This window comes from Sphaerodactylus townsendi, linkage group LG03 (assembly GCF_021028975.2).
Source record: "Sphaerodactylus townsendi isolate TG3544 linkage group LG03, MPM_Stown_v2.3, whole genome shotgun sequence".
NCBI lineage: Eukaryota > Metazoa > Chordata > Lepidosauria > Squamata > Sphaerodactylidae > Sphaerodactylus > Sphaerodactylus townsendi.
The window spans coordinates 161,962,819-162,025,051 of record NC_059427.1 but is presented as its reverse complement, the minus strand read 5'-3'; the positions used below and the strand labels follow the sequence as shown (position 1 = coordinate 162,025,051).

At 46.1% G+C, this 62,233-nt stretch overlaps 3 protein-coding genes across 4 annotated transcripts; 1 reads left to right on the top strand and 2 right to left on the bottom strand.

Moving 5' to 3' along the window:
- Positions 1 to 16,497: 16,497 nt before the first annotated feature.
- On the top strand, positions 16,498 to 17,433 carry LOC125429741 (olfactory receptor 1L1-like). The gene has a single exon (XM_048491123.1). The coding sequence runs from the start codon at positions 16,498 to 16,500 to the stop codon at positions 17,431 to 17,433; it is 936 nt and encodes a 311-aa protein (XP_048347080.1).
- Positions 17,434 to 29,151: 11,718 nt separating this feature from the next.
- Positions 29,152 to 32,284, bottom strand: LOC125429175 (olfactory receptor 1361-like). 2 transcript variants are annotated; one of them, XM_048490041.1, is made up of 2 exons: positions 32,258 to 32,284; positions 29,152 to 30,063 (listed from the first exon to the last, which is right to left on the bottom strand). In XM_048490041.1, the coding sequence occupies exons 1-2, from the start codon at positions 32,282 to 32,284 to the stop codon at positions 29,152 to 29,154; spliced, it is 939 nt and encodes a 312-aa protein (XP_048345998.1). The 2 variants fall into 2 exon arrangements, with proteins under 2 accessions (XP_048345998.1, XP_048345999.1); XM_048490042.1 differs by lacking the exon at positions 32,258 to 32,284 and having other exon boundaries at positions 29,152 to 30,090.
- Positions 32,285 to 37,361: 5,077 nt separating this feature from the next.
- Positions 37,362 to 44,158, bottom strand: LOC125427974 (olfactory receptor 1L1-like). Its single transcript, XM_048487542.1, has 2 exons — positions 44,147 to 44,158; positions 37,362 to 38,299 (listed from the first exon to the last, which is right to left on the bottom strand). The coding sequence occupies exon 2, from the start codon at positions 38,295 to 38,297 to the stop codon at positions 37,362 to 37,364; it is 936 nt and encodes a 311-aa protein (XP_048343499.1). The 5' UTR covers positions 38,298 to 38,299; positions 44,147 to 44,158.
- Positions 44,159 to 62,233: the final 18,075 nt, after the last annotated feature.

Below are 62,233 nucleotides of genomic sequence, written 5' to 3'. Positions count from 1 at the left end.
ATCAATGCTTTCCTTGGTAATGATCCATCAATAAAGAAAAGAGCTTTGACTCTAGTTGTTAGTAGTGATTTGGACTCCTTTGAACCCAGCTAAAATGTGTAATTTCCCCATCATAACCCAAATGACATCACTCTGCCTACTCTATCATATTCTTATAAATCTGAGGGCTGAATCAGTTATTTATTGAGAAGGGATTTTTAAAATGTTGGAGGAAAATACAACCTGGACAATTATATATCCCCCCCCCCCATTTTATACAGGCTTAATCTATATCTATAAATGCGAAATACCACTGACTGACTGACTCACTGACTGACTCATCAAAATAACTCAAAAACCACCGAAACTACAAAGTTGAAATTTGGCACACCGGTTCGTTATGTGCTTCAGGTGCTCGCTATGAAAGGATTTCCAAAAATATTCACTTCCACTCGACTTATTAGATAATATAGATTTACTGTTTAACTCTGGACATCTGCACAAACATTCTAAGGGTGACAAACACCACGAGTTCCATGTCCTTCACCATGGTATTTTCAATGCTGTTTGAGTTGTTTTGATGAGTGAGTGAGTGAGTGAGTGAGTGAGTGAGTGAGTGAGTGAGTGAGTGAGTGAGTGAGTGAGTGAGTGAGTGAGTGAGTGAGTGAGTGAGTGAGTGAGTGAGTGAGTGAGTGAGTGAGTGAGTGAGTGAGTGAGTGAGGCAGGCAGGCAGGCAGGCAGGCAGGCAGGCAGGCAGGCAGGCAGGCAGGCAGGCAGGCAGGCAGGCAGGCAGGCAGGCAGGCAGTGGTATTTCGCATTTATATATACAGCTTGGATTCACAGGACATTTTAATGAAGGGCACTTTGAAGCTCTAACTCCATTTGTCTCATCGACAAGTTCTGCTAATGCCCACCAAACAACAAGCACGATTAATCCCATGGTGCATCAACTGCAGTCTAACACCGCCCTCCTCAACGCATACGAACCTGTTCCTTCTGCTGAAACCGCTAAAGGGAGAAGAGAAATTAAATGCAGAAAGCGATTTACACATTGCATTAGAAAAAGACAACTACAGGAAGCTGCTGCAAAATATGTGAAAACTAACCCGTCAGTCCACAGACAGACTGTGAGGAAATATGCTGCATGTAACCCCAAAGTCACAAACAGGCTGTAAAGAAGTATGCTTAATGTCACCCTGAAATTCATAGAGAGGCTGTGATGAAGTATGCATAGTGAAGCATGGGTACCCTGCTAGTTAAGTATATGGGATAAATTCCCAGAATGAACTTTCCAAGTTCTATTATTGTTTTCCTTCACTCATGCCATTTCTCTGTTCTACCGCCTAGACTCTTCGCAGTGACGTGACCACTCAGTCAGCTTTCTTCCTGCTGTGCTCTTTCCCCTTATCACTGCAGACCCCCTCGCTTTGGTTTCACCCTCCAGTGTGAACACAATCACCACCACGCACCCCTTTATTTCCCTTGTCCACTCCAGTCTTTAGTAGATGTGAGCACTGATAATTTTTATCAGTGAATTTCGGGTTTGGGTTTTTATAAACCTGGACTTTTTGGTAAATATCGATTGACTGTTACTGAAATTTTTCAGGTAAGTAACTCAAAACATGAAATGTTTCAGTTTTGCCCCTGCACCACCATTTCCCAAGGCTGGGGGGTTTGGAAAGTGTTGGCAGGGGACAGAACTTCATGCCACACTGAGCCTGCCCATCTCAGCATGGAGTTCTCTCTCTCCCTTCTCCACTCCACTGGCTTCCAACTCTACATGCTTGGGAAATGACCGGGAGAGGGGGTAGATTTCTGCCTCAGGGGTATTCAGCTTTTCAAATACACCTGGGCTTTTAAATCAGTAAACAAAAAAAAATCCCAAAAGTCGATATGGGGTTTTTTTTTACATTTTTCTGTGATCTGGGTTTACCAAATCACCAACCCTAGTAATTTGACTGCTGCTTGTGCTGGGCTTGAGCTAGGGTTGCCAGATAGGGGTGGGAGTTTTCCTGCAATTACAACTGATCTCCAGATGCCACAGATCATCTTCCCTGAGTAAAATGACAGCCAATTGGCCACGCTGGCAGGGGCTGATGGGAATTGTAGTTCATAACATCTGGAGTGCCAAAGGTTCGCCACCACGGGTCTAGGACAGTGATGGCGAACCTTTTCAAGACCGAGTGCCCAAATTGCAACCCATAACCCACTTATTTATCGCAAAGTGCCAACACGGCAATTTAACCTGAATACTGAGATTTTAGTTTAGAAAAAACAGTTGGCTCCAAGGCGCACGTTACTCGGGAGTAAGCTTGGTGAAGCAACCGTGCAATGCTTCGAATTGATGAATCACAACCCTAGGGTGGTTTACTCAGAAGCAAGCCCCATTGCCAGCAACCGAGCTTACTCCCAGGTAAAGGATCATGCCCAGGCCTGCCTAGGGGTGTGTGCGAGGAGGTGATTTTCCACCCCCCCACATGATGAACTCTGTGCATGTGTGCCCACAGAAAGGGCTCTGAGTGCCACCTCTGGCACCCGTGCCATAGGTTTGCCACCACTGGTCTAGGAGAACCAGAAATCCCTCCCCGGATATAGTCCTCAAAACTCCAGGAACTGCCCAAACCAAAATTAGTAATGATGATGATGAGTAGAATGAAATCTTTGTAGTTTCAACCCCTGAAACATATGCTCAGTCACCGCCAGTCTAGGCCTGCCAGATATATTTTCTTTCAAAACACACTGGATATATTGAACCTTGGTGCCACCTTCTCCCAGTGCAAATGATACAAAGCATGCTGTTTACATTGGGGAAAGCACTCAGCTCAAGCAAGAAACAGCAGGAGTAATTTTTTTAGGGTTTTATCCTCAGACAGTCTGGGACAATACTGGACTGTCCAGGTCAATACCTAGCAATCTTACTCAGTAGGTGTGTCGTTCTACCAGAACCATCTTTGGGTAGGTGAAGAGGCCTTATGTTGGTCACCAATCTCAGTTCTTATTCTCTTTTCCAACTGATCCAGGATCTGCAAGTTTCCCTCCGGTTTCTCTGTCCCACCAAGATTCTATGGTCTTCTTGTCCACAACTGTTTCACCTGTTGACCATTCGAGGGACTACCTCATAACCATCTTGTGGATCCCCTCTGACATATAAAACTCCACTTGTTTGTGTCCTCTAACTTAATCACTTGTCACTGGATGATTTTGGTTTTGTCTATGTCATTATCCCAATGAGGTTGCACTGATTTCCAAAAAAAGCATCTGTCATGGTGTTTATTGGCATGGTTGTATTTTTTCCAGGATTTTAATGTATGCATGTATGCACATATTATATTTATATTTCTCTCATGAGCTCAGGCTGGCTTGCATCATATGAAATATAATAGATGTAGTAGTAGTAGTAGTAGTAGTAGTAGTAGTAGTAGTAGTAGTAGTAGTAGTAGCAGGCCAAATTCTGCCCTCCCCATCCCCATGCCACCAGGATAGAAAGATTTGCCCACAGAAACCAAACACTGGCCAAATTCTGCCCTCCCCATCCCCATGCCACAAGGGTAGAACGTTTAACAAAAAGGAGTTACTTACTTTAATAGCCAGGAGGAACAGGCTGAATTATTTCGTGGTGTTCCTGCATCCTACTAAGGCAGGGGTAGGGAACCCGTGGCTCGCGAGCCGCTTGCGGCTCTTCCGCCACTGTTCTGCGGCTCCATGAGCGGAGCCGCCGGGCCCATCTTCGCCCGCCCTGCAGGAAGCAGGGCGGGTGCATCTCTCGCCCGCGGCCGGCCAGGCTGTGCCGTGGGCTTTACCTCCTGCCTGCCCCGCTGCTTGCGGGGCGGGCGCTTTCCCGGCAGCCGGCCAGGACGAGCCGCCGGACCAATCTTCGCCCGCCCTGCAGGAAGCCGGCCAGCCAGGCCGATCCACCGCCGCGCCCATCTTCGCCCGCCCTGCAGGAAGCAGGGCGGGCGCATCTCTTGCCCGCGGCCGGCCAGGCCGTGCCGTGGGCTTTACCTCCTGCCCGCCCCACTGCTTGCGGGGTGGGTGCTGTCCCGGCGGCCGGCCAGGCCGAGCCGCCGTCCCCATCTTCGCCCGCCCTGCAGGAAGCAGGGCGGGCGCATCTCTCGCCCGCGGCCGGCCAGGCCGTGCCGTGGGCTTTACCTCCTGCCCGCCCCGCTGCTTGCGGGGCGGGCGCTCTCCCGGCGGTCAGCCAGGCCGATCCACTACCGCGCCCATCTTTGCCCGCCCTGCAGGAATCAGGGCGGGCGCATCCCTCACCCGCGGCCGGCCAGGCTGCGCCGCGGTCTTTACGTCCTGCCCGCCCCGCTGCTTGTGCGGCGGGTGCTCTCCCGGTGGCCAGCCAGGCCGAGCCGCCGGGCCCATCTTTGCCCGCCGTGCAGGCAGCAGGGCGGGCGCATCTCTCGCCCGCAGCCGGCTAGGCCAGGGGTCGGGAACCTTTTTTACTCAAAGAGCCATTTGGCTCGCTCGCCCGCCCCCCACTTGCCCCCAGCCCGCTTGCCCCCACTAGCCCGCCCGCTTGCTTGCCCCCCGCACGCCCCCCTCCTCGCTTGCTCGCCCCCCCTCACTTGCCCGCCCACCAGCTTACCTGCTTGCCTTGCCCGCCCGCTCACTTGCCCGCCCACTTACCTGCTTGCCTTGCCTGCCCGCTCACTTGCCCGCCCGCTTACCTGCTTGCCTTGCCCCCCCCGCTCACTTGCCCGCCCGCTTACCTGCTTGCCTTGCCCCCCCGCTCACTTGCCCGCCCGCTCACCTGCTTGCCTTGCCCGCCCGCTCACTTGCCCGCCCGCTTACCTGCTTGCCTTGCCCGCCCGCTCACTTGCCCGCCTGCTTGCCTTGCCCGCCCGCTCAATTGCCCGCCCCCCTCCTCGCTTGCTCGCCCCCTCACTTGCCCGCCCGCCCGCTTACCTGCTTGCCTTGCCCCCCGCTCACTTGCCCACCCGCTTACCTGCTTGCCTTGCCCGCCCGCTCACTTGCCCGTCCGCTTACCTGCTTGCCTTGCCCGCCCACTCACTTGCCCGTCCGCTTACCTGCTTGCCTTGCCCGCCCGCTCACTTGCCCGCTTACCTGCTTGCCTTGCCCCCCCGCTCACTTGCCCGCCCGCTCACCTGCTTGCCTTGCCCGCCCGCTCACTTGCCCGTTCGCTTACCTGCTTGCCTTGCCCGCCCGCTCACTTGCCAGCCCGCTTACCTGCTTGCCTTGCCCCCCCGCTCACTTGCCCGCCCGCTTACCTGCTTGCCTTGCCCGCCCGCTCAATTGCCCGCCCCCCTCCTCGCTTGCTCGCCCCCCCTCACTTGCCCGCCCGCTTACCTGCTTGCCTTGCCCCCCCGCTCACTTGCCCGCCCGCTTACCTACTTGCCTTGCCCCCCCGCTCACTTGCCCGCCTGCTCACTTGCCCGCCCGCTTACCTGCTTGCCTTGCCCCCCCGCTCACTTGCCCGCCCGCTTACCTACTTGCCTTGCCCCCCCGCTCACTTGCCCGCCTGCTCACTTGCCCGCCCGCTTACCTGCTTGCCTTGCCCGCCCGCTCACTTGCCCGCCTGCTCACTTGCCCGCCCGCTCACCTGCTTGCCTTGCCCGCCCGCTCACTTGCCCGCCTGCTCACTTGCCCGCCCGCTTACCTGCTTGCCTTGCCAGCCCGCCCGCTTACCTGCCAGCTCGCGCTTAGCCAGCTTACCTGCTTGCCTTGCCCAGCTCACTTGCCGTACTTACCTGCGCGCTTGCTCACCGTACGGCTCACTTGCCCGCCCGCTCGTTCGCTGCTTACCTGCTTGCCTCGCTTGCCCGTCCGCCCCCGCTCACTTGCCTGCCCTGACCCACCTGACTGCTTGCCCTCTGAAGCTTGTTAAGCCCCTGCCCGGCACAAACAGCTCACCCCATCGCTGCCCATGGCTGTTTCGCTGCTTACCTTCCGCCAATCAGATGCGCAGGGAGCCTCGCAAGAAGCAGCGAAGAGCAGCTTAGCGGCTCGCTGAGCGGCGGGTTCCCGACCCCTGGGCTTTAGAGCCGTGCCGTGTCGTCTTTACCTCCTGCCTGCCAGCTGCTTGCGGGGCGGAAATCTCCCGGCGGCCGGCCAGACCGGGCCGAGCGAGCAGCGAATATATTGCGCCTGCCCTGCAGAGGAAGCAAGATTTGCCCACAGAGCAAACACTGGCCAAATTCTGCACTCCCCACGTCCAATACCACAAGGGTAGAAGCGTTTAACAAAGCAGGGTGGGCGCATCTGCCATGGAGGGGAGAAGGATTAATCGATAACAGACTTGCTGGGTGCAGTTGAAGTTGAAGTTAATCATTAACCGGCGGTTTGCAGAACTGAGGAAAGATTGATCAAAGGAGTTGAAGTTGTCTTTAACAACCCGGTTCCCCGAACACAGAACACAATGTAACAAACCCGGTTCTGCTCGAACGGTCTTGGTGTGAACCTTCTGCATCCAACACTCTGGTTTTATCCTCAGACAGTCTGGGACAATACTGGACTGTCCAGGTCAATCTCTAACAATCTTACTCAGTAGGTCAGCCGTTCTGCCAGAACCATCTTTGGGTGAGTGTAGAAGAGGCCTTATGTTGGTCACCAATCTCAGTTCTTATTCTCTTTTCCAACTGATCCAGGATCACCAAGTTTCCATCCGGTTTCTCCTGTCCCGCCAAGATTCTATGGTGCTTCTTGTCCACAACTGTTTTCACCTGTTGACCATTAGAGGGACTACCTCATAATATCGCGTGGATCCCCTCTGACATATAAAACTCCACTTGTTTGTGTCCTCCTAACTTAAATACTTGTCACTGGATGATTTTGAACATTACCATATTAGTTATCCCAATGAGGTTGCACTGATTTCCAAAAAAAAGCATCTGTCATGTGGTGTTTATTGGCATGGTTGTATTTTTTCCAAGTTTTTAATGTAATGCATGTATGCACATATGTTATATTTCTCTCATGAGCTCAGGCTGGCTTGCATCATATGAAATATAATAGATGTAGTAGTAGTAGTAGTAGTAGTAGTAGTAGTAGTAGTAGTAGTAGTAGTAGTAGTAGTAGTAGTAGAAGAAGAAGAAGAAGAAGAGGAGGAGGAGGAGGAGGAGGAGGAGGAGGAGTTTGGATTTATATCCCCCCTTTCTCTCCTGCAGGAGACTCAAAGGGGCTTACAATCTCCTTGCCCTTCCCCCCTCACAACAAACACCCTGTGAGGTAGGTGGGGCTGAGACAGCTCCGAGAAGCTGTGACTAGCCCAAGGTCACCCAGCTGGCGTGTGTGGGAGTGTACAGGCTAATCTGAATTCCCCAGATAAGCCTCCACAGCTCAGGCGGCAGAGTGGAGAATCAAACCCGGTTCCTCCAGATTAGATACACGAGCTCTTAACCTCCTAATAAATACAAAACTACAATCGTTCTTAAATTTAAAACTGATAGTTTCTAAAACTAAAACAGATCATTAAAATCTTGGTGTAATGGTAATAGTAGTAATAATGGGAGCGGGTAATGGAGAGGAAGGAGGTCAAAGTTAGTGGAAATAATCAATTACAGTGTTGCTGCCTCAACCATAAGACAGGTGAAACAGCTCCATCTTATAGGCCCTGTGGAACTGCATTAAGTCCCAGAGGGCCTGGGTCTCATCAGAGTGTTTTACTAGGCTGGGGGCAGGGCCAAGAATGCCCTGACCCTGGCTGAGCCCAGCTGGATCTCTTCTGGGCCAGGGACCACCAATAGGTTGTTACTTTCTGATCACAATGCTCTTCTAACCCTATTCCCTTCTAAGTGCTGGCAGACCATCTGTCTAATGATCTGCTCAAGAATCTTCCCTGGAATTGATGTCAGGCTGACTAGACGATAATTATTAGGATCCTCCTCCCCCCCCCCACTTTTGAAGATGGGAATCACATTAGCCCTCCTTCAGTCCACTAGGACGTCTCCTGTTCTCCAGGAGTTCTCAGAGATTCTAGCAAGTGGTTCTGAGATTACTTCTGCAAGTTCTTTTAATATCCTGGAATGTAGTTCATCAGGCCTGGAGATTTGAATCAGTTACCCAGGAGTTCCTGCACTACCTCTTCATTTATTTCGTGCTGAATTTCTCCTACTGTATCTTCTGTTTCATTTTCTACTGGATGAGCAGAATTTCCTTTTGGGGAAAACACCGAGGCAAAGACGGTGTTGAATAGTTCTGTCTTTTCTTCATCCCCTGTTAGTATTTTGCCATCTCCTCTGTGCAGTGACTCATTCCTTTTGCTATGGGCATAACCCCCAAAAAAGCCTTTATTGTTGTTTTTAACCTCTCTGGCAAGCCTCAACTCACTGTGAGCTTCAGCTTTTCTGACTTTCTCCCTACACATCCTGCTAATTTGTTTTAATTCCTCTTGGTGATTTCCTCCCTTTTCCATTTCTTGTAGAAGAAGAAGAAGAGTTTGGATTTATATCCCCCCTTTCTCTCCTGCAGGAGACTCAAAGGGGCTTACAATCTCCTTGCCCTTCCCCCCTCACAACAAACACCCTGTGAGGTGGGTGGGGCTGAGAGAGCTCAGAAGAGCTGTGACTAGCCCAAGGTCACCCAGCTGGCGTGTATGGGAGTGCACAGGCTAATCTGAATTCCCCAGATAAGTCTCCACAGCTCAGGCAGCAGAGCTGGGAATCAAACCCGGTTCCTCCAGATTAGATACATGAGCTCTTAACCTCCTACGCCACTGCTGCTCCTTGTACACATCCTTTGTGGTGGGCTGGAGCTTTGGGACCACTTCCTGGGGTGCATTTCAGGGACGTGCCCCCTTTCACAACTGTGCCCCTATCCCAAACTCCTCGTGGAGTTCAGAGCAGAGGCGCAGTTGAACATCGGCAAGTGGGTCTCACCCCCCCCTATCCACGTGGAGATCTGGAGTGGATTCAGCAGGACTTGCCCCACCACCAGTTCCTATGTGGAACTTGGGGGTGAGACCAGCCAGCTGGCCCCTCCCCTAACCTCCATGTGAAGATTGAGAGTGGCAACAGCCTGTTTGATCTTGGCCTCAGTGAGGCTTGGGTCCAACTTTAAACTGCAGGCTTCCAGCCTACTGTTGAGAACTTGATCCAAGCCCCTGAGGCTAGGATTAGATGGGCCCTTGCTGCTCCCAATCTTCATGAGGAGATCAGGAATGGTCCCACAACTGAACTCCACTTGTTGGATGGGTGGCAGAATGGGCCTGGCTGGCCCCACTCCTGAGCTCCACGTGGAGATTGGGGGTGGCCAAACCCTGTCCACCAGCATTCAATTACACCTCTTTTTCAGGGTGGGGTGCAGCTGTGAGGGGGGCGCACCCAAGGTGAGCCCCTGGTGCAATTTTATGAAGCTTCACCCCTGAAGCTGCCAAAACACTGTTGGCAGTTCTGCTCTTGTTTGTGTGGATGGATAAATACTAAGATTCTGCTGATTCCATGTCCGTTGCTGCAACACAAATATTTTCATATGTGCCTCTCCCCATCAACAATCAGGAAGAAGGTGAGGAAGATCACAGTGTCAAAGATTCTGATCTTAGCCCACCATGTCTTGGTTTTCCAGCCTCCAGGTAGTATCTGGAGATCTCCCGACATTACAACTGATCTTCAGATGGCAGAGATCAGTTTCCTGGAGATATTGTCTGTTCTGGAAAGTGGACTATGACAATATACCCTGCTGAGGTCCCTCCCTTCCCCAACCCCACCCACCCAAAGCTAAACCCCCAAACCTCACCACACAGAGGCTTTCAAAAACTAGATTACACGTTCTTCCAGCAGGCTATGAAAGACAATAACCTGCAGGTGGATGAGACAACACAGAAACCATATTGAAACCATGGCCCCTTCCGCACACGCAAAATAATGCGTTTTCAAACCACTTTCAGAACTGTTTGCAAGTAGATTTTGCTATTCTGCACAGCTTCAAAGAGCACTGAAAGCACTTTGAAAGTGTATTATTTTGCATGTACGGAATGAGCCCATGAAAGTCTGTATCATTTGGCAGTATTAGGATGTGACTGCTAGACTTTATGCCAGGAAACTTTGTTAATAGACATTCTTCCCAAACAAATGTTGCCCATGTTGGGAAAATCCCACATGGGTTCTTTGCATCAGCTCCATGGATTTTTTTTCCCTTAGGAGTGCATGCTGTAAACAGAGACTCATTTATGAAGTCCTGGGAATGGAATCTCAGAAGTGTTCTCTGGAGACTCTTTGGATTCTCCCGAGCTATTTTCCAACCTGACCATTATTATTCCAAAGGACTTGAAGAGCAGAACAAAAGCGGATGGTACCATTTGGAGGGTGCCTTCTCTTGCTATGGCAAAATGCACATTAAACTTGCTCAATAGGAGAAGAACTGCGTTTCCAAGAAGTAATGTCAAAACTGTCTTCCTTCCCACCTTCTGATTTCTCTGTGTGATGTTCCCCGAGTCCTTCCGACTGTCAACAGCAGTGGCGTGCAGCTAGGTTCTGTCTCTGGTGCAAACCAAAAGCATCTTTCTCTGCTCCATTGATCAGTTGGGTAAGTAAGAGCCTTTCCAGTACTGGGCAACTTTGACCATCTTGAAATCTACCAATGCTTCCCATTCTTGTGCTACTCCATGCAATCTCCAAAAATCAATATATGTGGATCCTACAAATATAAGAGAAAATTTGCCACCACATTCACCTTTTGAGTTGCTATTCAATTCGATTTCGAATGCCTTTAATGGCATATAAATAGTTTCACATTAACATTGCAAGATAGTAACAGCCTTTACAACTTCTGATGAGTTAAAATAACACCATTTAAAAATTTAGCCACCGCTTCCAACAGCTCGTAGTTGTGGCTTTTTAAAAGATATATAACCTTCTGTTTATCTGTGATGCCTTCACTTCCATGCAGGAAGGGGATTATGTGCTTCTTCCTACCTATCTCATAAAAAGGACAATTCAACAGCATATGAGATACTGTTTCCACAGAACCCATGCCACACGGGCATTTCCTTTCTTTATGTGGGATTCCAAGGTGGCGTCCAAGGCTAAAGAGCCCTTTGGGGATGGGGCGGTATAAAAGCTTAATAAATAAATAAATAAATAAAGGAAGAAGGCGGGGCATTACACCTAGCTAAGGTGATTGCTCTACTCCACCGGGCCTCAACCAGGAGATAAAGGCTACAATTAATCTATCCACAGGTATTCCCAGAGAGATCGGGGAACAGGTTTTATTAGCTTCCTCTAGCATCTGTTGAAACTCTCTATCAAAAAGCCTGTTCTTGCTATTCAAGAACACACTATCCTAAGTGAATGTGCCTCCTGGGCAGATGAGCAGCCATTGTATAGTACCCCCTTCCCAATTCCAGAAAATTACAACATTGGTTCTGCTGCATTGTTCACAGATACGTACATATTAGAATGTCAACCCATGTCTTTCAGACTCTCAAAACAGACTGATGCCTGCACTTTTAAATCCTGCAGGCACCAGTTCAGGGCACACTGTGCCGTACACATGGGAAGCACCCAGTCCAATTCATACTTGCAGTGGAATTCCTTGCAGTTCCTTAACAATATACTCACCTTATAGAACAAGGGTCTTCAAATTTTTTGATCCTGGGAGCACCTTTGGCATTCTGACACAGCATGGTGGGCACAGCCACAAAAATGTGGCTGCTGTGAAAGGCAGAGCCACCTCAAATGTGAGGGAGTCAGGTAACATATGAGACCCACCCTGGTGTAGTGGTTAAGAACAGGTGGACTCTAATCTGGAGTTTGATTCCCCACTCCTCCACCTGAGTGGCGGAGGCTTATCTGGTGAACCAGATGTGTTTCCGCACTCCAACCTTCCTGCTGGATGACCTTGGGCTAGTCACAGTTCTTCAGAACTCTTTCAGCCCCACCTACCTCATAAGGTGTCTGTTATGAGGAGAAAAAGGGAAAGGAGTTTGTAAGCCACCTTGAGTCTCCTTACAGGAGAGAAAGGTGGAGTAAAAATCCAAACTCTTCTTCTTCTTCTTCTTCTTCTTCTTCTTCTTCTTCTTCTTCTTCTTCTTCTTCTTCTTCTTCTTCTTCTTCTTCTTCTTCTTCTAGCTCTAAAAGTAACTTTTCAATATTGTAAGCAGAAGCTCTGTTTACCAGGATACCTTTAGTCTGCATTGCCTAACACCAGCTCTGCAGGACAAGAGTCCCAGCCGCTGAGGGTGCCCCTGCCCCCTCCCCTCTGCTCCATATGGATCCCCATACCATCGGGACCATACCATCCCCATACCATCGGGACCCACTAGTTTTTCTTGGGAGGGTTTAAACAAGGGTTCGTGGAACGCTATATTAGGGAATAACTGTTGTTTTTAACTGTATTTATATTACCAATATTATAATGATTTTATATATGATGTTTTATGTTGTGCACCGCCCTGAGCCCCCTGGGGATAGGGCGGTATATTAAATAAAATAAATAAATAAATAATAATAATAAAAGCACTTGGTGCACATCAGGTAAGTTAATGATGAATGCCATGACACCATGGGCACCACATTATCTTTGCAGAGGTGAAGTTCAGCCAAACTGGGTGGGTGAGACAGAGATCCACTAAAGAGAAAGAACGCCTTTTCAGACAATCAATTTTGCTGCTCCAACTTCATATCACTGGAGCTTATGCTATGCATGGCTCTTTCAATATGTACAATTACCATTGTTTTGTAAACTGGGCAATTTGAATCGATCCCATGTACATCCAGCTTTGGACAGTGGGAACAATTCTTTCAAAAATTCCCCATTTGCACCTACTGACCCCTGCACATGTAGGGATTAGGAGGGGTAGAGAGTGATGCACAACAGAGGTTCCGAGTTGATGGGATACAGAGATGATCACATGTATGAGAAACAGAAAGAGGTGAAACGTGCATGTAAGAGGTGGGAGCAAGTAGAATTGCAATGGTAGACCCCTCTTCTGGATGCCCTACTTACAATCTCCGACAAAACTGGGCTAGCCCCAACTGGACTAGTGTGATAATTGTTCCCATAGTTAAAAAGGGAGATCATATGTTGCCAACGAACTTTATGCCCATCAGTCTTGTATCTGTAATAGGAAAATTATATGCTAAACATTTGATAGGTAAACTTACCCTTTGGATGTCTCAAAATAATATACTAGGTCTGAAGCAAATTGGTTTTACACAGTAAAACCACCCTCGATCCCTGTATCGTCCTTAACCATCTTGACCAGTGGTTCTCAACCTGTGGGTCGCGACCCCTTTGGGGGTCGAACGATCCTTTCACAGGGGTCGCCTAAGACCATCGGAAAATGGTCTTTTTATATTTTATATATACCAATTTTATGGTTGGGGGTCACCACAACATGAGGAACTGTATTAAAGGGTCACGGCATTAGGAAGGTTGAGAACCACTGATCTTGACAAATACAGCAGGAAAACTAATGTGAAGCTACATGCTGTTTTTGTAGACCTTAAAGGGACTTTTGATTCAATTTCCAGGGATTTGCTCTGGGAAAGACTTTTTAGAATGGGCATTGAAAGAAAGCTGCTATTCCTGATCTGGAAACTTTATACAGCTATAGATTGTCAAAGTTAATCTACCCAACCAGGAATTCTGTCTCCTAAAATTCCTATTAACTGAGAGGTCAAACAGGGATGCATTTTAGCACCTGATTTATTTAATGTTCTTTAAAATGATCTTTCTGGAGATTTGGGGGCATTACCTGTGGAGGGGGGAGTCTAGGGAAGAATTTCACCTAGATTCTATGGTACACTATAGAGTCTGCCCACTGAAACTGACATAGCCTTGAGGGGAATGGATCTCTGTGATCTGGAGGATTCTATGCCTCAGCTGGAGGTTTTGCAATTCAAGCAGCAAGAAATCAGTAAACATTTTCCAGGAAGAAAAGTTCACCAGGTAGGGATCAGTGACCCAACTCTGAACAGTGTAACAGTCATACATGATCTGATGTCCTCCTCCATTCTCTCAAGCACTGTTCCCACTCCAGTTGGGGCCATGGTGGTATAAAGAAGGAATTTCAGATTTTACTGTATTCTAGTACCCCAGACAGAACAGCCTGTTGTGGAAGGTCACAGGACCACATGGTCTTCTGCAATACACCAAATAGCTTTCCTCTTGAGCTGTTTCTTTTGGCGGGGGAACAGTGTGTTGGGTGTGCTTCAGTCTCAATTAGAGAGGAAGACTGTATGGAAGAACAGAGGACGACATCAAATCATTTCTTACTGTTACACTATTGAAAAACTGGGTCCATGGTCCCCACTCTGTGAACCTAAATGAACTCAAAAATACACACGTTGCACTCTGGCTGTGTCCAATCTTATATATTGATCTTGCATATAATTAGTCAACTTAACACTTCTATTTGTATTTACATTTCCTCCATTTCTCTGAGAAAGTTCTTAAAGATACAGTATAAATCTTCCAACACATAAATCATCAGTCCATTCTATTCCTGGACTAAGTGATGGTTTATGCTTAGTTATAAGTGTTGGAAGATTTATACTGTATCTTTAAGAACTTTGTCAGAGAAATGGAGGAAATGTAAATACAAATAGAAGTGTTAAGTTGACTAATTATATGCAAGATCAATATATAAGATTGGACACAGCCAGAGTGCAACGTGTGTATTTTTGAGTTCATTTAAGCTAACATTGACATTGCCCCACCCTGTGAACTTCATCTTCTGGAAACTGATTATGTGATGCAATGACAGTGGTGTTAGCAAGATATAGAGGCATTAGGCAGAGATATGTATCAGTGGGACAGAGACTGATTCCTGTAGTCTATTGTTTTGATAGCTAAGTGGGTGGATTCTCTACCTTGAAATGGATCACACAAAACTTTGATTTTTTTAATTGGATGTGCGGGCAATGATCAGTATAGGTAAGTGTAACACAACAAACGTTGAAACAAAAACTTTTGAACGTTAAATATATGCTGATAGGATTTGACACTGAGAGGGAAAGAGACCTTGGGGTTGTGGTGAATAGTTAATTGAAAATGTTGACGGTTGAAATGTGCAAGCATAGTGGGAAAAAAAGGCAAACTCAATGACAGGGATCATTAGGAAAAGAACTGTAAAAGGCCATTAGTGTAATAATGACCCTGTACAGACCTATTGCGTGGCCTCATTTGGAATACAGTTGTGGCCCCCATATCTCAAAAAGGATATTGCAGAACTGGGGAAAGGGCAGAAAGAAAGCAACCAAGATAACAGGGGCTTATTACCCACATGCGCTTTGGTGCATGGTCCGACCGGAAGCATGTCCCAACACGCTTCCTCTTTGCAGCATGCAAAGAGAGGAGGAGCATCGGGGCAAGATTTCTTGGCCCAACACACTTCCTCTTGCCCTACGTATGCTTCTCGCTTTCCATGGGAGAAAATGAGAGCACTTCTGGCATGACTTGTCACACCAGAAGGGACAAGGGTGGGAAACAGCCTGTAGGGAGCAGCAGTGGCGTAGGAGGTTAAGAGCTCGTGTATCTAATCTGGAGGAACCAGGTTTGATTCCCAGCTCTGCTGCCTGAGCTGTGGAGGCTTATCTGGGGAATTCAGATTAGCCTGTGCACTCCCACACACGCCAGCTGGGTGACCTTGGGCTAGTCACAGCTTCTCGGAGCTCTCTCAACCCCACCTACCTCACAGGGTGTTTGTTGTGAGGGGGGGAAGGGCAAGGAGATTGTAAGCCCCTTTGAGTCTCCTGCAGGAGAGAAAGGGGGGATATAAATCCAAACTCTTCTTCTCTTCTTCTAGTGGGTAATCTCCCTAAGAATGTGTCTGGGACTTCTCCGTTTAAAGAAAAAAGAATATGGGGGAACATGGTAAAGGTTTATAACATCACACTTGGCATGGAAAAAGTGGACAGAGAACTTCTTTCTCTCTCTCTGCACAAATATGACAATATAGAGGCACCCAACATACTTGATGAGTTATAGTAGGTCGATTCAGGATAAATAAAAAGATTTACTTCTTTATTCCATTAGTGATTAAATTGTTAAATTCACTACCAGTGGAAGTAGCAGTGGACACAATCATAGATGGCTTTAAGAGGAAATTAGATTGATACGTGAAGAATAGGTTCATCAATGGTTCCGAGAACTTTCATATACAGAGGCAATGAACCTCTGATTAACAGTGCAAGGAGACACCATGCTTGCCGGCCCTCCAGGTCAACTGGCCATTGTTTGGAACAAGATGAGCATTATATTGTAGAAGGCTTTCACGGCTGGATTCAACTGGTTCTGGTGGGTTTTCCAGGCTGTGTGACCGTGGTCTGGTGGATCTTGTTCATAACATTTCACCTGCATCTGGGGCTGGCATCTTCAGAGGTGTATCACAGAGGGAAGTTATTAGGCAGTGTGTAACAGACTTCCCTCTGTGATACACCTCTGAAGATGCCAGCCACAGATGCAGGGAAACATTAGGAACGAGATCCACCAGACCACGGCCACACAGCCCGGAAAACCCACCAGAAACAAGATGAGCATTAGATGGTCTGATTCAGCATGGCTCTGCTTATGTTCATCTGTTCTTCTGTTCCCCACAGTAACAGCTGACTAATGATCCAAAAGAACACAACTCAGGTCTCTGAATTCTTGCTTCATGGTTTCTCCTCCCAGCCAGAAGTTCAAACAGTCCTCTTCTTCCTCTTCCTCTCCATGTACTTACTCAACCTCATTGGGAATATAACCATCATTTTGTCGATCCGCTGCGATATGCAACTTCTGCGAACACCCATGTACTTCTTCCTCAGCTACCTTGCTTTAGCTGACATGGGTTTTGCTAGCACCATCATCCCCAAGGCTTTGCAGACCTTAGCATCTCACAAGAAGACCATCTCCTACTGCGGTTGCCTGATACAAATGTTTTTCTATATATATTTTGGTAATGCAGACAGCTACCTCCTGGCTTCCATGGCCTATGATCGCTATGCAGCAATCTGTCAGCCAATGTACTACTCCACCATGATGAGCCACAAACGTTGTCTCCAGCTGGCCGCAGTATCTTGGACCGTCCCTATGATCCATTCTTTGCTTTACACAATTTTGATGGCCCGTGTTGAGTTCTGCCACCCTGGAGAGATCCGTCACTTCATCTGTGACATTTACCCTGTTCTGGAGGTGTCTTGCTCTGAAACGAAAGTCATTGATTTTGTCTTGCTGACTGAGGGAATGGTGGAGATCCTGGGGCCATTTGTGCTCATCATCGTTTCGTACGCACTCATCTTCTACTCAATCATGAAGCTTCCCTCGGCCGTTGAGAAGCATAAGGCCTTCTCCACATGCGGGTCCCACATTTCTGTAGTGGTCTTGTTCTACGGTGGTGTCAGCTGGGTTTACTTCAAGCCAAATGCCAAGAACCCAAGCCTCCAGGACATGATAGCGACTGTGATGTATACCATGGTGATCCCTATGCTGAATCCCTTCATCTACACCCTCAGGAACAGCACGATGAAGTCAGCCATAAGACGAGTTATTAGGCAGCATTTCCATTAAATTCACAAGGCCCAAGCTAGATCTGTAATTCGGATTGCTCCCCTACAGTGTCAAAACCCCGTTTCATTTTCACTGCTGCTGCAACTATGAAAGTTCATCTCAAAAAGGATATTGAAGAGATAGAAAAAGTGCAGAGAAGGGCAACGAGGATGATTGAGGGACTGGAGCACCTTCCCTATGAGGAGAGGCTGCAGCGTTTGGGACTCTTTAGTTTGGAGAGGAGACGGCTGAGGAGGGATATGATTGAAGTCTATAAAATTATGCATGGGGTAGAAAATGTTGACAGAGAGAAATTTTTCTCTCTTTCTCACAATACTAGAACCAGGGGGCATTCATTGAAAATGCTGGGGGGAAGAATTAGGACTAATAAAAGGAAACACTTCTTCACGCAACGTGTGATTGGTGTTTGGAATATGCTGCCACAGGAGGTGGTGATGGCCACTAACCTGGATAGCTTTAAAAGGGGCTTGGACAGATTTATGGAGGAGAAGTCAATTTATGGCTACCAATCTTGATCCTCTTTGATCTGAGATTGCAAATGCCTTAACAGTCCAGGTGATCGGGAGCAACAGCCGCAGAAGGCCATTGCTTTCACATCCTGCATGTGAGCTCCCAATGCCACCTGGTGGGCCACTGCGTGTAGCAGAGAGCTGGACTAGATGGACTCCGGTCTGATCCAGCTGGCTTGTTCTTATGTTCCTATGTTCTAAAGTATTCACAATGGCAATGGAGATGCCACACAAAGCATTCCCTTTGTTATATATTTGTACCCACTATTTTCCACACAAAATTTTTTTTTGCCACTTTAAAAAGAAGCAGAAACAGGTATATTACTGTAGCACAGTGGTTCTGAAACTTTTCAGTACATGGCACACTGTAAAACATATAAAATTTGTTTCAGTGCAGTTTGTGTGCAAAATTAAAAAAACATAGTACTAAGTTATGACCAAAAGTAACAAATTTCAGAAAGCTATCAATAGCCTTGCTTTAATTAATTAAGTGTGGTTGTGTGAAATGATTTTTCGGGTGACTTTTTCAGTGTCGGGAAATATGCCCTCATTTCCTCTTCATCGCATTGAAGTTTTTTTTCTCCTTTTTTTGAATTTAATGCTGAAAAATACCCTAATTCACATAGATATAATGGAGAAAACTGTATCAAAATGAGAGGAAAAAGCTTTTTTAGTGACTGAAGAATATTGTTCTCTAATTAAAATCTGAAATTTTTCAATTGACATCTCTTCATTTTTAGCCCACAATCACAGCTCTTCTTCGTCAGATACCTTCAAATCAACATCAAATGGAATTTTCATAAATGGATTTCAAACCGTGTCATAATCTTTATTTTTCATGATGGAAAATAAAAGTTTCCAGCATTTTAATGTTTAGTTCTTTTGTGAACGTTGGGTCTCCAGACTGCAATATATATGTATATATGTATTTGTATATGTATATATGTATATACATGTGTATATGTGGGCGTGTGTGTGTACGTGTGTATGTGTATGTGTATATATGCATGCATGTATGTATGTGTGTATGTTTGAGTGTGTGTGTGTATGTATATGTGTATAAATATGTGTATAATTTGTGTGTATGTGTATGTGTGTATAAATATATACGTGTATGTGTATATGTATATGTGTATAAATATATATGTCTGTCTGTCTGTCTGTATGTGTGTGTGTGTGTGTGTTTATATATATATATATGTATGTATATATGTATGTATGTATGTTGTGATGTATGTATGTGTGTGTATGTATGTATATATATATGTGTATGTGTGTGTGTGTGTGTGTGTGTGTGTGTGTGTATGTATATATATTCATAGTGGCAACCATATATCTATATATAAAAAAATCTAAATGTGTGTTTGTCCCTGATGGTCTCCCTCAGAAGCTGCTGGATGGATCGCCCCCAAATTTTCACATGATGTTCCTCCCTGTTGCGGGCAAGTAATCGGACCTTCAAATTGCCAAAAGTCCATACCTGAGCCAGGTAAAACGTCTTTTTCCTGGCGCACCAGGCCATGAAGCCGGCTGTGTTTAACTGTCACCCTTAGAATGTTTGTGCAGCATGTCTGTGGCCTGAGGGCTTGGTATGCCCTTAGAATGTTCGTGCAGATGGCCACAGATGAGCAGTGAAAACAGTAAATAGGTAATACTGTTAGGTAATACGAGTGGAAGTGAAACACATACACACTTTCCCGTGTGAGACGTCAGGTGGGGTTCCCCCCCCTCACACACAGGTAACTTTCACTCTCTGTGCCTCACCCACTGCTACCACACAACACACATACTCTCATACACATCCAGCTCATCCTCACACACTTCACTCTGCCCTCCCTCACATCCAACCACCACTCACCCCCTTCCTCACCCATATTCGCCACAGCTCTCTTTTACTAAAAGCTAGCTGGAGTTTGCCTTTTTTTCTAAGACAATCTGCGGGGTGGGGGCGAACCAACTCTACCGGCTCCACTTCTTTTGCACATGGCCCTTTACGAACCCAGGAAGCTGGCCTCAATCTGAGCGCCTCACCACCCTGCCTCTGCTGCCTGACTGGGATAGCCTGCTTGCCCCAGTTCTGCCTTACCCAAGCCAGGACTGTGCGTGTCAACCAGCCTCATGGACAGCGGGATTTGCACTCTGGACAGTTCCATTGTGGAATAGAAAGGGTTACCTGATACTAAAAAAACAAGACAGCACCATATAACAATGTGAACTGAAAAGGGAAAGAGGGATTCCATTTGACCACCCCAAAAGGCTATGCTGGGGATCATTGGACCTGCATGGACATCTGTGTGGGTTGCGGACTGTGATGAGAAGGACAATTACCACAGCAACACGTGGCCAGGCCCGCTAGTAGATATATATGGCTGCCACTATGAGTCTGAAGTGTGCCTAGAGTGCTCAGAACTGAATTCCCAAGTGCACATGGGTCTGATTTGGGATCAGGACCACAGCATACAGTCTTTAAATTTCGACATTATTTTCCAGAGATCAAACAGCCTGAGGGAGCAATTTTCATGTGTGCATGTGTGTGTGATGTGCTGTTAAGACACTGTACCCTTATGGCGAGAGAATGAACTCCCAGACGTCCTATCTTTAACAGTCTTTTTCAGGACTTGGTGGAATCAATCCAACTCATGCTGGGTTTCCTCTTTTCATGCTGTCTTCAACTTTTCCTAGCATTATTGTCTTTTCTACTGAGTTTAGTGTTTGCATGGTGTCACCAAAGCAAGGTAGACTCTGTAAGTCATTTTCACTTTGTGACGAGGTGGGGGGATTCAGGCTTTATTTGATGAAGAACCTACTTATTTATCCTTTTGCAATTCAGGGTATTTAGAACTCTCCTCAAACACCACTTTTTAAGTGAATCCGTTTTCTTCCTGTCAGCTGATGTCATTGTCCAACTTTCACATCCACACCTAGCAATTGAAAATGGCATTGCATGAATTTCTGCTCTTCAACAATACTTTCTCAAATGTAGAAGAGAAGAAGAAGAGTTTGGATTTATATCCCCCCTTTCTTTCCTGCAGGAGACTCAAAGGGGCTTACAATCTCCTTGCCCTTCCCCCCTCACAACAAACACCCTGTGAGGTAGGTGGGGCTGAGACAGCTCCGAGAAGCTGTGACTAGCCCAAGGTCACCCAGCTGGCGTGTGTGGGAGTGCACAGGCTAATCTGAATTCCCCAGATAAGCCTCCACAGCTCAGGCGGCAGAGCTGGGAATCAAACCCGGTTCCTCCAGATTAGATACACGAGCTCTTAACCTCCTACGCCACTGCTGCTCCTGTAAGGATGTAAGGATCTTTTTAAAGGAAAATTATTACTAGAAAATATTGTCCTATTTTGTCTTTTATTAATAGATTATTACTTACATTTTTAACATTAACTAACTTAAAAGAACACGAAAATACCATCTATTGAGTTTACACAGATAATTAAAAGACTATGATTACACGGGTCTCTATTATTTTATCCTACCCCGAAGAAACCCTGACCTGCAGATATGTATCTAGGGTGGAGCAGGTGAACCATGTACCCTAGGTGCCACTTGAGAGGGGGTGCCCTCAGCTGCCCTGCCCCTCCCCCCCCAATGAAAATCATCCCTGAAGGGAATGTACCCTTACTGTAGGGCAGACCACAAGTCTATAATGGACCATAAACAGCCACTTTCTCCAGGGGAATGAATTTTTGTGTCTGAAGACAAATTGTAATTCCAGGAGATTTCCAGTGCCAATTAGTAGTTTACACCCCTAAGTGAGTATATTGCTATTGTGGCATTCTATTGCAGCAGTGGTTGTCAAATGGTGTCACGTGGCAAACTAGTGTGCCACAAAAAGTGGCTAGATGCCCTGCAAACTGATGTGGGTAAATATTCTAGAGGCGAGGTTCAGGAAGCACATGTGAGAGAGGCAGAGACAAGCAACGCTGTGGAGCATGTGTGAAAGAGGTGGAGAGATGAGACGACTGAGGCTGCAGAGCATGTGGGAGAGAGGTGAGATGAGCAAAACAAGGGTGCATGGATGAAGGTGTGCATGAGAGAGGTGAAGCATTCAGGGTGTAAATGGCAGGATCACATGATAGGTCAAAGGCAAACTGGTGCAGGGAGAGGGGAGTGGGAAGTTCCTGGAACAGGGGGCTGGACCTGCTTTCCCCAGTCTTTCTGGGATGGGGCACCTCATTGGGATGGTCACTCTTGCCCATGCCTTTTGGCTATTTTATTCTTAGTCCTTCCTGCCAGGACACAGCTGTGTTTCCCCCCCCCCCTTTCTGTTTTCTTACAGCAACGGAGACAGCATGTCGTTTCAGCCAGTGAGAGATGCAGGGAGCAACTCTGCCATCCTGTTTCCCCCCAAGCCCTTTTATTGACAGTTTACAAGTGGAAAAACAAACAGGGCAGGCAGGCACAATGGACAGGGCAAAGAGCACAGGGATTTGGGCAGGAGATTTGGCATAATTGCATGTACACATTGGAGCCAGGAGGTCTTGCAACCTCAGCAGTTTTCTCCGAAACCACATTTGGGAAGGAAAGGTCAGTTGCACGTGAGAGGCCTTTTTCCAAGCAGTGTATTGCCGTACACAGGCGGCGCCCCCCGAATGTTGGGGAGCCCTTTTCCAAGCAATGTGCTGCTGTACTCGGGAGCCTCCCGGGCGCTGTGAGACCCCTTTCCAAGCAGAATGGCTGCCGTACTCGGGACCCTCCCAGGCTTGTGCCCCGCAACACCTTTCTGTGAGTATTCACTCTAAATGACTGAACTCAGCTTTTCTTTTATTACTTTTTATGACATCTAGTGATACATGTGGAGATTTGAATCTGAATCCAGCTTTCTCAGATTCATAGAGGCGCACGTGCACACACACACACACACAATATGTATCTCAGGAATTATTCATTTACACATGTCCTTTGCTGCCTCTGCAAAGAACCTGATTGTGGTGGCTTGCGAATTAAAATGTGATAAGAACATAAATGCCCATAAAAGTTCTTGCAATTAATAAATTATAAAACGCCCTTAGAAGTTCTTACATTTAAAGTATAAAAGGAACACCTTAAAACAAGCCTCAAAAATTCTTCTCAGGCTAAAAGCAGGCTGCAAAAATAAGTTTTAAAAGATGAAGTTCTTGATTGAGAGCCTGTGGAAAAGGAATTGTTTTAGTCTGAAGCCTAAAAGATAGTGTGGACATTATGTGAAAATTAGCCTATCGAAGTTTACATATTGATTCTTTGATAATGTTGACTCCTAGAGAGATAATGTTGACTCCTAGTAAAGACAGCACCATAGTAATGATAATGTTGACTCCTAGTAAAATCACAATAAGCCTTTTTGGTCAAGAACAACAGTGGCTCTTTAAGCCATGCAAATTCATTCTGTTCACCACTATATTTTGGAATCACTCTTAAAACGGGCCAAATGGCATCCTACCTTCATCTGTTGGTTGAACCCAAACAAAGATGGGCCCTTACCAGGGCCAGATGTAACATTTATCAATCAGCTCAATATTAACGTTGATTTGCTAAAACGTTGTGTACTGATAGCGTTTCCATAGCATGCCCATTATCTGTTGAATCTCTAGAACATATTTTGTTTGATGGTCCAAAATAGGCTTCACTCAGAGGGTTGTCTCTGTTGGTTAAATCCATTCATAATATAATTATGGCTCAAATTCTTAATACTGACTATCCTTTGATTTTGCAAAGCATAGCAGTTTTTAATAAGGGCTTTGAATGCCTGATTAATGAATGTGTATTCTGTTATTTACTTTTTATGATATGTTTATGCCTAATAAAGGTTTTGCACCAGGATGATAGGCACAGAGCAAGGCTCACTCTGCCACAGAGCAGAGCTCTGCCAGGTTAAAATAAACCAGTTCCAAAAAGATTCCCCTGTTTCAAAGTTTTATTCGTTCAAAGCTGCAGCTTTGGGAGAACTCTTGTGAGCTTCAGGGAGGAGTCTCAAAGCTCTATTGTTTCCAAACATTATTTACACCCGTTTGATTAAACCCTCCCAAGCAACTTTTCTAACATGTTCCATTGGTTGGGCTATGAAGACGTATAGACTGCCTGTCATGCTCCTAATCTTTCCCCCCTTCCAAAGCCCACCTTGCTTTCTATATTTGGGCATATGGTTAAGTCATACTTATTCTACTTTATATCAGGTTCTGGTTACCATAACAACCACGTGTTATCAGTTTCTACATTCCAAAGTATTTTTCAGTACTAGGCAGAGTCAGCTGTGTCTATGGCAGTGCGGAAAGGGTGCCCCTGCACCGGCAGGAATCCTGCCGGTGGAGGGGTGGGGGCCGTTCACACGGGAGCGTGTGAGTGGCCCCCGCAGAGGCTGGTGTGCCAGAGGCCGTGCGGAGCCGCCTCTTCCCCATCCCCCCCCCACACTCACCTCATCGTCCTGCGACACCCTGCTGGACTACTAAGACCTGCCCACACTGCCCTCCGACCTCCATGGGTCTGAGGACAGTGAGGGAGAGTCTCAGCAGCAATCTCTGGTAAGAACAGCATAAGGATGGCCGAGGTGAAGGAGGGAGCGAAGCACAGGCGTGTTCAGCGGCACCGTTCACACGGCGCTGGCGGGCTCACGCTGTTCATCGCTCTACCCTCCAGGTGGGAGGTTTTTTGGGGCGGCCTGACACCGCTTTGGGGGAGGTGGAGGGAAGCCAGGTCGGCGCTGCTGCATTTCAGCAGCACCGCGTGTGCGAACAGCGCCTTTGGGACAGCATTTTTGCCGTCCCTAAGGCGTCGTATTTGGGCCATGCGGAAACAGCCTATGTTTTTCCCCAAAAGCCCTTTTCTAACTTCCTTAACTAATGTATATGATTCTTACATATATGGTGAATTATATGTTACTCTAATATAATTCTTGTGGCTAAATATATTTCCCTTATGGCTTAATGCATCTATAAGCTAATATCTCTATCAAAGGGAAAGGCATTTTGAGGGTTTCCAGCTACAGATTGGGAAATTTCTGGAGCCTTGGGGGTGGAGCCTTGGAAGAGCAGCCATTTTCTCCAGAACTTTTCATAAATGATCCTGACATCCTTTGAGTGTTTACTTCAAGCGTGTTTCTTGAGGTGTTTTCAAAAGTTTGCTGCTTTGGGAAATATTTAGGTTGGGTTCTTCGGCTGTGTAGAGTCATTACACTGCCTGTTTCCTATGTGATCCCTGATGGGGTAGGCTTGCTCGTGTCAGTGACCTATTAGAGAAATTGCCCTTGGTAAGAGACAGGCTTTGTTTGTCCTCTATGATGTCACCAGCCAATTCCGATTATGTGGCATCCGGACATCAGCCTATTAGCTACAGAATTCTTGACATGTTCCTGGGATCCCCTGTGTGAGGATTTTGAGCAGAAGAGGCAAACAATGAAACCACCTCACAGGTGTTGAAAAGAGAGTTGTCAATAGGATCCAAAAGAAAATTTTCAGAATGGGGTAGCTAAGGAGATAGTTCCTCACACACATATACAATCCACAGCAGTACGGTTGACTAAAAAATGCAAACAGAAAATAGTTGGGTCCAACTTTAATTCCAGGTGGCTAATTTATAATCCTTATTTACCTCTTGACTAAGGTAAAATAAGGTAATTTAAATTTTGGGCAGTGAATGTTATGGTGTGTATAAATGGCACAGATTAATAACTGTGTATATATTTGCTGCACTGACATAATTTATCCTACTAGTGCTACTCCAGGTGGAGGGAAAGAGTTTGATGTTACTGGACCTTACTTCAATATCTCTACTGTGTTGCCCTCAGCCATATGCTTGTTAGGATATTAAAAAGGTAAAGTTTCCCCTTCAGTCATATCTTATCCTGGGGTACCACTGCGAGCAGTGGTTTTATATTTTGCCATTGTTTTCCCCGGCTATTCTTTACCCCCTAGCTATGAGCTAGGTACTCATTTGCTGACCAAGAATGGATGGATGGCTGAGTTGACCATGAGCCAGCTGCCAGAATATCTGACCCACAGGGGGCTTGAACTCCTGACCGTGTGAGTGGCAGTGCAAGCACTTAACCACTACGCCACACGGCTCCTACCAGGATATTAATGGCTGAGAAAGAAGAATGGGAGAAGGAGAAGAAACCATATCTTTTTGGCTGGAGCACCTACTGTACATCCAGATTCATCCTTTGACTCTCAGCTGGAGGAAACCTTACAGCGCAAATGCTCTGCAAACTGGTTCAATAACCAATACCAAAGATTCCTTAGGTTCAAAGTTTATTGATCGAAGCTGCAGCATTCGGGAACTCTCCTCTGACAAGCAGGCAGGAGGAGGTTCAAGCGCTGTTGTCTGCAAGCATTAGTTATACAACTACAATCTTTGTGAGCCCCCCCCTGTTCTTGATCATTGGCTGAGCCATGAGGATGTACAGACTTTCCATCACACTTATCCTTTCCCCTCTCTAAGCCCACCTTTACCACTATATTTGGTCAAAATACATGAGTCATATACACCTTCCCGGTATCGTAATCTGTTACGTGATGGTTTCTATACCAACTTAGCTCTACTTTTCTGTCCTATTATCTCTTTTGGCTAACTTCTGCATTCCTACTTGTTTACATCTTTAGCAAAGCCTAGTGTTTTTCCAGACCCTTCTAATTTGTCGGTTACATATAGTTCATATATAGTGAGTTCTGTGCTGCTCTAATACATTTGTGAGGTGAAAATATATTTCTCTATGGCTTAATACACACTATTACCCTGTTTCCCCGAATAGAAGACATCCCCAGAAAATAAGAAGTAGTAGAGGTTTTGCTGAAGTGTGAAATATAAGGCATCCCCCAAAAGTAAGACGTGGCAAAGTTTTTGTTTGGAAGCATGCCTGACGAACAGGATACAGAAATATAAGACATCCCCTGAAAATAAGACATAGCGCATCTTTGGGAGCAAAAATTAATATAAGACACTGTCTTATATTCGGGGAAACACGGTAGCTATACACGACAATATGACATGGTAGGATGAACAAGACTGTGGAATTGTAATTCTGTGATTCACATTACAAATATGTATGTATTACTTCTACCCAGGATGCGGAATTTTTAAGGACAGACTAATATTACTCAGCTGCACCACGGGCTTCCTCTCTGCCATAGTCTGTGCTACTTGGAGCAAAATGGAATGACCAGTGCTTTCTTTAAGATTCAAAAGCATCAAGAAGAGGAGGTGCTTGCCCTTCTCCTCTGCACTAGTTTCCGGATAGAAATCTCCTCCCAAAGGTGCTCCTAGTCAAGGTCAGGGTCACAGTTAATATTAACTACAGGGGACTTTAGGCAGAAAAATGGTGTTGGGAATGGGTTAACCACTTTTTCCTTGCTCCAATCCATTGGGTGTGTTGGTAATTCTCTCTGGCCCTTTCCGCACGGGCCAATAACCAGCCCTAGGAATGACCGGCAAAAGCGTATGCGGCCCTAGGAGAGCTGTTTACATGAGAGAGACACAGCAGCACCGCCCTCGTTCCCCCCCAGCGGCGCGAAGCCACTGTTTCCCAACCTCGCTCCCCGAGCGAGGTTTTCTGGAAACAGCGGCTTCTAGCAGCTGCCGTGCTGCTTGGCAGCAGCTGGAAGGCACCATCCCCCCTTTCCCGAATGACTTACCTTCCCTGCAACCTTCCAGCGTGTCGCCCAGACCTGGGGACACGCCCCCCTGCCCTGTGACTCCAGAGCTGTCACGCAGGGCAGGGGGCATGTTCCCAGGTCTGTGCAATGCGCCGGAAGGTCACAGGGAAGGTACGTCGTTTGGGCGATGACGCAGCGCTGCATCGTCTTCCCTGCCCCTACCGGGACTGTTCGTGCAAATGGTCCCGGGGATGTGTGTGTGCGGAAACGGCCTCTGGGAAGAGATACCTTTTCATAACAGCAAAGTGCACAGAGGCACCCAGACTTGCGTGTGTGCTAAAACAAAAGAAGTTCGGAGCCAGTTCAAAGTTTCTAACTAATAAAAGGAGTTTTTATTAGTGAACCCCATTCTGGATAGTTAACTAGTTGAATGGGGAGGGATACTGTCTGCCTCTCTCTGTGGAGGAGTGTGTGCAAGAATGGTGGGAGGTGGAGGAGAAGCAGGAAGGAAGTTTCCTGAGAATTGCAGCCTACACATCAATGGGATCATGTCAGAGCACTGGAGAAAAGGCACCCAGTGTCTTGATCCACTCTGGGAATCTCTCACTGATCAGTCCCCCTCTGTCATTGAGGCAGGAGGCAATGCAAAGTCCTTCACTTCCAACAGATGGTGGGGTTGCAAGCCTACCGACAGGGCCTGAAGGTTTCCTGCAATTACAACTAATCTCCAGATGGCAGAGGTCAGTTCCCTTGGAGAAAATGGCTGCTTTGAACAGTGGACTCTACGGCTGAAGCCCTTTTCCAGGATCCACACTCAAATGTTCAGGAATTTCGGGAACTTGAGTTGGCAACCCTAAGTAGGGAACTTGTCGCATATGGCCCTAGGGACATGGGGTACCCCATATCCCCGGGCGCATGCCTTTTGGTCATGAGGGGGGTGCCGGATGACTAGAAGCTGGGCATGAGTTTCCCTCGTGCCTGGCTTCTAGGCAGTACAGGGGAGCTGGGAAGCCCCTCTACCCTGCCTACAAGTTGGGCACAAGTTTCGCTCGCGCCAAGCTTCTAGGCAGCGAGGAGGGGCTGGAGCCAAACTCGTGAGTAAGCGTGGCTCACTCATCAGCAAGCCATGCTTACTCTTGAGTAAGTGGGGCTCCACATGTGGGAGGAGCACCCGGAGGGTTTTTTGCCTCCGGGCACCATTTGGCCCTGGAACACCTCTGGTAGGGAAAGGCTGTAGCTTTTGAGTCATAAGAGTCTTAAGACTCTTTTTGAGTCTTAAGGAGCACCAGTGGCGTAGGAGGTTAAGAGCTCGTGTATCTAGTCTGGAGGAACCGGGTTCGATTCCCAGCTCTGCCCCCTGAGCTGTGGAGGCTGATCTGGGGAATTCAGATTAGCCTGTGCACTCCCACACACGCCAGCTGGGTGACCTTGGGCTAGTCACAGCTTCTCGGAGCTCTCTCAGCCCCACCCACCTCACAGGGTGTTTGTTGTGAGGGGGGAAGGGCAGGGAGATTGTAAGCCCCTTTGAGTCTCCTGCAGGAGAGAAAGGGGGGATATAAATCCAAACTCTTCTTCTTCAAAGAACAACAGAGGAATACACAGTCTCAGTTTTTCCAGAGAATATTTAGATGGTCCTTGCAAATTTAATGGAAATACTGCCTAATTATTCTTCTCATAGCTGCCTTCATCTCACTATTCCTGAGGCTGTAAATGAAGGGATTCAGCATGGGGGTTACCATACCGTACATCACAGTCGCCACTATGTCCTGCAGTTTTAAGTTCCTGGAATGAGGCTTCAAATAGACCCAACTTAAAGTCCCGATGAACAAGACAACCACAGAAAGGTGAGACCCGCACGTAGAGAAAGCCTTACGCTTCCCTGTCGCTGATGGAATCTTCATTATAGCGTAGAAGATGAAAATGTATGAAATGAGAATGAGCACAAATGGCCCCAGGATATCCACTGACCCCTCGGTCATCAGTAGCAGCTCTATGAGACTGGTGTCTGAGCATGAGATATCCAGCATGGGGTAAATGTCACAGAAAAAATGAGGGATCTCCCCCGGGTCACAGAACTCGACACGAGCCATCAAAACGGTATAAAGCAAAGCATCAAGTAGTGGGAGAGTCCAGCACGCAGTGGCCAGTTGAAGGCAATTCTTGTGGCTCATCAACGCCAAATAGCTCAGTGGGTAACAAATGGCCACATAGCGGTCATAGGCCATGGCTGCGAGCAGGAAGTTATCCAAATTGACAAAATAGCCATAGAAACATATCTGAATTATGCAGCCGTGGTAGGAGATGGTTTTTTTCTGAGATAGCAGGTTCTCTAGCATCTTGGGGACAACAGTGGAGGTGGAACACAGGTCAGCTATGGCAAGTTGGCTGAGAAAATAGTACATAGGGGACTGAAGCAGCTGCATATCAGAGCGAATAACAAAGATGATTGTCCCATTGCCCAGGACGTTAAGTACATACATAGTAAGGAAAAGTGGGAAGAGGAATCCTTGAAGCTCTGGTTGGGACGAGAAACCACGGAGGAGGAATTCAGAGACCTGAGTTGTGTTCTTGAGATTCATCGTTTCAACGCAGTTGTAGGGATGAGAATGCAAAGAAAAAACTGGAGACCTGCAACCCACATTGCTGATTAATTCAAAGGTAAATAATTCTTACCTCACCAATGAGGTATCCAGTGGGAGACCTCTAATGAATTAATTGTCTCGCTTCTGGGGTGCTGTGTGGTTTCCGGGCTGTATGGCCGTGTTCTAGCAGCATTCTCTCCTGACGTTTCGCCTGCATCTGTGGCTGGCATCTTCAGAGGATCTGAAGAGGATGCCAGCCACAGATGCAGGCGAAATGTCAGGAGAGAATGCTGCTAAACTCTCTTAACTGAAACTCTAATCTACTGAACCTGATCAACTATGAAAGTCTTGCGACCAATACATTGAACTGACGGCTGCCGTACTCTGTTTATCTCACAACTCCTGTATGTGTATCATGCCCTCCCTCACATCTTTTCATTTATTTCATTTATTAGTTTTATATACACCACCCTTCTCATGGGCTGAGGGTGGCTTCCAACAATATTAAAATGCAATAAAATTTAACGCTAAAACTGCATTTCACAGGGATGGCAATTAAAACTACCATATAAAACACATGCCCAGTACAGTAGAGGGAGTCAAGGTAGATGAAAATGCATTGGGCTTAAAAGGGCGTAATTTCAAAGTACAGCATTGTTAGTCTTCTGCTTCCATCCCTCATGGGCATATCTTGTCTCTGTCCCAGTTCCTTATTTTCATTCAATCTCTGGGTTTGTGTTGTGATTAGCGTTGTGCCAGGATGACGCAGGTTTGAATCCCCACTCTGGCATGGAAGCTTGCTGGATGACCTTGGGCCTTTCACACACAGTCGGGGCAATTCCACACACGAGTAAAATAGGTTCAACCCAGTTCCTTGAGAAGGGTACTAACCTAGGTCGAAGCCATTGTTGTTCCCCACTGCAACCAGCTTGATCCCAGCTCGGAGGGCGGAATCATCCTGTGCCTCTTCGCTGCTCCGTTCCAATTGGCTATTGTTCTACGGCCATGTTCCATCTATCCCCACACACATTATTAAAAAAAACTGCCACAGGAATGGAGGGACGAAGGTGGCGTTTTTTTATTGGCCAACTGTATGCATGCCCGAAACACTCAGCTGTGATTGGCTGAATGGGGGACTCCTGGCATCAGAAATTTCGCACTTTACTGGAATCGAGCTGAGTTTGAGTGTGGTTCCCTGAAAAAGTAGTAGTTCCCAACTGGAGTTGGAAATTTGGCCATTACACGGGGCAAAGCTGGTACAAAACCACGTCGATCCCAGTGGTTGTGCGGAGCACTTAGGTCGAACGCAGCTCGAACTTAGGTCGATAACGCAAGTGTGGAATCGACCTCTGTCTAACTTGCCTTAAGTACAAAACTGAGGTGAAGAAAACAATATGCCAATTGAATCCCTCCTGGGGAGAAAAGCGATGTCTAAACTCAGCAAATAAATAACATTCATGCACTTTTATGGCAAGGTTTCCCCAATATACGGCCATGTGTTATAATTTAAATATGTTATCCAGATAATGTTTATATAATGCATGAACTATTCAGGAAATTTTGTGATTCTACTGGAAGAAGAATTTTGGAGAGATTCTCGGTGATGCATAGGTACTGGTGGGGGAAAGGGCTGTCCGTTCATGTCTAAGCAGACATCAACTGTCTGGATGTGGTGTCTGTAGAATCTAGAGAAGGCAGCATGTAGGTTCAGGACAGAAACTGGATCAACACATTCTTTGCACAGTGCTAACTCCACCTGCCTTCCCTTCCTTTTGCATTGTCTGATGACACCGATCAGTATGGGGAATGTAAGCAATTGGACAACTCCTCTTGCGAAGGGGTGTCACAAAGGCACAAGGGCCAAAGATTGACATAATGAGAAAGACACAAAACTGACGTCTCTCAGAGAGTTTTAGGATCCATCTTGTGGGTCAAATGTGGTCTGTTAGCCACTGAACTTTCCCCCTGTCAGGAGGATGCTATCTAGGTGATTGAGATACATTCCCAGAATTGTGCAACTGCTTAAAATAGCAAATTGCTGTTGCTAGAAAGATATATGTAACCAGTCTGCTATATGTATCCACTGGCATCTGTGCATTCTTTCCTTGATCTTTACTTTATGGCTTCACACACTTGTACTTTATGGCTTCACACACTTGTAGACAACTAGGCTTTCCCTGGTACTCCTTTCCATTATCTCATAGGACAAGAGGCCAGGTGGCTTTCTCTTGCTATCTGCCACTGACCTTGGGGCACCTTAGCTCCCAAGACTGTTTTGCACAAACTCTTGGAAAAATGGGAGGGGGTTCTCTGTGGGGCTTTGCAAGTGCGGTGCTTCAATGTCTACTCAATAAACACTACTGATCAATACTTTGGAGTCCATTTATTGGCTTAAGGTTCTGAGACCTAACACCCCCAGGCCCTAAGGTGTGTCTAGTTAGACAATGGATCCAGGTAATAACCATTGTGTCACCCTTAGGGGATTTAATCAGCACTCCGAGCAGACCATTACTTATCCAATCTGTACCTATCCCACCAATAAATCATCCCTAAAATAAAGGTTGTCAAATTTGCATATCATATTCCACTCTGTGGATTTTCTTCTGAGAGCTGATCTTTGTATATACTGGTATTTTAAGATTCCTTGCCCAGCCTCTTGCAACATTAATAAGCAGTCTACTCTAAAGCTAATCTTCCCCACCATATTGAGAGACTGTGTCTCCACCCCAGGTAACAGCATCAACTGCCATTACTTACCCACCTGATGAATGAAGCCCAAAATTGTGTTCTGTGTGTGCAGCAGTGGAACTTGTGTGTTTGTGGTTGCTGTAGCCGAGCCGAAGAATAACATGAGAGATCAGAAGTCAAGGTCGTCTTTCTATTGCTGAGGTGATGATCTGGCACTGTGTAATTTGTAGCTAGAGAAGACTCTGATGCAATGTTACCACCAGCTTTTCTTCATACATTCAGGCCCTCGTGGATAATGACACTTGGGACTCAGGGGAGAAAGAGGTCTCAGCCACTTTCCCACTTGAGTGACTCTTTGGGGATTCGAAGACAAAATCCCAAAGTCTAAGCAAATTAGCCTCTCTTTGGCCCTTTCTGCACTGCAGCAGAAACGAACCTCCACCGGCATAAATTAGCCCCAATTTTCTCCCCAGCCGGAGAAGCGGCTCTGCACAGAGCCACCTCTCCTTCGGTCCCCTCCACTCATCTCTCCTTCCAGCCTCACTCTGGAGGGCTGGAGGGATACACCTAAGCTACCCTATGACCTCCAGGGGTCAAAGGGCAGCATTGGCATGCCCCTCCAACCCTCCAGAGTGATGCTGGAAGGAGAGATGAGTGGAGGGGACTGCAAAAGTGGCGCCCTCACACCGGTGCGGCTCACACCGTGCCAGCTTGAAGACGCCACTTTTAAAAAACCTCATTCAGGGATGCAGCGGAACCTTCTGTGCTGACTTCACCAAACTTGGGTGGCATCATAAGAATAGTTACCAGATGATACCCTGAAATTTTGGTGTCACAAGCTTTAAAAATACACCCCTTCCAGGCACCCCAAGAAATTTGCCCAAGATTCTTCGTTTTGCAGTGACTTTGCTCCATTGTAGCCAATGGGGAATTTCCGAGTGTGTAGGCAGTCTGCACATTTTCGAAGATAGAGGCACCAGACTTTCAAGGTGGCTCCAGGAAGCCCTCCTGGTAATAGTATCCAGGTTTGGAGACCTTTGCTTCTGGGGATTCAATTTTATGGGCCGCCAAAAGGCTTATTTTGTTTCCCTGCTTCTGAACATGAAAGCCTGCGGGCTGAGTTCTCTCAGAACTCTCTCAACTCGCCTCCCCTCCCCCCATTCCAGAAGCAAAGCTCACCAAGCTTGGATGCTATTACCCAAGACCTCTTGGAGTCACCTTGAAAGTCTGGTGCCTTTATCTTCAAAAATGTGCAGCCTGCCTCAGAAATTCCCCATTGGCTACAATGGAGCAAAGTCACTGCAAAACAAAGAATCTTGGGCAAATTTCTTGGGGTGCCTGGAAGGGGTGTATTTTTAAAGCTAGTGACACCAAAAGTTCAGGGTATCATCTGGTAAATATTCTTATGATGCCTCCTGGGCTAGTAGTGGAATTAGGTTTAGGAGGACCAGAGTTATGGTCCCTCAAATGGGCAGCCCCCATCTCCTGTTAGCTCCCATTGAAAACAATGGGGATGGGGGCATTCCATTTGGGCATCCATAACTTTGCTACCCCTGAAGTCTCTTGATGATGCCCTGAAATCATGGTGCTGCTAGCTTTAAAAATGCCCTTCCTACAGGCCAAAAAACACCAAAAATACCCCCCCAAAAAAGCCCAAATACCTTGCATTCGCATTTGTTCATATTTGGGCAGGACATAATCGGACACTTTTTGTCCAAATGTGCCCAAATTTGCCCAGATTCCGGATGAATCTGGTATTTGTTTCATCTGAATCTCCAACCCTCAAAAGTGATGCTGTTTCAAGGTGGGGGAGAATCCACCCCCAAACAGCATCACTTTCAATTTTGTTTTAACCGGGGACCCCAGATTCTCCCTTTAAGGTGGATTTTAAAAAAGAATCTGAGCTCCCTAGTTTAAGCACCATTGAAAGTGATGGTGTTTGGGGGTGGATTCCACTGGAGGTGTTTTGTGAGAGATGATGCTGACATTTGTTTGGTAAATGTTTTGCTGGGGGTGATTTGTGAGAGATACACATGCTTAATACCCACTTGCACTGGCTTGGAGTTGTTTCTCAGGCTAACAACCTACCTCATAGGGTTGTTGTGATTAGGAAATTAGGAAAAGAGTTGGTGGGGAGAGAGCCATGTATGTTTTGCTGGGAGTGGGAGGTGTTTTGTGAGCTGGTGCAAAAAATCATTGTTTGTTCATGGTAGGGGAGGGTGGCCACCCATTCGCCGGGGGGGCGGGGCGCCAAACTCAGGTTTTGTCCCCAGGCTCCAGTTTGCCTAGGAACGCCCATGAAACAAGGTGTTCTTCCCTTTCACCAGCTTAAGCCCAGGTTCAGGTAGCAGTCCCGCAAAGTCCATGGCAATACTATGGAATGGAATAAAATAGGTATCACTGGCAGTAATGCCAATGGAGCTGTTGGCATTCTCAAGAAAGCCTTTTGGCACACTGGGCAAGATTGACATTGGTATTTGTTGAAGCAGCGGATTTACTCAGAGTAGACCACCTTGTAGGACGCAATGTAGACAAGAACTGACAGACACACAGTCACCAGTGCAGTTCTATTTATTGCTATCTACTGACAAAGGGCTTCGCCAGACCACAGGTGTTTTCAGGCACACATCACACTGCTCTCTGTGCTAACTATATATAAAAGTGGTACCAATCAGGTGCCCTCACCTTATCAGGTTTGCACACGGTACAAGCTGTGCACTCGGCACTAATCTGCACACAGCACCTGTTAGAAGGAGGGTCCAGCTGTCATTTAGATTTTGCTCATCTAAACATTCACACATGTTCTCACAGTTTTGATGTCTGAGAAGACAGCCAGCCACCAAACCAGTCCAAGACATGAGCCATCCTGATGTCCAAACCAATCACGTTCCTGGGCAAACCACAGAATTTCAGCATGGTAGTGGGCTGGCATTGAAAGCTTTATAACATTAACGCAGGGGGGCTTCCTCTGTGCTGCAAACTGATTATTTTAATGCTTACAGAGTTACCGTATATTCTCATGTATAAGTCGAATTTTTCAGCACATTTTAATGCTGAAAAAGCTCCCCTCGACTTATATGCGGGTCATTAAATTTTTTGTGTGTTTTTACTTTGCCAGCCAGCAGGGGGCGCAGTTTTTATGCTAGCTGCACCAAAATTTTAGGGTACCCTCAGAAGACACTCCTGATGATACCAACCACGTTTAGTAAAGTTTGGTTCAGGGGGTCCAAAGTTATGGACCCCCAAAGGAGGTGCCCCCATTCCCCATTGTTTTCAATGGGAGCGAATAGTAGATGGGGCTACCCTTTCGAGGGTCCATAACTTTGGACCCTCTGAACCAAACTTTACCAAACCTGGCTGGTATCATCAGGAGAGATCTCTTATATGATACCAGCCAGGTTTGGTAAAGGATTTGGAATCAGGGGATCCAAAGTTATTGACCCCCAAAGGGGTTGCTCCACCCCCCCATTGTTTACAATGGAAGCTAATAGTAGATTTTCCATTTCTGATAATATCCCTCTTAAAATCTAAGTTGGGTTACATTTGGACATACAGATGATGATGAGGAATCCAGTTTTGAAGGATTTTAACTCTTGTGTTTTAGCTTGGTTGCTGATTGAGCTAAGGTTTTTGTACTTTTAAAGTTATTGTTGAGATCATATTGTTCTTGTTGACCCTCTTTTCCACTTACAGAGCTAGTTTACTGTTTTTCTTTGAAATAAATATTCAAAAACATTTAACCTACTGATGCCTCAATTAATGTAATTTTATTGGTATCTATTTTTATTTTTGAAATTTACCAGTAGCTGCAGCATTTCCCACCCTCGACTTATACGCGAGTCAATAAGTTTTTCCAGCTTTTTGTGGTAAAAATAGGTGCGATAGAGCTTATATATGCTTGAATTAGAGCTTATACCACAGTATATACAGTGATGCATTATTTTCCCACTACATTGGGATTTACATCACGGAAGTTTACGTTATCTTACCAAGAAAATAAGAAACGATAATTTTGTTTCTAAGAATTTATTGTTAACAATATACAAATAAATTTCGGATTATTGTTTGAAGTGTAAAAAAAATAGCATACATATATATTAAAAATAGCCAAGCAGCCCAATCTGGGCCCCCCGAATCCACCTATGGAGGCGGTATGGGGCTGCACCAGCAGATTTGTCCTCCTTGGGGCATTTACCTGGGGCACTTATACATCCACAACAGCCAGACATGGCACAGATTGTCATGTCAGAGCTCCAGTGTCCCCACCACCTCCACCAATGTAGCAGGGGCATTCAAAGTGGTGACAGAGGGTGGAGTTAACTTTATTTGGCTTTCACTCAGCCTTTGCCTGCCAGAACACCAGCATTGGAGGTTGGGCTTAATGCAGAGGAAATTGCATTTTGTGAATGTTTCTCTTCTCAGCTGGCAACTGCTATTGAAAAAAGTGTGTGAAGAGATTTGGTGGTAGGACAGTTCAGTAGAATGGGGTGAGAGCTCACACGTTTGAAATGCGTATAACAGGATTTGAAACTACAGGGATACAGGTACTTGTCTCCCAGATATTCCTACTTTGGCCCTCAAAATTAACGGAAGTACTTCCTATAGATTCTCCGCATGGCTGCCTTAATCTCATTGTTCCTGAGGGTGTAGATGAACGGATTCAGCATGGGGGTTACTAGACTAAACATAATGGCTGCCACTGTGTCCATGCGCTCTGGGTGTTTGGCATTTGGTTTGAAATACACAAAGCTGATGCCACCAAAGTACATGATCACCACACAAATGTGGGACCCACATGTGGAGAAAGCCTTGCGCTTCACACCAGCTGATGGAATTTTCATGATGGTGTAGAAAATGAATGTGTATGAAATGATAATGAGCACAAATGGCCCCAGGATCTCTACTATCCCCTCAGTCAACAATACTAGATCTATGATGGTTGAGTCAGAGCACGAAACATCCAGAACTGGGTAAAGGTCACAGAAAAACTGAGGAATCTCCCTAGGGTTACAGAACTCAACACGGGACATCAGAACAGTATATAGCACAGAGTGAAAGAAGGGAATAGTCCAGGACACTGCTGCCAACCGGACGCAACGCTTGTAGCTCATCATGGCCGAATAGTACAGTGGGTGGCAGATTGCCACAAAGCGGTCATAGGCCATGGACGCCAGGATGTAGCTGTCTGCGTTGCCTATAAAGATTGCGAAAAATATCTGGGTCAGGCATCCATGGTAAGAAATGGTCTTCTTTTGAGACACCAAGTTCTCGAGTGCCTTGGGGATGATGTTGCTGCAAAAACCCAGATCACATAGTGCGAGGAAGCTGAGGAAGAAGTACATGGGGCTCTGGAGGAGGTGTGCATCAGAGCGGATGAGGAAGATGATTGTCGCGTTCCCCAAGAGGACGAGCAGATACATCAAGAGGAAGAGTGGGAAGATGATCTTCTGAAGTTCTGGTTGGGAAGTGAAACCACGGAGGAGGAATTCAGAGACTTGGGTGATGTTCTCATGATTCATTACTGCAGAGATGAGAACAACAAGAAAACTAGAGGGCTGCTGCCCAAGTTTTTGTTAGAATATTGAAAGAAAAGTTGAAACATTTGCTGCACTCATGAGTCCTTGCAGAGATGTGAAACTAAGGTCCTTTCCCCACTTACCTTTGTCCGAGGGTTGCTGCACGCAATTCCCAGCACACGCAATTCCTGGCACGTGCCCCGGCTTCCCCACGACCCCGCGCTCTGCACGGGGTCATCAAAAGGCGCCATTTCAAAAGGCACCAGGAATTACGCGCGCTGAGGGGGCGCAAGAGAGGCAGCGTCGGGTCGGCTGCGTTCTTGCCGCCCCTGAAGTGGGGAGTGCAGCTGGACCCTGCGCTACTTGAGGAGAGTAGCGCGGGGCTTAAGGTAAGTGGGGAAAGGGCCTAAGATAAGGCAGGATTGCGTCAGCAGCCAGGTGCAGAAGGAATTTACACTGCCTGGCAACAAGCCATGAAAGTATAAAGACAGGAAGGTCATGTTAGGATGGTGTGGTGGTATAGCATTGCAGCATGGAGTGAGAGTTCTGAAGTTGGTCAGAGAGAAAGCAACTTCTCGTTCAGTGTGCGTTTGTTTTCTGAAGCAACAAGATCAAAAGCCTTCCTGCTGGAAAGAAAACAACTGTCTCTGTCTCTTCCTTGTGTTGTCTTGCCTGACCTGGGTTGGTGAGCTGTGGGAATGCGCTGACAATGGTTATGGGCCCAATCTTTTCCCACTAACCCCAGTGTCCAGAGTTTGTGAGCGACGGAGCAGAGACAAGCCATGGCTCTCCAGATGGGTGGCATGTCGTTTGAGAGGCTGGATGCCAACAACTATTCCTCCTGGTGTGTTAAGATGCGGAGCTACCTGATACGTGAGGACCTATGGTCTGTGGTTGAAACGCCGCCAACTCATCCAGGTACTGCAGCTGAACGGAAGGCTGATGCTAAAGCAAGAGCCTGTAAAGTCCTTGCAATGGAGAACTCCCAGCTGGTCTACCTGAGGAATTCAGAGACAGCGTCTGACTGCTGGGAGGCCTTGCATGGAGTGTACCAGACAGAGACTGCCGGGGTAAAAGTAATCCCCACCCACAGGTTGTACAACCAAAAGTTACGAGCCGGTGAGAGTGTTTCTGCCCATATGCAGCAGCTGCGTGAACTGTTTTGTGAGCTGGAAGACCGTGGGATGGAATACACGGATCAACATAAAGCTTACGTGTTACTGTCGTCCCTGGATGATACATGGGATCAGTTTGTTTGCTCCATGCAAAGCGTAAGTGATGCTGTGCTGACTCTTGACTATGTTACAGCCAGGCTTTTAGAGCTGCTGCAGCAGAGAGCTTTACAGCAAGAGAATGCAGCAAGAGAGGGGACAGCTGCTAGCAACAAAGCTGCGCCGCCTGCACTGGCTCCCAGTTGAATTCCAAATTATCTTCAAGGTGTGGGTTTTGACCTTTAAGGCCTTACGCGGCCTGGGACCCTCGTACCTTCGGGACTGCATTACCCCATATGTCCCGGCTCGACCTCTGTGTTCGGCAGAGGCCAACTTACTGGAGATCCCTGGCCCCTCAATGATGCGGCTGGCCTCCACTTGGGCCAGGGCCTTTATGGCTCTGGCCCCTGCCTGGTGGAACACTCTCCCTCCAGCTGTCCGGGCCCTGCGGGACCTTGGCGATTTCCGCAGGGCCTGTAAGACTGAGTTGTTCCACCGGGCTTTTGGAGAGCCCAGCCGCTGAGGTGTCAAATGCCCTCCCATTCCCATGGATCCCCAGCTTACCATTGCCCAGGAGCTCCCATCATGTGCCGGATCCATGGGTCTTTAATATCATCAAGACTCCCTTCCTTGTAGGAGGACTGAGTTTAAGTGAGATGCCGATCTTGGGAAATAATTGCTGCTTTTATCCCATTTATAGAAGCTGTATTTTGATGATTTTATATATGATTTTATGTTGTACACAGCCCAGAGCCCTTTGGGGATGGGGCGGTATATTAAATTGAATTGAATTGAATTGAATTGAATTGAATTAAAAATAGTAGTAGTAGTAGTAGTAGTAGTAGTCGTAGTAGTAGTAGTAGTAGTAATAATAATAATAATAATGATGATGATGATGATGATGATGATGATGATGATGATGATGATGATGATGATGATGATGATGATGATGATAATAATAATAATAATAATAATAATAATAATAATAATAATAATAATAATAATAATAATAATAATAATAATAATAATAATAATAAAGCAAAACCTGATGCCAACGTCTTTGCTGTAAGAAAATGTTTCCATGGCGGGTCAGCCAAGCACCTCCTCCGAAACTGTCCAGAGAAGCAGAGGGAAAGGAAGAGGCCAGCCAGGCAGCAGCAGAAACAGAGAAGAGGGCACAGAGACAAACTGGTAACTGCTCTTCTGAGAACTGATAGTGAAAAGACCACACCAATATGGTTGATTGATTCAGCGTGTGCCCAGCATGTGGTCAACTCCAGTGAGCTGCTACAGGATGCAAAACCAGCAACAGTACAGCACGTAAGGTTGGCTGATGGGACTCCTGCAGATGTACAGTTGCAGGGGAGTGCCTACGTGCCATGTTTGGGTAAAACTTTGCCAAATGTGTTGTGTGTTGAGGGGCTGGACCACTGTCTGATCAGTGTTTCATCTTTAGCTCAGCAAAACTATAAAATGTCTTTTGATAAAACAGGTTGCATTATAAAGCAGAATGATCTTGTCTGTGCTAAAGGAGTGCTAAATGAAAACCTGCATGTAATGTCTGACAAAGGGGGCATGGGCAATGTTCTTAATGGGTCTGACTTATGTCACAAACTGATGCACGACAACTGTGTGCACTATCTGCGTCATGTGCAAGTTTTGCAACCGTGCAAGTTTCGCAACCATCAGACAGCTGTTTGTGCTGTCAATGTATGTGCATGTAAAAAGTTTCTCGACTGTGCCATACGCAGCAGTGTAAAAGTGAAAGCGTGCCCTATCCCCAAGGTCAGTCAAAGAGTTTCAACACGTCCGTTTGAACTCATACACGCCGACCTAGCAGGCCCCTTCAGGGCTAGTGAAGGGGGTGCTAAGTACATCTTCCTGCTGGTAGACGATTACAGTCGGTAAGTTTACTTCATCTTGCTCGAATCAAAAGACCAAGCTTTTGTAAAGTTCAAAGAGTGGTTGGCCATGATTGAGCGCAGATTCCCCTACAAACTGGCAATGTTCCAAACAGACCTAGGCGGGGAGTTTATGGGGAATAATTTTCAGGCATGGCTACGGCACAAAGGTATTAGCCACAGGCGCACTAATCCTTTCTTGCCAGCGGAGAATGGTGTCACAGAGAGATAGGCAAAGAGCAGCAGTGGCATAGGAGGTTAAGAGCTCGTGTATCTAATCTGGAGGAACCGGGTTTGATTCCCAGCTCTGCCGCCTGAGCTGTGGAGGCTTATCTGGGGAATTCAGATTAGCCTGTGCACTCCCACACACACGCCCAGGCTGGGTGACCTTGGAGCTAGTCACAGCTTCTCGGGAGACTCTCTCAGCCCCACCCACCTCACAGGGGTTGTTTGTTCTGAGGGGAAGGAGCAAAGGGAGATTATGAAAGCCCCTTTGAGGTCTCTCCTGCAGGAGAGAAAAGAACATAAGAACATAAGAACGAAGCCAGCTGGATCAGACCAGAGTCCATCTAGTCCCTGCTCTCTGCTACTTTCGCAGTGGCCCACCAGGTGCCTTTAGGAGACTCACATGCAGAATGTGAAAGCAATGGCCTTCTGCAGCTGTTGCTCCCGATCACCTGGACTGTTAAGGCATTTGCAATCTCAGTTCAAAGAGGATCAAGATTGGTAGCCATAAATCGACTTCTCCTCCATAAATCTGTCCAAGCCCCTTTTAAAGTTATCCAGGTTAGTGGCCATCACCAGGGGGGATATAAATCCAAACTCTTCTTCTGCAGGCAAGGAGTGAGCTGACAAAATTGCATCTTTAAAGGACAGAGCACGAATAGAACCTTTTTGTAAACACTTTTGTAAACACTTTTGTAAACACTTCACCCATGACTGGAAAAGAGGATGCATTTAAAATATTTCGAGGATGGAAGTAAAATGTTTGGGAGGAAAAGCAATGCAGAATTCCTTGGAGGAAAAGTTTTATTTCCTGCCCTAAAATGCTTTTAAAGTATCTGTATGGAAGGGGTCATGAATCATTGAAAGGGTGTTTTAATAGAGAGGAGAGATGCCTGTGTCCTGAATAGCAGAGCCAGTGTCCTTTGGCAGGAGTCCGAAGAAGGTGTGAGACTTAAACTAGGTACAAATCCCCTACAAAGTGCTGACTTCACCTACCCACTCTTACCTCTGCCGCTGTCTGATCACATGTGTCTATAAGGACATGGAAGGTCGACCTTGTGGTTCACTACAGTCTTTTCCTACATGCTATAAAAGCAATGCCGCTACTTCCTTGCAGCAAGACGACTGGAACAGATGTGGAAATGTTGGTTAGAAGGAAGATCAAACTAAAACAAAGAAATATGCTGTGGCTCAGCTGCAGTGGTGTAGCACCAACGAGGCGGGGGGCGTGAGCCGCCCCAGGTGGAGCAGCGGCGGAGGGGTGGCCGGGCCATGGAGGGGCAAGGTTGTGGCGGGGCCAGCGGGGCCATGGCAGTGGCACAGGAAATGCATGTGACCCGGACCCAGTTTCCTTTGCTTCATCCCTGCTCAGCTGTAGAGCATCTGCTTGGTCCAATCTCTAGTTCAAAAAGATCCAGAGGTAGAAGAAGAAAAAGAATTTGGATTTATATCCTGCTTTTCTCAACCATTAGAAATCTCAAAGTGACTTTCAAACTCCCTCCTTTCCTCTCCCGCAACAGACACCTTGTGAGGTAGATTGGGCTAAGAGAATTCCGAGAGTTCACACAGCGGGCTTCATGTCGAGGATGGGGGAGAAGAAGACCTTGGATTTATAACCCACTTTTCTCAACCGTAAGGAGTCTCAAAGCAGCTTACAAACTCCTTCCCTTCCTCTCTCCATAACAAATACCTTGTGAATTAGATGGGGCTGAGAAAGTTCTGAGAGAACTGTGACTGGCCCAAGGTCACCCAGCAGGCTTCGTGTGGAGGAGCAGGGAAAACAAACCCAGTTCTCTAGATTAGAGTCTGCAGCTCTACGCTACACCACATTAGCTTTCAGGGGATGTGAAAGACCTCTGCCTGATACCCTGGAGAGTCACTGCCAGTCAGAGTAACTATTATGACCTTGACGACCTTATAAATTCAATATAAGGCAACTATACATATGACCTCCCCTCTCCCTCAGGGAAAATCTTGCATGTTTGAAATGGCCCCTGCTTTTCCTCTGGTTGAACTTTAAAAAATGAGGGGAGATTTTAGCAGAAGCCTGGGGGTGGGACTCAATAGACTACCTAGGACAGTGGTGGCGAACCTTTGGCACTCCAGATGTTATGGACTACAATTCCCACCAGCCCCTGCCCGCATGGCCAATTGGTCATTCTGGAAGGGGCTGATGGGAATTGTAGTCCATAACATCTGGAGTGCCAAAGGTTCGCCACCATGGACCTAGGAATATAGAGTGGGCATCAATAGACAATGTAGCATCCCCATGTGACACCCATTACCATGTAAAACTAAAGACTTCCTTAGCCTTAATTGTCTCTTCTTTTTTAAGCGCAAAACATTCATTCTCCAGCTCAGTTTTGCAAGAAAGGTTGACCATCATCTCTATCATCGGAAGGTTCCAAAGGTTGGCCTTTGTAAGAAGCACATTAGGCAGCACTCAGAGAAAGTAGACTTTGGTAGGCTTATCTGCTGGTCTAACTCTTAAGGTGCCTGAAGTACTCTTACTTACCCAACTGATGAATACAGCGCAAAATATGCTGTCTGTTTCCAGAAGCAAGCAGAAAAATTCTGTGTGTGTCTTTGATGTTGCCCACTTGAAGGATGCAGAGAGTTTTGCACTGGGAGCTTCTTCTTTTGAGCAGATCCGGCACCTTGTTGTAGCACCAGCAGGTGGTGAGGCTATGGTTCCACTGTGTTTTCTTCATGCCTTTAGACTCTTGGGAGCTGTGATAGCCAGAACTCAAGGCGGAAGGATGGCGTAGCCGGATTCCCTCTTGAGAGATTCTCTGCAGACTTGTTCAGATACACCATCTCAAGGGTTTGGCAAATTAGCCTAATGTTTCCAACAAGCTCTTCTGACTTTTTTCCCCCCACTCCAAATACCCAGAAGAGATCTGCCACATCCATGGAGTACATACATAAGAACATAAGAACATAAGAATAAGCCAGCTGGATCAGACCAGAGTCCATCTAGCCCAGCACTCTGCTACTCGCAGTGGCCCACCAGGTGCCTTTGGGAGCTCACATGCAGGATGTGAGAGCAATGGCCTTCTGCGGCTTTTGCTCCCGAGCACATGGTCTGTTAAGGCATTTGCAATCTCAGTTCAAAGAGGATCAAGATTGGTAGCCATAGATCGACTTCTCCTCCATCAATCTATCCAAGCCCCTTTTAAAGCTATCCAGGTTAATGGCCATCACCACCTCCTGTGGCAGCATATGCCAAACACCAATCACACGTTGCGTGAAGAAGTGTTTCCTTTTATTAGTCCTAATTCTTCCCCCCAGCATTTTCAATGGATGCCCCCTGGTTCTAGTATTGTGAGAAATAGAGAATAATTTCTCTCTGTCAACATTTTCTATCCCATGCATAATTTTATAGACTTCAATCCTATCCCCCCTCAGACATCTCCTCTCCAAACTAAAGAGTCCCAAACGCTGCAGCCTCTCCTCATAAGGAAGGTGCTCCAGTCCCTCAATCATCCTCGTTGCCCTTCTCTGGACTTTTTCTATCTCTTCGATATCCTTTTTGAGATGTGGCGACCAGAACTGAACACAGTACTCCAAGTGCGTTCGCATCACTGCTTTATATAAGGGCATGACAATCTTTGCAGTTTTATACAGAATTGCCTCCTCCTGGTAACAAGTCCTCCCTGGTTACATCTTTGGGGTCCGAACTTGATACCCTTCCCTGGTTCTTCTTACTTCCTAGGCTCTATAAAGATAATGTCTCAAACATAGCTGGGAAAGAACTAATTTCTTTTGCTATACAGATCAATCTATGTATATTAAATGGACTTTCCCAATTTAGTATTTCTGGAGAGGTCACCTTTGCCATTAGGAAGGGGAACAGTTGGATTAATTATATTTTAATATCTCCCAATCTTTTTGAATATGTAGGTGATTTCCAGGTATTGTCCCACTATTTAAGTGATCATCTGCCTCTTTCAGTTATATTAAAATATGAAACTTCTCCCCATCCCCAGCCGACAGTTGAAGTGAGTTCGCCAATTTCTTACTCTGTAGAGTTAGTGTAACAAACTAGTAAAGTCCAGGCAAAAGTAACCGTTCTCAGTTCTTTATTGTACTGGCAGTCATAGTCGAATACAGGTGATGCGAGTTCTGAGAGCCTCAGAATTTTGATGATAGTTTTAACACAGTAGCAAACCTCTTTCCTGCCACAAGAAGTTCAATAGCAAATAGTCTCACACAGTCAATCCGAGATAATGTGAAAGTAAAAATCCCCAGCCTAGGCAGAGAGCCAGGGTAGACAGGTGGGAAAGATTCAAGGACAGAGCACACACCAACATCATCCTGACATTTCACCCCTCCTAAGAATCTCCCCCGGATTTGTCAGGAAAAGCCTTATGGAAAGCAGTAACCAGAATAGGGGTGTGGACATCTGTAGCATAGACCCACTGATCATGGCCTGTGGGAAATCCCACCCACGAAACAAGATATTGTAAACAGTGCATATGGGAATCCAGGATGGTGTCGATTTCATAATGTTTGTGCCCATCAATCAGAACTGGAGGAGGGCATTTGGGGGGGCCGTGCCAGGCATTGAAATCTGGAGCCCATTTGAGCAAGCTGGAATGAAATACAGGATGAATATTGCTAAGCGATTTTGGCAACTCAAGTTTAGCAGTTACATTATTGATTACTTGTACAATCTTAAAGGGACCAATAAACTTTTTCCCCAGCTTGGAATATTTATGAACATCCCGGAGGTTTTTAGTGGAAAGATACACCCAGTCATTCATGTGTAAAGGAAAGGGAATCCAATGTTTATCCGCTTGCATTTTCTGGGACTCTTGGGCTTTGCGCAGAGCTATTCCAATCGAGTCCCAACCTTTAACAATGGTTTGGATCCAATCATTAAGTTCAGGAGACTGTAATGGATCCAAGCCCAAAAGAGGAAAAGGTGGGGCAGACCATCCAGAGACGATCTCAAAGGGAGTTTTCTGGGTGCTGGTAAGCACAGCATTATTATACGCATATTCAGCAAAAAGTAACAAGTCCGCCCAATTATTCTGGTGATAGTTTGTGTAGCACCGCAGATATTGCTCCAAAGTCTGGTTCGTACGTTCCGATTGGCCGTCAGATTGCATGTGATAAGGATAGGATAAGGCTGATTTGACCCCCAAGAGAGCCAGAAACGCCTTCCAGAACTTGGAAACAAATTGAGGACCCCTGTCCAAAATTATCTTAGACTGTAGCCAGTTGTGTTTTTTTTATTTTAGTTTTCAAATTAATTTAACTATTTCTTTACTATTTACATGTTCCCATTCTGGGGTAGAATTTAGATTTATTTCAAATGTTGCATCTGGCTCCAAGGGATATTTCTCATAGAGGTTTCTCATGTTCTTTACATGCCATTGTAGCAATAAATATTCTTACAGTAGTTTTTCATCATAGGGTTACTAAATGCCATAATGGCATAGCTGATTTATTTTCAGTGGCAGTAATCACCTTATTCAAAAAAATCCCATGTGTTGATGCTTTTTCATTATCAATAATGCTTTATACATCCACTTAGCTTGAATCAATAAGTTTCTGGAAATGGCCAAGTGGTTTCTTTTAAAAAGACTATTTCTGTTTAAGTTTTCTTTGACCATCCTACAGTTTGTATCAAACCATTCTTTTGAAGCTGAATTGGATTTTTGCCCCCCTTTTTCACAGTATCTTTATCAAGTAAAACATAATCAAACAATTCAAGGAGCAAAATATCCTTATGGATGAAAAATACAAAATTTAAAACTTGTCAGACTTTGAGAGAAAACTGGTATAAGATGTTTTACAGATGGTATATTACTCCAAAAGAGATTAGGAAGATGAATACTAAACTATAAAGAAACTTGCTAGAAAAGTAAAGAAGAGAATGGATCATTTTATCATACATAGTGGCCATGTACGAAAATGACGAATTCTGGAAAGAAATACATGCAGAAATACAAGAAATATTGAGGATCAAATTTTATACAAATGCGAAGATATGATGTTAGAAATTTTTCCACTTAACCTACCAGGAAAATTGCAAGAATTATTTTTGTATTTGATAACAGCAGCCATAGTGATACTTGCAAGGAAATGGAAAGCCAAAAATGTCTTGATTAAGAAAATTGGGAAAAGAAGTTGAGAGAATATGCCACTATGGCAAAGTTAACTAGTCTTGTAAATACACAGGGCCCGCACCGCAAGTATTTATAGAGAAATGGAAGCTACCCTGTTTCCCTGAATATAAGACATCCCCGGAAAATAAGACGTAGTAGAGCTTTTGCTGAAGTGCGAAATATAAGGCATCCCCCAAAAGTAAGACGTAGCAAAGTTTTTGTTTGGAAGCATGCCTGACGAACAGAATACAGAAATATAAGACATCCCCTGAAAATAAGACATAGCGCATCTTTGGGAGCAAAAATTAATATAAGACACTGTCTTATTGAAAGGAGGTGGTTATCGAAGGGGACCGGGGGAAAATGACGAATTGGAAGGTTTTGAGTTTTGAAAAACTGATTGGTGGAGAAGAATCCCTAAGTGACCCCAAGCTTATAAGAATATAAGACACTGTCTTATATTCAGGGGAAAATTAATATAACTGTCTTATATTCGGGGAAACACGGTATTTTCACATTTGATTTTGATATGTCATAACGATGCTATAACAGAAGGTAGGTGAAGAAAATGAGATGAAGAAAAAAATCAGTTGTCTAAAATGTGATAGACTTACTGTTGAATATTACATTTACCATCAAGGTATTATGTTGGATATAATATAATTACTGTTTTCACTCTACATAAGAACAAGCCTGCTGGATCAGACCAGAGTCCATCTAGTCCAGCACTCTGCTACTTGCAGTGGCCCATCAGGTACCTTTGGGAGCTCACATGCAGGATGTGAAAGCAATGCCCTTCTGCTGCTGCTGCTGCTGCTGCTGCTGCTCCCGAGCACCTGGTCTGCTAAGGCATTTGCAATCTGAGATCAAGGAGGATCAAGATTGGTAGCCATAGATTGACTTTTCCTCCATAAATCCGTCCAAACCCTTTTTAAAGCTATCCAGGTTAGTGGCCATCACACCACCTCCTGTGGCAGCATATTCCAAACACCAATCACGTGTTGTGTGAAGAAGTGTTTCCTTTTATTAGTCCTAATTCTTCCCCCCAGCATTTTCAATGTATGTCCCCTGATTCTAGTATTGTGAGAAAAAGATAAAAATTTCTCTCTGTCAACATTTTCTACCCCATGCATAATTTTATAGACTTCAATCATATCCCCCCTCAGACGTCTCCTCTCCAAACTAAAGAGTCCCAAACGCTGCAGCCTCTCCTCATAAGGAAGGTGCTCCAGTCCCTCAATCATCTTTGTTGCCCTTCTCTGCACTTTTTCTATCTCTTCGATATCCTTTTTGAGATGTGGCGACCAGAACTGAACACAGTACTCCAAGTGGGATGAAATGGGCTTGTTTAGAAAATAAGTCCACCACCACCCACAAGACCGTGTTGCCATGACTTTCTGGCAAATCTGTAATAAAATCCATGGAGATGACACTTCCCAGAGGCGGGGAGAGCCACCGGGAGAGGTTTCCAACAGACCATGGGGTTTTTTTTTTCCGGAGCGTTCTTGGCTTCTGCACACAACAGGCAGCCTTTAATATCGTCTCAATGTTCTTAGCATCAGCCATACAGGAGGCTTGTGTGAGGCCAAATGCAGAGTTTTTAGAAAGCCAAAGATGTCAGCCCGGCGGGGCATGCGTGACGAGCCTCGAGAACCTGCCCTGGGAGGAGGCCGCGACACCAACAATCCCCCCCCCTCCATGCGCGCCATTCTGCAAGCATGGTGGAGTCACCTTCCTCAGCCGGAGGCTTCAGCAACCTTACGCCTCCTCGAGTTCCGTAGGAAAGGAGAACCAGGCTTGGGAATGGGGCGGAGAAGGAGAGTGGATGTCTGAGATCGGTGACAGCCAGCCCCAGTGGGAGGAGAAAGAACAGTCTTGTGAATGTCCCGTGGTAAGGCGCTCCACCCCTCCCGGGTGGTAGCGAGGCGCATCAGCCAGTTATTAGTTTTTTTTCGGGGAAAAAATGGACTGTGAAGAAGAAGCGAGAAGAAATGACCCATGAAGTTATACCAGCGGACATCTTGAGGGGGGGGGGTGGAAGGCATTAAGTTCTTGTTGATCCGACCAAACTTGAAGGGGTGTTTAGCCCCCTCCAGCCGATGGCTTGAGGTGGAGAGTGCTACTTTGATGGCACTTGTCTCGCATCCCCTACAGTCCAGATTCCGGAGTTCAGCACGGAGAATTTCTTTGATAAATAAGCACCACGGAACCAGCCTATCATCTTTTATTTCTCTGCAACAGGGCGCTGGCCCAAGCTTGTCCGAGGCATCCACGTGAACCTTACAAAGCAGGAGAATCTGGGTCCGGTGCTTCAGGATAAGAGTCCATTAGTAAAAGCAAATTTTAAAAGCTGAAGGACTGTCTGACATTCTTCAGACCAGGAAAGGGGGCCCGGGCTTGACAGTCAGTGGATCCGCCTTACCCTTAGTCGCATTAAGAGGTCTGTGAGTGGGAGAGTCAGTTCAGCGTAATTGGGGTATAAAGTCCCGCGATAGAAATTAGCAAAACCTAGAAAAGATTGGAGTTCTTTTTGGTAGGGAGCAGACCATTGGAGGACTGCATCAATCTTAGCAGGATCCATTTTTTTGGGCCCCTCAGAGATCCATTAACCCAAATAGTGAGATCCAATAGAGGTTTGAGTGGAAACAGCATTTTGGAAAAGTTTGGCAAAGGAGGTTGTTGAGCCAGGCGTTTCCAATGCTTCCCGAACCAATGCTTCCATGCTCACTCATGGTTTGTGAATAAATTAAGCGTCATCTAAGATTTTTACCACTGCTCCTTGTACAATAAATCATGGAGAACTTAAGTTGATAAGGGCCATAAAAGCTCGGGGGCCCCACTTAGCGAATGGCATTATTAAGTATTCAAACTGTCCAAACTTTTGTGTTAAAAATGCGAGTCAAGTGTTCATAGCCTTCAGCAATTCTGACTCTGGTAAGCTTCTCTCCAAGTCCAACTTAGTAAAGATCATTTGCTTACCCCAATGCGTCTGGAAGATCCTTGATTAATGGCAAAGGGTATTTATTGGACAGGAGACTGCATTGGAGTCCTCATTAATCTGTGCAAAGCCGTAGAGACCCATCCTTCTTTTACAAACAATACAGGAGCAGCATGAGAGTGTGTTTGGTAGCCCGCCCGTATGAACCCTTTGACCGAGGTTCTTGTCTAAGAGGTACGAAGCCTGTCCTTCTCCTCATTGGGACTCATCACGTTAGATTCTACCTTTGGGCGAGTTAAGCCCCTGAAGCTGTATTCACGATTTTTTGCAGTCAGTGTGTCTCTATGGGGTGGCAACTGATGCAAATTGCTATCCTGAAATACTCTGGCTAAATCTTGGTAAGCGATTGGAATGCCGGTAGAATCGGAACTGTCAGCTGATGAAAAGAAGCCAGGGAGGATGTGTCCGGGGAGAAGCCGAGTTTTTCCCCAATTCATAGTGTTCACGCTTGGGGAGGGTCGAGTGAATTCTAAGATCCTTTCTTTCCCGATGAATTTTGGTTCATGCAACAACGGCCATGGCATGCCCAGAGCATAAGGTCATTTTGGCCACTGGCGTAAGAATAAAACTAATTTCTCCCATATGAGTGGTATGAGAGGAGAACCCGGTTGCGTTTTGAACTGGGCGGTCCCTTACGCTCGAAGGACTACCCGTCCATTTAGATTGAATATGGTATGGAAGCTTAGCCAGGGGACTTAGTCTAGACCTAGCTCCTCCGCCACCTGGGGGCCGCATTAAGCAATAGAGAGCAGCCAGAATCCCACGGGGAGCTGAGGCTATAATCACGAGGGGTATGCTTAAGCGGGGTTGGCCCAGAAGCAGCCGGATTGTAATGGGGGCTGCCTTCACTCCCACGGCGTCTGGAGTCGAACCCCATGTCCATGGGGGGGGGGGGCTGAAGAAGGCAAACAGCTGCTTCCCCCTCCTCGTGGGTGCGCCCGATAACTGCAGCAAACTGGCGAGCCTGTTGAGGCGGCCCGGATTTCGTGTGTAGCAGAAACTGGCTTGAAGAGTCTTGTGACTGCGGCGGTTAGCTTCTGCTTTTGGACAGTTGGTGACCAGATGACCTGGTCCTCCGCCAGTAAAGACCACAATCAATCGGCGGCAGCTCGTGAGAGTAGTCGGTAAGGAAGTGACTGGGCTTGAAAGCTTGGTGAGTACTTAGCAGTGGTGAATTAAGTGAGTGGCGGGTTTTGGAAGTGGGCGGCCTCCCGACGCGGCGATACTCAAACGAGGGCAGCCACCTGGGATCTTAATCACTGATCCAATCAGCAATAGTCTCGCGAGGATCCGAATTAAAAAGCTTACCGTTTCAACATAGCTTGCCGTCAACAGCATCGAGAGAAGTATTCAAGAATTTCATGCACTCTCAGGCCACTCAGGAGAGTCGGGCAGCGCCGCTGCTGAAATTCACAGGGCAAATTCTGCAAGCTTGGCGGTTGCCTTGCTGAATAGATTTGATAGTGCGGATAGCTTCATTTTTCATACCGGATCTTAGGCGAGAAGGCCCTTAAAGGCTTGGAGGAATGCGAGGGCACCCGTCGCGGTATCTTCATCTTGCAGGTTCAAAGAGTCACAAACCAGTCGAAGCTGCTGCCCCATCCAGAACGGAGCGGGCGATGTCCCACGTTTTTTCTTAAGCTCAGACCCGGTATAAATGCGTCCTTAGTCCCTCCATGTGGGCATCGGCGAGTTGCAAGATGAAGTAGGGAGAAGTTTAGGCGGTCCCATCCCGAAGCGGGCCAGGTATTGGAGGGTCTGTAATATCCCCTCTCCGACGGCCCTTGAGGCCGCCAGGCGGTTGCTCCAGGAATTGCGCCCAGGTTGAGGGCAGCGATTCTAACGCCGAAGGGGGCGAGGAGATGTCGAGTGGAGTGGAGGTACGCGCTGGTGCCACTGGCGTTCTGGGTGGGAGCTGGTCCTTGGAAGGTGGCAGGACCCAGCAGCGTCAGCCCTCTGAAGCCGGCTGTACCAGTGAACAGTGAACTCCCAACTTGAGGTTGTCCTGTTCTGCTGCTTCTTCAGTTCCACTACTCAAAGTGACCCAGCTCTCTCTCCTTCGATGTGTCAAGCAGCATCACTGAATGGCGCATGCAAAGCTGCTTTCTCTAGATTCCAAATTTGGCCGAATTAGGTCCTGCATTGAACAGCTGCGAGTTAGTTCGCTGCGTGCGTAAGGACCCTGAAGCGGCGCTTTTCGGCGTTGGCGGCTGTAAGAAGTCCAGTTTAGGTGTTCCAGGACTTTATCATGGACTGATAAGGTTCTGCACACATATTGCCGGTCTGCAAGTAGCGTCTTTAGCTTTTGGTCCAGTCGAGGTTGGATTTCTTTCATGCTGTTCCGGTCTCTTTGCAGGTTTTCCGCGGCTCTTGCTGCGCAGCTGTTTCTCGTTCACTCTTCCCATAGCTGAAGCGTTCCGGGCCCATGCTTCTTGGGCATCTGCTTAGTCGAAGCCCACTTCCTCATCCCAGCTCTCTTTCGATGGGAGAGGGTAGTCCCGGCTGGGAGGTGCAAGGCTCCTCGAGACTCCTCTTCATCCCTGAGCGCGGGATGTCATGTGCCCACCCGGTGGCTCCGCGGGGCATCTCAGGTGCAGCAGCGGTCGGGATCTGGGGGGAGTCCGATCGGAGGAAGAGCGATTATGGATACCCTCTCAATCCCTGGTTATAGTCCCAGTTTCACCGGTGGTCTTACGGACCGGGCCCCAGTGTTGCTATGCCACGGTGGATCTTTAGAACATCACCAAAATCACGAGTCCAGGAATCGTTCAATGGACTCCCTGTGTTGCCGCTATGAAGGTGAAGGCCAGGCCCGTCTCCTCCGTGAGTTTGCATCTGAGGTTTGTAATCCATCACAGCAGGTGGATACCAGTCCCACAGGCGCGCTTCGATCCATAGACAGGCGCCCCAAAGCGACTCATGTGAAGTCCCCATGGTGGAGTCTTCTGGGTCCCTAGTTCCAAGCGAGGTAAAGGGAAGACTTCGTGCGATCACCTGAGGGGCCGGAAAGAGTCACCAGCGAGACCGGCTCTCCAGCGGTTCCTCTAAATCCAGAAGGGAGGCTTCGGGTGGCCCTCTTTGGGGGCTAAGGAACCTTCCACGAAGACATTCAACCTCTCCCATGCGAGGACACCAGAGAGTCCGCACTGCACCTAGGAGAGATAGATGAGCGATAGATTCCTGCCACCAATGTAAGGAATTCCATAGAAGCAGAAATAAAGAGCTTTTTTTGGGTGTAAAGGCCGTTTATTCGGAGCATCCCTAGAAAGCTCCCGCGTGCCGCGGTGGCAGGAATAAAGATCTCCGCCAGAAGCACAGGTTATAACTCTGTCCATCCCATCCCCTCCCAGTTCCCATGGGAGCGGAGGTCTCATCCCTCGCAGACATAAAGGTCTCCGCCAGAGCTGGCCCGCTCGCCCGGGCTGTGGAATGTAGTCCAAGGAGCCAGGCATTTGACTGACATCAAAACCGTCAACACCATTGAATCCTTTACAAGGTGGTTATCGAAGGGGACCGGGGGAAAATGACGAATTGGAAGGTTTTGAGTTTTGAAAAACTGATTGGTGGAGAAGAATCCCTAAGTGACCCCAAGCTTATAAGAATATAAGACACTGTCTTATATTCAGGGGAAAATTAATATAACTGTCTTATATTCGGGGAAACACGGTATTTTCACATTTGATTTTGATATGTCATAACGATGCTATAACAGAAGGTAGGTGAAGAAAATGAGATGAAGAAAAAAATCAGTTGTCTAAAATGTGATAGACTTACTGTTGAATATTACATTTACCATCAAGGTATTATGTTGGATATAATATAATTACTGTTTGCTCTACATAAGAACAAAGCCTGCTGGATCAGACCAGAGTCCATCTAGTCCAGCTACTCTGCTACTACGGTAGCCCATCAGGTCACCTTTGGGAGCTCACATGCAGGATGTGAAACGTAGTGCCCTTCTGCTGCTGCTGCTGCTGCTGCTGCTCCGAGCACCCTGGTCTGCTAAAGGCATTTGCAATCTGAGATCAAGGGAGGGATCAGGATTTGGTAGCCGTAGATTGACTTTTTCCTCCATAAAATCCGTCCAAAGCCCTTTTTTAAAAGCTATCCAGGTTGGTGGCCATCACCACCACCTCCTGTGGCAGCATGTTCCAAACACCAATCCGCGTGTTATTGTGTGAAGAAGTGTTTCCTTTTTGTTAGTCCTAATTCTTCCCCAGCATTTTTTCAATGTATGTCCCCTGATTCTGGTATTGTGAGAGAAAAAGATAAAAATTTCTCTCTGTCAGCATTTTTTTTCTACCCCATGCTGCCAATTTTATAGCAGACTTCAATCATATCCCCCCCTCAGGCGTCTCCTCTCCCAAACTAAAGAGGTCCCAAAGCTGCAGCCTCTCCTCATAAGGGAAGGTTGCTCCAGTCCCTCAATCATCTTTGTTGCCCCTTCTCTGCACTTTTCTATCTCTTCGGTATCCTTTTTTGAGATGTGGCGACCAAGAGACTGAACACAATTACTCAAAGTGCGGTGCTGCACTGCTTTATATAAGGGGCATGACAATCTTTTGCAGTTTTATTCTCAATTCCTTTTCCTAGTATGCCAGCATAGAGTTTGCCTTTTTTTCACAGCTGCCATGCATTGAGTTGACATTCCCATGGAATTATCAACTAAGTAAGCCCAAATCCCTTTCCTGGTCTGTGACTGATAGCACCCCAGCCCTGTAAAGCGTGTATGTGAAGTTTGGATTCTTTGCCCTATATTGCATCGCACTTTACATTTTGCTACACTGAACTGCATCTGCTTAAATTTCTTACCCACTCACCTAATTTATGAAGGTCATAGATACTTCACCAATCCTTGCAGTTTTTTCTATCTACATAATTTGCAGTTTTCCTATCTACATAACGTTCTACATCTTTTTTCTACATCTATCCTACCATAATTTGGTATCACCCGCCAAACTTACGAGCCACCCCTGCTTCCAAGAATTCAAACATTAATAGGTTAAAGAGCACTTGTCCCAAAACAGAACGTTGGGGGACACCACTCCCTACATCTCTCCATTGTGAGACCTTCCCATTTTCACCCACTCTTTGCTTCCTGTTCCTCAACCAGTTTTTAATCCATAGGATAAGACATGTTAAAAGTAAAATATTAAAAGTGAGATGTTCCAAGTGAGATTTTAAAAATAAGAATAACATTATCATAAGTGGCTATGCATCAGTGAAGGCTCTCTCAAAAATAAAATGTTGTAAATGTTAACATTCACAGTGTCTATGAATAGTTGTTTACTATTATTATTATTACAATTACCAGTAAATCCTATTTTCTGTAACTTCTGAATTTTTTTGCAGTTATAAGATATGAAAATAATTTTAAAAAATATTTTAAAATTATTGGACTAAGATTCAGGAAATGGCACAGTTGCATGGTTTCAGGTCACCATTATAAACTTTCTCAGAGCCTGCTTGATCTCACTGTTCCTCAGGCTGTAGATGAAGGGGTTGAGCATGGGAGTCACAGCTGTGTGGGCTACAGAGATCACCTGAACCTTGGTGCCCGAATAAGAGGAGGAGGACATATACAGCTTGCAATGGCAGTCCCAAAAGAAACCAAAACCACCGTGGTGAGGATGGGCACCACAGGTCGGCATGTAAACTTCCCAGATGCTGAGGGGATCTTAGGAACTCTGTAGAAAATGAGAGTACGTGAGGAGGGACAGTAACTGTGAAAGGCCCCACCATGGTCACCGTCCTGAGAGTGAGGAGTTGTTATCCTGAATTGTTGAGGGTGTCCTATGACAGGACGAAAAGCAATTGAGGTGGAGGTCCACAAAGGCAGGTGGGGATCTCGGGAGGCACAAAAGAAGAGCCAGGGGACATCAACACAGTGTAGAGTAGTGAGTGGAGAAAACCACAAAGCCAGCAGCCAAGAAGCTAAAGAATACAAGGTCTTTCCTGATTCATCACAGCTTAGCATAGCAGAAATGGGTGACAGATAGCCACATATCGATCGTAGGCCATGGTGGACAGGATGAAACCTTCAGTGATGATTCCAAAAGCTCGCTGAAGAACTTATTTAGGCAAGGCAACCTCCATAGAGATATGTTTCTGAATTAATCAGTAGGAGTTATACATCATCTTGGGAACTGTAGCGGAGGAGAACCCCGCATCAGTCAATGAGAGATGGCTAAGGAAGAAATACATGGGGGGGGGGGTACTGGTAGAGGCGGGCATTATGGCGGATAAGGAAGGACAATCAGCGGAGTTGCCTAGTAGAACCATCAGATACATGAAGAAGATGATGGGAGGAAAAAACGCTCATCTCTGGCTCATTGGAGAACTGCTTGCAGGATGATCCCATAGCAACAGGTTACCCTACTCGAAGAACTGCATGGCTGCAGGAAAAGGGTGAGAGAAAGGAGTTAGTTTGCAATGTTCAGATTCTGCATACAGGCTACGTTCACACATGGTTAGATATGGTACTGTCAATGCACAGGAGTATTAAACATTCTTACTTCGGAGGCAAACCCATTGTTCACTGTCTGACCTTCAGAGGACTTACACTCGGAAATGGTTGCTATAGTCCATTCATCATTTTTAAAACTGGGATTTCACAGGAATGAATAGATCAGTGGTGGCAAACCTTTGGCACTCCAGATGTTATGGACTACAATTCCCATCAGCCCCTGCCAGCATGACCAATTGGCCATGCTGGCAGGGGCTGGTGGTAATTTTAATCCATAACATCTGGAGTGCCAAAGGTTCGCCACCACGGGAATAGATCATGGCCCAGCATTGCCCAATCTGAGTCAATCACGGATGCTAAGCGGGGTCAGCTGTGGTTAGTACTTGGATGGGAGACCACCAAAGACACCCAGGATAACTACACAGATGCTCCATTTCTACACACACATCTACTGATCAGGGTCATACATTGCTATAATAGTAGTGTGTTTCTGGCCCTGCAAAGGGACGAAATTGCAAAGATTACATATCTTGGCCCCCATGCTTTTCAACATCTATATAAAGCCACTGGGACAGGAAATCTGGAGATATGGTCTGTGTTGCCACCTATACACAAATGACACTCAGCACTATCTGGCATTGCTAGGAAACCCCAGAGAGGGCTGTTCCAGGGTGCCTGAAAGCTAACAAACTGCAACTTAATCTTATACAAAGGAGGTGCCACTGGTAGGAGGGATATCCTGTGCAAAGGGATATCTCCTGGTCTAGATAGGGCTTCATTAAGATGACTGACTGGATCTGAAGTACTCTGACAAGTGAATCTCAGGTGGGTCATGGGGGTAGTCTCTGGCAGCAGTGCAAACATCAAGTCCAGCAGAACCTTAGAACTGAACATTTCCGAATGTTTTGCAAACATTTTATAAATCTTATCAATCGCATGAGCTTTTGCGAGTCAAAATCCACTTTTTCAGGTACTGGACAAAATGGGCTTTGACTCACAAAGGTCAGAAAACATTGTTAATCTAATGTCCAGAAGGTTAGACAGGTGCATCTCTAATTCATATGCTGGGAGTGATAGCGATGCAAAGACTTCTACTTTGGTAGGGTTGGGTTGGGTTGGGTTGGGTTGGGTTGGGTTGGGTTGGGTTGGGTTGGGTGGAATAAAGCAGATCTCATTAGGAACAGGGCGGTAGAATGAAGTACCAATGGGCCAATTTCTGCACAGCACATTTTCTCCAATCCAATCCAATCAAAAAAACTTTATTAGGCATAAACCAGATGTACCATACATTCCAAGTACAAAAACAGGATCATTGTTATATATCATGTAGAACATGGATTTAAAATGTGGCAACTGCTTCAGAAATGTCTACATTAGGGCTGTTCAATAGCTTGGACATTTTTAGTTTGTCTGAGAGAAACATAAATTCTAGAGGTAATAAAGCTCCCAGATCAGTTCTAATATCATTATACCTCGAGAACAGTAAAAGCAGGATATGGGGATTGAGTCCATAGCATGTGGGACAGGTACCAGACAAGCAACCCTCACTTTGTGGGATGTTAGGAAGCGACCTTGAAGAAGAGATAGACAGAGGGAATGAAGTTACACCTTACTCTGGTCGTGAGCCCATCACTGCACTTATAATTAACAAGCTGTTCTAAATATACAACAGGGCTGAATTTGAGGGGTGTTATTGATCCCCAAAGTCCTAGAGGGGAACAGGAGCTTTAATTGCGGCTCACTGGGAGAGATTGGTGGCCATGGTGCTGGGTCTGATCATGGGGCGATGCGTAGAATTTCAGTGAGGCGTGTAAGCACTGAAGAGACTCCCCATGAGAACCCAAAGGAGAAGATTTTTTTTTCAATAGGGAATACCCACTGCACTTGAGCTGAAACAGCTCATTTAAGCAGAGACTCAAACTTTGGATTTGGGCATAAGCATAAGGCACTTGAGGCTAACCCTGAAATGGCCTGACCATGCCCTGAGTTTCTAGCAAAATTTTTTCTCAAAAGAAATTTGCAGTCCATCCCAGAAATGGAAATACTGCCTTCTAGCACCATTTCAATCAGTGAGTTCCAGAGCTGTAACTGGGACACTGTTAGGAACCGGAGGAAGAGCCTATTCAGAACTGTGTTACTGGAATCTCTCAACTGACTCATGTCTCTAGAAGAGATGACCCATAGGCCCATGAACCACTGCTTTCAAAAGCAAATACACAGGGACATTAAAAGAGCTCTACAGCACCTTCATCCATGCAAGAGAAAGGACATTCTTTACAGAACTTAAGAGCATGAGAGTAGAGAGTTATACCAAAAAGATGGAGGACAGACTCACCATGGAATGCTTAGCAGCGAACCTAAGACAGTAAAATATTTCTTTTAACAAAACAAAAGCTTTCAAAAGAATGGAATTCACCTGGGTTGAAAGTCATGGGCCTGCAGAAACTTGAGGAAGAACACGCCTGATTTCAGGGCAAGACTGTTCAGTTCCATGCCAGAAAGATTGATGATTCGCAAATGGCTCCATCAAACAGAAACTGCCAGCTGGTGGCTACCCAAGACAGCGTTTGCTGGACCTCATCCAGAAACCTCAGAGTGCTGGGAGTACCAGAAGAGGAAACTCAAAATGACTCTTCCAGGAGTGGCATTTTGGGGTGTAACCTATTATATTAAGTGTGGGAACCAGTCACTGCTGCATTGGTGAGGCCTCACACCTAATTAAGAATGCTAGATCTGGGGCTAGGGCAGAAATGGAGCACATTAAGCAAGGTATGTATATGAGCATCCAGCACCAAGGGCTTCAGGGCTTTGAGGGACAGAAATGCACCCAATCAGTTGAAGCACAGCATTCATGAATCTAGCTGGGAGGAAACTGTTCATGCTACTTTCCCTGGAACACTGCTAGCACAATGGAGGCATGTTCACATTCCTGTCCTGCTGGCTCAGAATGGGGCATAGACACCTATCTGCACTCGCGAGGAAGAAAGGCTAAGTTTGCATCAGAATAGGCACTTTCAAATGGGACTGAGAAGACAGGACTTTAGAGACAATCAACTTGCACGATAGGATAGAATGAGAACAGTTAACCAACTAAGCACTTATTCTCTTGTAATTAGATGGTTTCCTAGATGGATCATCCAGGTGCAGAGGAATTTCGGCACTGGGAACAATTCAGCTGCTTCAAACCAAGCTTTGTGAGGGCAGGAACACGCCTTACTTGGCACACCTGTTGTCTTTTTTTTTTAAAAAAAAGCATCACTGCTCAGCTCTAGAAATGAGTTGTATCGCTTCACAGCACATTTTAGAGCCTGACTATTGAAAGGAAAGTCATAGGCAATTGGCTGACACACTGAGATTTTTTACCAGGAACCCAGCAAGAGGAGTTCTACTCCAACCTAGGTGCAGCCCCTTTGGGACAGGTCCTAATTTAGCTATTATGTAAATTTGTAATTATATTTAAACTTTAAATTTTAAGTTTTAATTAATTAAGCTGCATTCTTGTATTTGAAATGTTTTGCTGCTTTGTTGTTTTAAAGTGCAGCCATTTTGTGAGCCGCCTCGAGCCCTTCGGGGGTGAGGCGTCTTATAAATCTCATAATAAATAAAAATAAATAAATAAAAATAATGACCCTTTCACAGGGGTCACCTAAGATCATCGAAAAACAGTCCTTTAATATTTTATCTACACCAATTTTATGGTTGGGGGGGGTCACCGCAACATGAGGAACTGTATTAAAGGGTCGTGGCACTAGGAAGGTTGAGACCCACTGGATTAGAGGATAACCCCATCTCTCACATTAAAAGAATTGTAAAAGTAGTTATGGATGATGGCAATATAATGGGTCACATCGATGACAACAAAGTTAAATTCCTACTCAATGAGAATCCCAGAGCTCCCATTTGTATTGCCTTCAGAAGATTCATGAATCCACACATCCGTTCCCTGGCTACACTATTGTTTCTGGCACTGGTTACATTATGGAAACCATAACCCCATTTTGGGACTTTTTTCTGCAACACTTTGATCAAGAAATGTCCACTTACATAAAAGATACCAGAGTCAATTAATAAGATAGATAACTTATTCATAAATGACCTGGAAGTAGGGGTGGGTAGCGTGGTGGCCAAGTTTGCAGATGATACCAAATTATGTAGGGTGGTGAGAACCACATCTGGGATTTCTAAGTCCTCCAAATCTCTGGTACCTGGTTGGAGAAGGAGAGGATGAAAGAAAAAGGAAACGGAAGGGGGGGGGGGAAGGAGCCATTTCTCCACATCTTGTATGTGAGAATGTTATGCTAATCTGTGTCTCTAATCCTGGATTAATTAATGTGAAATATTTGCAGAATATACAGTATGGATTGCGAATTCTAGTTCACAATGGATGATGTTCTGGTTTATTTTTTAATTTAAACAGAAGAAGAAGAAGAAGAGTTTGGATTTATATCCCCCCTCTCTCTCCTGCAGGAGACTCAAAGGGGCTTACAATCTCCTTGCCCTTCCCCCCTCACAACAAGCACCCTGTGAGGGGGGTGGGGCTGAAAGCTGTGACTAGCCCAAGGTCACCCATGAATAAAAAGGGAGTGTTAATGACTGATTTTAGGTATTTATGGGGCTAAAGGATTACAAAGCATTTTGTATAAGTGAAAGGTTAAAGGTACTACTACTAATGCTTACTCAATTTTTTTAAAAGTCGTGACCTGTGTATCCTGGCAGTAGCCTTGATATCTAGCTCTTGAATATGCCTATGCAGTAGGAATGGTCCATCGGATCCATGTTTTAATGAATTTGTGTCTTAATCTAAAGTGCAAATTAGTTTGAGTATTGAATGTATTAGCCCTTCAGAATATAGTTAACAAACAGTGGTGATGGTGAATCTTCACTAAACTGTAGTGACCACTCATGATTTCACAGTTGGCATGAAGTTCTGTTGTTTCCTATGTGGCTGGTTAGCGAAGGTAGAAAACGGGATAGTTCTCCCTGTTGGGCTGTTTTAAAAACATGTTTTAGAAATATGGTAAA

Coding starts and splice junctions, on each gene's coding strand:
- LOC125427974 (XM_048487542.1), bottom strand. CDS start 38,297: ATGAATCATGAGAACATCACCCAAGTCTCTGAATTCCTCCTCCGTGGT.
- LOC125429175 (XM_048490041.1), bottom strand. CDS start 32,284: ATGGAAAGGAGTACCAGGGAAAGCCTA. Junction 30,064..32,257: donor GGAGTACCAGGGAAAGCCTA/GTTGTCTACAAG, acceptor AACACAACTCAG/GTCTCTGAATTCCTCCTCCG.
- LOC125429741 (XM_048491123.1), top strand. CDS start 16,498: ATGATCCAAAAGAACACAACTCAGGTCTCTGAATTCTTGCTTCATGGT.